Source organism: Acomys minous, assembly GCF_964271855.1.
Source record: "Acomys minous genome assembly, chromosome: 3".
Classification (NCBI taxonomy): domain Eukaryota; kingdom Metazoa; phylum Chordata; class Mammalia; order Rodentia; family Muridae; genus Acomys; species Acomys minous.
The window spans coordinates 2630210-2701667 of NC_140485.1; the positions used below are offsets into that span (position 1 = coordinate 2630210).

Here is a 71458-nt window from a genome sequence, read left to right on the forward strand (position 1 = left end):
TACATGCACACCAGTGCCAGGCATTGGTGTTAGCTGTGCTGGTGTGTAGATGCGTGTGTGTTATATACACTCAATACCAGACTTTGGTGTTAGCTGTGCTGGTGTGTAGACGCATGTGTGTTACATGCACACCCATGCCATGACTGATGTGAGCTGGGTCAGTTAGAGAGCAAAGGGATGACCATAAGGACTCGGCCAACAAGGAGGAAACACTACAGGAACAGGGAACTCCAGGCCACACTCCACACCCTGATGCATGGACTCCCTCACCCTGTCACTACACTCCAGGTTTAAGGACCCTTCCCCAGCCAGAGAGCCCACGTCCACCAGGCTGAGCTATGTCTTCTCATCCCTGAGGGCCGTCCCACCCTCAGTGGCCCTGGACCATGTTTGCTTATGTTTGCTCTAGTGAATTCAGAGGGAAATAACTTATATCAACACTGACCGCAGCTCAAATGCCTACTGTGAGAATAGGAGGTCAGAGTCCACGAGGATATGCTCCGGTCTGAGAGACACAGGGTAACTACAGCAGCTAACGGGGTGTCCCAGCATCTACCCTCAGCCCAGAAGGACAAAGATCTGGTCACTGCATAATCTTCAGGGGGAGTGGCACTAGTTCCCACATTCTGCACTGCATGCCCGGAGCCTGAGGACATAGTCTCTGGTCCCTCACAGCACGGATCTGCCTAGTGGCATCTCCTACATAATCATCCCTCCTATCTCACGTCCCTGCTCCCACTCCCACTGTCTGGCATGGCCTGACTGAGCCCACGAGCAGGTCTTTGTCACTCGCATCTACTCCACTGCTTCCTCAAACCCAGCCAGCGATCTCCACACCATTGCACACCGGGCAACTAGTAACTAGTCTCACACACTGGACCAGGAAGCAACTGTCTGAGACTGTTGACTTTTAACCTTTGCCCTTTCTTTGCTCTAGGTTGTTGAACTCTGAGCAGGGCCTAGACACCAGCAGCCTTGTCGGGTAGCCAAGTTTCTCATTAAAGTAACCAGGAGGGCACCCATCTCGTGCTAGGGCTGAAGACGTGGCTGGTTGCCCTTCCAAGCTGCAAGTCTTAGCTTCGGGAAATAGATGGTGCAGGGGAGAAGGCGTCACTATGAACCTGGCACTTTGCAGTCCTGGCTCCCTTCAGGGGCAATTTATCAACACTCAAGCAGATATTCCCTTACAGGACCTCCCGGTACTGCAGGCCTTCTCAGCACCTTTAGCTGCTGTGCTCTGCGCCCCAGCCCCAAGGTACTTCACTGGAGGCAACTCCGTTACAAACACGATCACCATACATACCTCTTGCTTTTTTTTTCCCTTTTATTCAAAACACCCCGGCATTGCTGAGCAGACTACTGCTCTGTGGAGGCAGGTCTGGAAGGTGGCATGCAACACTACCAGGACTTACGTCTCCTTTCCGTGGGAGGTTGGATGTGGCATCTTTCCACCCTACGCCATTGTGTCCTGTGGTTTCCCCATATGTCTGCATCACCTCCCATCTCATCCGTCTCCCCCAACTTATGGTGTTGGTCTCTGACTGTCCCCATTAAGGCGGCCACCCTCCCCAGGGTATGGCTTCCTGCTTTCCTTCTGTTCCCAGCGAAGTGTTTGGGACAAAGGTTCCCTTCTCGTCTGGACCCTGGCCCTGTCTGGGTGTCCTGATGCTCAATGAACTCTAACTCTGGCCCCGCACGTCCCTCTCTGCCCTCGCTCACCAGCTTCTGCCACCTAAGCAGGAGTTCCTTTCCCCGGCTAGTCGGCTGCTCAGTGCCCTCTCTGCTGTGCCACAGCATTAGGCAACTTCATCCGGCCATTCTTTCCTGCAAAACCCTCTCCACATAGAGTTTTGCTATTTTTCCACAAAACTAGACCCTTCAAAAGTCACATCCCACCACCTTACTCAGCACTATCACGGTGCCTGTTTACCCTTTTGGTTTTGTAGAGGGTTTTTACGTGTTTTCTTTTTGCTTTTTAAAACAGCGTCTCATTCTGTAGAACAGGTCTAGGCCTCAGTCTGTGTCCTTAGCCAACTCCTCCTGATTCAACCTACCAGGTTCTGGGATTCCAGGCACGAGTCCCTTCCTCAGCTTGGTGGTTTTGAGTGGCCGTCCCTGTGTCTTTCTCGTCCCCTTCTTGGCTGCTCATTCCATCACCTCTGCTTGAGATTTAAAGACAGTAAGTCTTGTCAGATGTGGTGGTTTGAGACTTTAATCCCAGCACCTGGAAGGCAGAGACAGGCAGATTTTTTTTTAATGAACTCAAGGCCAGCTTGGTCTACACAGTGAGTTCCAGGCCAGCCAAGGCTACAGAGTGACCCTGTCTCAAATAAGTAAATAGAAGATAGATAGATAGATAGATAGATAGATAGATAGATAGATAGATAGATGACACGGCAATAAGTCTGAGAGTGCTTTCATCTTGCCGATAAAGAAAACAGAATTTAGATGCCATGGCTTCATGTAACACACCTGGAGTTCAATCCCAAATTCTGAACCCAGTGTTCCAGGATAGTCAGCACACACAAGAACAGTGCAGCTGCTGTCTGAAGTACTCCCAGCCTCATTTTAATGTATATTAGCACAGCTACAAAGCCATGGCATCCTGCCTCAAGTTGCCACCTGCCACATCACTCCTTAAATGAACTGCCATTCTCAGAAGAGAGGCCGCCTCACCCTTGGTTATGAATCTTTGTAAGAAGAAGTCCCTGGGGGGAGAAAAAAGGAGTGTATTTGAACTCAGTGGCTCTCCCAACCTGTCTGCCTCTTGGGACACTTGGGGGACTACTCCCAATGACAGTGCCCTACCCAGATAAAACTGGATAAGAGGGTAGGGGTCAAGGGGGTCTAAAAGTTTCCCAAAAGCCTCTAATCGAGGTCAGACTGACTTGCAGGGCTGAGCCGAGAACTTTTGGTGTTGCTGCTGTCTAGACCCCTGTGGGCCTGAGCTGGTCTTCTGAGCTGACCCTCCGTGGCTTTCTTCCTTCTAGACACCTTTACCTTTGATAACAGCCTCCATTACTAATGGAAAACTCTCATCCTTAACTCTTAGGGTGTTGAGTTTAAGCAGTTGTCGAGACAAGAACAGGAGCCAAATCTACCTGTCAGTAGAGCCAGTCCTCCACGGCATCTCACAGAGTTCAGTGGGGACTAGCCAAGCAAATCTACCTGTCAGTAGAGTCGGTTCTCCACGGCATCTCATAGAGTTCAGTGGGGACTAGCCAAGCAAATCTACCTGTCAGTAGAGTCGGTTCTCCACAGCATCTCATAGAGTTCAGTGGGGACCAGCCAAGCAAATCTACCTGTCAGTAGAGCCGGTCCTCCATGGCATCTCACAGAGTTCAGTGGGGACCAGCCAAGGGGGCACCACTAGGACAAGAGCTGTGAGCTAGCACCTTCAACATGGGGCCCTGGCGACCACCTTGCGGCTACCAACTAAGAATCTGAGAAATGATAAGGCAGCAAAGTGAACAGAAAAGACTAGAGCCCAAGCCCAATGGCACCATTTCACCACTGGATCCAGCCACACAAGAATCCAGACCCCCAGTTTTCAGTTATGTGAAACAGTAAGTTCCTTGTCATGTAAGCCTGTCACATGCACCCCAGAATGATGCCAGATGGGGCATAAAAGTCCCTGAGAGAGAATAACCCAACTTCTCTCAAAGTTCACCAGACCCCAAATTCAATAAGACCGTAGGGGTGAGCAGCCATAGTCTCAGCGGACAGTCACAGCCGTCCTGGTTTGCATGGGGACAATGGAGGCCAAGCGGGAACAAGGACTTGCCCTCAGCATCCTGCACAGTTGAGTCATTTGGGCTCATATTGTATCACTGAGGGGCCATATTGTAAGACCAGATGGTGATGCCTACCAAGAGAAAGGGCCATTTCTGAACATGTCCACTTCTCAAGAAAATGAGAGGGTACCTGTGATGTTTTCTAATTGCAATTCAAACACCTGCTTTTTCTTTAAAAGTCACCTCAGGTCCGTGATGGCAGGGATACACTGCTTGGAACAGTCTTTGAAAAGTGCAGCCTTGGCATGGCTGAGACACCACCCTGGCCCTCCACTACCCCAGCCTTCCACCCTCTACCCTGTATGTGGCCCACACACCTGTCTTCAGGTAAGTCAGTCTGATACTTACATGAATGTGATAGCCATAGCCCACAGCTACGAGACGTTTTTAGGAAGTTGTGAAAGATGGTTGAACTTGAGGAAGTGTACATCTGAAGCTTCTGGAATCTCAAAGATGGGAAGAGCCAGCCTGCCTAGGACTGTCACACAAAGGGATGTGGAGGCCACACTTGATGGTTGCCTTGTTTAGGAACAAGAGGTTTAGGCAGACTTAGCCCTCACTATTTGGGAAGCTGTAAGACTGAAGGATCGTCTTTGTTAGGATGACCCACCCAGGGGATGTGGGGACTTTCCCCTTATGACAAAGAAGCAGCTTTGTCCCCTGTGACCAGAACATTTCTCAGTGAAGAGCAGTCACTGCCATTATACAAACCCAGCTCACCCTGGTGGCCTGCCTAGCTGTCACATGACAAGGGTGGGCCTGAAAGGGCCTTTACAATTGCAGAGCATCCACAGCGACCTTGAACAACAATTGTTAAGGACAGGGACACACAGTGCTCTCCGGATAATGAGCGAGTGGATTGCAGGCAGAGAGAGACCTCAGGTACTTCAGCCCAGCCCCGCCCTGGGCCGTGGTCCCTGGTGAATCCAACCTGCCTTATTCACAGTAGCCTTGGCCTGCATCCCTGGTGTTTCCACGTTTCCACTGAGTGGGTGAGTGGAGGACTGTGCTTCCAAAACCAGAGTGGTTTGTGAACATAAAAGCTGTGAAAGAACTTTAGCCACAGGCAGGAAGGTGCTAAATGTAAAGGTGCTGTCTCCAAGACAGCCCACTTGTCCTCAGAAAGTGAGGACACAGTGGTATCACATCAGAGAATAATTTCTGGGCTGCAGAATTGATGTGTAAGCAACAAAATGAGAATCAATTTATTTTGGCTTTTTAAAATTATTATTATATAATAATTATAATAAATTATAAATGCAAAATTATAGAAGGCCATTTTCTTTTTGTTATTGTACTTTTTGGTTTGGTTTGGTTTTGCTTTTGCTTTTTTCTAGACAGTTTCCCTGTGTGGCCTTGGCGGTCTTGGAATCACTTTGTAGATCAGTCTGGCCTCAAACTCACAGAGATCCTCCTGCTTTGCCTCCCCGAATGCTGGGATTACAAGCGTGCTCCACCACACCCAGCTAGAAGGCCATTTTTATGCAAGTCTGTGATGTACCTGAAGATACCCTACACACACACACACACTCTCCCAAGTCTCACCCACCCTCCTTTCCCGCTAGTCCCCTCTGTTTTATTAGACAGTTTCATTTCTACTTTCCTGTCATCTGTACATAAGTGATTTGTGCACTTATAAAGTGTAGGACCCACAGTGAGAGAAAACGCATCATGTTTGCTTTTCTGAGACTGACTTGACTTGCTGAACTTGATTCTCTTTAGTTGCTGCCCATTTTCTTGCAAATGACACAATTTCATTCTTCTTTACGGCTAAAACATTTCCCTAGTGTTGATAAACTACATTTTCTTCCTGTGCCCTAAAACAACGACAAAGCTGAACTCATGAAACCAGTCTGAGCTGGCCAGTTGTGGCTCTCGGGGTGTCCTGCGGTGGCTCATTTTAGTAACACGCTCACTGGTTTTGATGCAGAAGACTTGAGACAGGAAGTCTAGCACTTTGCCAGCCTGGGAAAGCCACATGCACTCTTTCTAAACTTTAGTTTCTATTGAAAATTGGGAAATCCCACATACATTTTAGAATTTCCCTTTAAAAATGTAAAAATCAAAACAAAAGCTCAGTTTTTAAGATAAGGGGCACAGTGTAAAAGTTACAGTTTGGATAAATCCGCCCCCAAGGACCGAAGCATCAATGCCTTGGCCTCCTAGACGCACACAGCACTGTGCTGTGGGGACATGGTGGGACACTGAAGAGGTGGAGACTAGCGAAAGAAGTTAGCTCATTGTGGGTTTGCCCTCGCAAGGTGTGTCTGGACCCTCATCCCGTCATCCACCACACGGTGAGCAGCTAGCCCCCTACCAGGTGCGCCACCATGACTTTCTGTCTGGCTCGCCTGGGTCTGGACTCATATGCAGCTTCACAGACACATGCAAAAATCATGCTTTCCCCAGGAATATTAATACCTCTTGCCATTTCTGTGAGCAAAAATGGCAGAGACAGCAAGGGAAAGAAGAAAAGATTCATGATAGTTAGTTTCAGATCTCTCAGCCCCCTCGTGGCAGGGAGGGTGTGGTGAGGCATGGTGGGCAGGAAGCAGAGGGTCAGAACTGCAGGAAGAGACACCTCTGGGACGCACTTCCCATAACTAGACCCTCTTCCTGACTGTCATCTCTTTCATTTATGCCATCATATTGCAACCATCAAAGAGTGAGTTCATCCATGAGGTCAGGGTCCTTGGAATCCAGTCATTTTCCAAAAACTGATCATCTGGTGACCACGCCTCCACTTCATATGTAAACTACAGCATCCACTTCCTAGGTATTCCTTAACCCCGTCAAGCTGACCCTAAAATAAAGCATCATAATTGTCCACAACAAAAACCACCAACAGGTGCTGTGATGAAGTTCAAACAGAAGCCTCGTGTGTGAGTGCACACAGAGCTAACATTACAGGCATAGGCGACTGTAACTTTATGCATATATGCATGTTTGTGTGTACATGTCTGTGTGCACGTAAGCTCGTTTATATATGTGTATATGTGTATGGATAGAAACCAGAAGTTAGTCCAAGGTGTCTTTCTTAATCACTAGCCACCCTTTTGAAACAAGATCTTTCACGGAACCTGTAGCTAACCAATGTGACTCAAGTGGCACACTTTTTTTTTTTTTTGTAAAACCAATGTTACTGTTTTTTATTCTCATGTTTTCTTCATGAGTCCTGACTGTTGTTCATAATTTATTTTTAATTTTTTCTTTTTGGTTGTTTGAAACTGAGTGTTGCGATATGACCCAGGCTGGCTTTGAACCTGGGATTCCCCCTCCCTAGTCTTTTGAGTCCTGGGATCTGTTTATAATTGGTCTTACGAGCAGTTGGCTTGTGTCTAGTAGTTGTGGCAAGCTGAAACTCCTGCCAGACATGGCCCAGGACAAAAAAACCAGATGTCGGGGTTTAGGGCGAGGGCCCTGATGGGACAGACAGCAGAACACACATCTGGCTGGGGCTTCCTCTGATTTCGACCATGTCTGTACTCTTCAGCTTGGCCATGTTGGCCTTGTGGCAATGCACCCTTTTCCAGGAGCGGGCATTTCTCCCAGGCTGTAGGAATTTCCCTTAACCTAGCACAGCTGTGGGGCTGCTAGCTACAGGTGATGATGACTTTTATAAATGATGTTTCTGCCATTCCAGAGAGAGAATCCCAGCCTCTGACTAGGTGAAAAGGAAGACATGGTACTAGGCCAGAGGGAACAGGGAAGTATCAGGAAAGAGGTGGCAGAAGAGGGGACCTGGGGGGACGGTAACGATGTCAGGTTAAGGCCATAGTAGCCATGTTCTGGGAGAAAGGAGAAGCCGGGAAAGGCTCAAGAGAACCCGGGACAAGGAGGAGAAGCCTTGGGAGTAGGACCAGGCCCAGCTCTTACTGAGAGGAAAGAGTTATTTAGCTGACAGTTTTAGAAGCACAGAGCCCATGACTCTGCAGGCTGTGACCTTGGTCTCACCTGTGAGGGCAGCAGGTGATGAGGGCAGGGAGCATGTGTCATGGCCACCAACAACACACAGAGCCACAGAGTGGAAAGAAGAGGACAAATGAGGTGAAGACACACCCCAGTGACCTAAAGGCAGCCCCCTAAGTCCCACCTTCCAGGATCCCACCACCTCCCTGGTGCTACTTTGGGGAAGCAAGTATTTAATACTGGCGCTCTTTGCAGGCATGGTGCTCTCCAAGCCTTCATTCCCCTTTCTGTGCTCACAGGCAGCTGGGATAATTTCTAAAGCTGTTTCTACCTCCAGATTACTCGCAGCCTTCAACTTGTCTCACGCATTGATGTTCCTTGACCCAGGAGAACTTCGGGATGTCATTGTCAAAGAAGAAAGGGAAGTAAAGGCAACCTTGGCTATTGCCACATTTTCTGAGTCAAAAGCCAGGAAAGCTAGTTAGGTGAAAAGAGAAGAAAGACTGAACAGGGTGTAACAGTGCTCCCCTGTAATGTCAGCACTCAAGACGTAGAGGCAGCAGGACCAGGAGTTCAAGGCCAGCCTCCACTACATAGAGAGTTCATGACCAGCCTAGACTCTGTGAGAACAGATGGGAGGCGGGGAGGTGGAGGAGAGGGTGGTGGTGCTCCCGATGACAGGAATAGCATAGGGAGGTGGAGGAGAGGGTGATGGTGCTCCCGATGACAGGAATAGCATAGGGAGGTGGAGGAGAGGGTGATGGTGCTCCCGATGACAGGAATAGCATAGGGAGGTGGCTGAATAAAGTACCTGCAGCCTATGCAGGGGGACCTGGCTTTGAATACCCCTAGCACTGGGAGAATGGAGGCAGTGAGTCCCTAGGGCTTGCTAACCTAGCCCTCATCAGTAAGTGAACTCTGAGTGCAAGGAATGACCCTACCCCACCCCACCCCCAAAAAACCAAGATGTAGAATGATAGAGGAAGATACAAGACATTGACCTCAGACCTCCACCCACCCACATGCTCACATGCTCACATGCTCACATGCTCACATGCTCACATGCTCACATGCTCACATGAACACACACCTGGGGAAGGGTAGGTGGGAGTCTAACAGAATGACGTTAAATCCATGGAGTCTTTCAGAAAGCTCCATCCTTGGAAGCAGACACAGGCCTGCTCTATGTCTTTGTATAGTGTGCCTACTGTGAAAGCCATCTTAACATGTGGGCTTCAGGCTGGTAGGATGGAGGGAGCAGCCTACAGTGGCGGTAAGGGGGTGTCTGTAACCCAGCCTACAGTGGCAGTAAGGGGGTGTCTGTAACCCAGCCTACAGTGGCGGTAAGGGGTGTCTGTGTCTGTAACCCAGTTTATTCTCAGCTGGCAGTCACTGGCAAGGACACCAAGAAGGAGACATGCCCTGGGCTCACAAAACTCAAGTGGCACCTTCTTTATCCTCTGCCTCCTAGATTCAACTCCTGTGCCCACAGGGAGAGCCAGCCATCCCCCGTGCCCTTGCAGCAAGCTCTCACTCCAAACCAAGAGCCCCGTGAGTCCCATAGATTCCATAAATTCATAGAACAGGAGACCTGTTTTAAAAAGTGAGTACAGGACAGGCAGGGCTACACAGAGAAACTCTGTCTAGAAAAACAAAAGGAGACCCAGGTGGGCGAGGTGGCCTGTTCCTCTAATTCCAGCATTCAGAGAGGCAGAGGCAGGTGGATTGTTGGAAGTTCCAGCCTGGTCTATAAAGCGAGTCCAGAGAAACTCTGTCCCAAACCCCGCCCCAGCTAAACATACACACACACACATACACATACACACACACACACACACACACACACACACACACACACACACACACACGAGACTCTGAGGAAAAAGAAGCAGCCGCCAGCTCCCCTCAAAGTACAGGTACGCCTCTGTCTGGTCATGTGCAACCAATCCTGGCTCCTGCCAAGACATAGGCATGGATGTGCGCCTGCCTGAGGGGCCCAACACCACAGTGACAGACAAGACCTACCCTGAAGAAAAGCCTCCTCACAGAGATACCAAGATCCGGTGGACCCAACATCCTCTTCCTGGGAAAATGCCTGGTGTTTTCATGGACCTGAGAAGTCCAGACCAGAAATACAAACATTGTTTTATTTTATTCTGTGTTTCTTGGGTTTTAGAAGCTTAGAGAGAGTACTAGGAGAAAGAAGAAACTCTATTGCAGGCAGCTTAAACTTTAAAGACCATATTATCCAGCCTTCGTGAGGAAGAAAATAGGAGCAAACCCACTGCAGATGAAACTCATGCGCATGAGATGCTTTCATGGGCTCGCAGGCGCTGGCATTGTTCAGTCTGAATTGCCCGTGTTTTCGCATTCATCGCAGACAATGAGTTCCTGTGACATTGTGGCATACATTATAGTGGGGGGAAAATTCAACCTGCTTTATTTGTTCCATTTTCTGCTTTTAGACGTAATGGAAACGTTAACGTGCTTAACACCCGTGGCCTCTCCTAGAGCCTCGCTTCACTTTTCGTAGTTATCCTGAGTTCTGGGGAGGGGAGACTGAGCTTGCAGACAAGAGGCAGTGCGTGCGGAGGCGTTGGCAAAGCCGGCCTGTGGCAGGCCTTCCGCAGGCTCGCTCACTCCTCCCAGCTTTTCAAGACTTCCACAGCATATAGCCTCATTATTGTTACAATGATCTCAACTGTCCTTCAGAAAAGAATGCGAGGCTGTTGACGACAGGAACCAGTTCAAGGAAAACCTTCCAGGAGTCCAGGACACAAAGATCACCTTGTTGAACCCCTTTTATACGCATTCAGTTACACCTGGTTTTAGAGCCCACTCACTCGGCTCCCTGGCTGGGTTTCTCATGCATTAACTGATAACGCGGTAAGTGTTTAATTTAGAGTTCGTACCTAAGGTGAGAGATGCATAAATAAACTATTTCAACCTTACAGGGAAAGAAAGAGGAAGAGCCCTGCATGCAGGTCTAGAAAAGGCGACTCGATGACAGTTTATTCCACCTCTGTTGTCTGCTTTTCCCAACAGAGACATGGGATTTTCTAAGTCCTGAAACTGCATTTTTCAAATGGAAATTTCCCTCCTCTGGTGTTGGTCAGCTCTGTCTCACTGTGACAACAGAGATGAGGCAAACAGGAGGAGTAGAGGTGTGTTTGGATCAGTTTCCCAGAGTTCAGTCAGTGTCTGGCTGGCTGCATTGCTTCAGAGTCTGTGAAGAGACAGAATATCATGGCCCAGAGTAAGTGGTCAAGCAAAGCTGTCAACCCTGTGGTAGCTGGTAGCCAGGAAGAAAGGAGGGAAGGAGAGACAGAGGAAGGGAGGGAAAGAGGGGAGGGAGGGAGGGAGGGAAGGCTATCAGGCATCAGTATCTATAGCTTCCCTTTGACAATACCTTTCTTCTAAAAGTTCCACCAGCTCCCAATAGCACCATTGTACGGGACCCAAACTTCAATATATATGCTGTTGAGGGACAGGAAATCCCAACAGGTGCTATTACCCATTAGCAGAGCCAGGCCCTGTCCGGTTATCCTTTTGTCAATGTTGGCTATTTTTATATCACAACAAATCCAACTCTCACCCCACAAGGGAGCAGAGCCTCAGGAACCTTGAGACATTGACAAGGCTTCTGATAACGCTTACAGGAGACACTGCAATGCCTTCACCCACCAAGACTTAGCAGCTCTTCTACTCGCCTGTGAGGACCTGGAGGTCTACAGGGCCCCAGGCTACCTACTGTGTGCAAGGCCACGTCACTGAGTTCCTGAGACCCTAGGACGGATTCCCAGAACGGGAATTCCATGGACTCAGAAGCCTCAGACCACTCCCAAAGGGACGTGAAAATGACCGAGTGGGAATATGATCCAGTGTGACGAGGAAAGGGAATCCTGACAAGCTACAACGTGGATGAAGCTATGCACGCTGCCAGATGAAATAACCCAGTCGCAGAGGGTGGACTCTGCCTGAGCCCACTTACGTGTGCTGCCTGGAGGCATCAAAGCCACAGCAGCGTGAAGAGTGCCAGGGGCTAAGTGGACTGGAGAAGAAAGCGTTGGTATTCCATGGGTACAGAGCGTTAGTTTTGGAAAACAAAAAAATTCAGGGATGGATGGTGATGGCCGGGCAACAGGAATGTGCTTGTTGCTGCTCAAGTGCACACTTGGTAAAGGTCAGGGTATCCGATGTGTGGCTCTTTATAGTCTCTCTCTCTCTCTCTCTCTCTCTCTCTCTCTCTCTCTCTCTCTCTCTCTCTCTCTCTCACACACACACACACACACACACACACACACACGAAAAAGTGCTGTTCACAGTGTGGGGCAGGGGTGTTACACATGGTGCAAGATCTAGGACACCATTCCCAGGACTGTAACAGTTTACATAGCAGAGACAGCCACTGAAATGTGTTGGACCAATACTTAGGATAGCATTTGAAGTTCAGGCAGGGCCCCTTGTTGCCTTTGGAGTGGCCCACAGTTCCAGGCTCAGTGATCATCCGGAACCGCCAGAAGCAGTCAAGCTCTGGCAGACAGCGGCACTTGCAGTGTGGCTGGGTAACTATTGCCTCTCTGCTCTGGCTTCTGAGACTCTCTCCCTGAGACGTTTGCCCTTGAGTTCCCCTCAGGGTTCGTAGGACCTGTGAAACCTAGAACTCTTTTCTGAGAATCATTTCACGAGAGTCACCGTCCATCAAGTGGACAAAAGAGATGGGACCCTTACCCAGTGCACTAATTCTATCCCAGTGCTAAGGCACTGAACACAGTTCATAAAAATATCTAGAAACACAAAATAAAATCAGTGGGCTGAGGAGATGGATCAGGAGTTAAGAGAGCTTGCTGTTCAATTGTTAGAAACTGGAACTCAAATCCCAACACCTATATTGAGTGGCTCACAAACACCCGTTTTGCCAACCCCAACAGATTGTCTTCTGGCCTTCACAGGCAGCCACATACATGTATCAATATACTTACACAACATATGTGCACATACATAAATAAATTTTTATCACAAATAAACAAATAAAATTAGTATACTCAGATGGCACAAAGTTTTTTTTTTAAGATTTATTTATTACATATACAGTGTTATGCCTAGAGGGCACCAGATCTCATTATAGATGGTTAAGAGCTACCATGTGGTTGCTGGGAATTGAGCTCAGGACCTCTGGAAGAGCAGCCAGTGCTCTTAACTGCTGAGCCATCTGGCACAAAAATTTTGAGCACCTCCCTGCCTTTTGAAAAGAACAGAATATGTAATTCTCCCTCCAAACAGTGGTGAGGTAAGCCTTCTTGCGGAGCAGTTTGGAAATGTGTCTGTAAAGGCCTTGGAAATGTATAGAGACAAACTACAGCCCTCTAGCCTCATTGGAATCACTTGTAGGATTTTATAATGAGAGAATTATCATTTTCTTTATATCTCTGACACACACAAGGTGATCAATAACATTTACAGAATGTTATTTACACATTACATATTTGTGTGTGTGTGTGTGTGTGTGTGTGTGTGTGTGTGTGTGTGTAGAGACTTGTGGCAGAAGTTAAAAATGGCTTGCCAAGGACCCAGTCTACTGTCTGGGTAGCTGATTATTTTTCAGACTTGAGTGTCACTCTATAGCCCCAGGCTGACCTCAAACTTAAAATACTCCTACCTCGGCTCCTGAGTCTGAGCTTACATGCGCACACCACCACACCAATGGCTGTGTGGCAGATACTAATGCTCCAAAGAAACACAGGTGCGTGACGCTCTCCAGGCAGTTTCCCGAACACCCCCTCTTGTGCCCCTCAGTAGGAGGATCTTACCAGCTCAGTTTTCAGATGGGCTTATGTGACTTGTGGAGGACAATTAAATTTGAAAGGTACTTACTTTTTCAGGGTTTTTGAGACACAGTCTTGAGTAGCCCAAGCTAGCATCAAAGTCACTGTGCAGCTGAGAATGGCTTTGAGTTCCTGATCCTCCTGCCTCCAACTCCCAAGTGCTAGCTAGAATCACAGGAAGGCACCACACCCAATTTCTTTTGGATGTTAGACACAGATGTTGCTTTCGGATAACATCCCAAGTATGGTATTAACTTTATTGTTATTGTAGCAAAATACCTGAGATAGCCGAGAGAGAACGGAACGACCAGACGCTTGTTTGGGCTCATGGTTGTTTTAGCCCTTTGCGATGGAAAGGAAGCTCAACCCTGTGGAGATGCCCAGGAGGACCATCCATCCACTTAACCACCAGGTACAAAAGACGAGGGCAAAGGTCAGCTTCCCACAGTCCCCTTCAAAGCACACTCTCGATGACCTAAGAGCTCCCAGTTGTCTCCGCCTCTTTCTAGTTGCACCACCTCGCCTCGTGTAGCACAGAGCTGAGACCCAGGCCTCCCCCACAGGGACTCTGGGAGCTCAATATCCAAAGTGCAACAGCTCCAGCCTCCCACAGGCCTGGGCGCTGGTTTCCACTTCTCCCTGAGTCAGCTGCAGCCTTTAAGGCGCAAGTAATGCATCCAAGGGCCCCCAGGGGTTTCTTCTGGTGTACAATGCCTTCCTGGGGACATGGTAGTAACTCGCCCCCCTGAGTGCTGCAGCAGACGCACATCCGTTCCTCCTGACTCCATTCCTCTCTCTGTAGCATAAGCTACTTGGCCTTGCCATCCTCTGCACTTAATTTGAGAATATTTGTTCAATTTGAGTGTGTTTTTGACCTGCCAGGTATCTGTGAAACAAAATAACTCCTACTGATAGCTTCTTATCAAGAGTAATTTAAAAACATCCATCATCGGCGGCTGAATGTCAGAAGAAAGGTTGAGAGAAATTCCTGTTTCCCTAAATATGTTTTCTTTTTCACTCCTGTCAGCATCATCGTCAATCCTGAAATTATAGTGTGCTATGGGAGACCTCAGAAATTGAGGCTTCAGAAATTGTTACCATGAAAACATAAAAATCAGCCTGCCGGCTCCCAGAAGCCCAGGACAACATCAGCCTTGTAGATGGCTGGGCCCCACCCTGTGTGGGCAGAACTGCGGGCTTTGAGGGGCTCATTAGCACTGAAGCACGAATTGAGCCCCTGGGGAAGCAAGTGCCCCTCCCTGCCACGCTGGCTTGAAGTTTAACTGTGAATTAGTGACTCTGGGGCTCTGTTGACGTGCGAGCTGTCCCACCTCCCTCCTGGCAGTGATTAAGCAGGACTAGGAGAAAAAGACAATTAAGCATTAATAACACCTGCTATTTAGACAACCCAGTGATTTTCATTAGGGGGGGAGGTTGAAGGTTGTGTGTTTTTAGTTCTTTCTGTCACCAAGCTAACAACTGAAGTCACTAGCACACCTGTCAACAGAGAGCCAAGAGACAGATTGGAGGAAGTGGCCTGAGCATTAAAGCATCTAGCCCTAAAGAAGGATTTGCACAATACTGATGGACACTCTGCATCATGTGAAAAAAGACTACAGCAAAGTTCTCCTGTCCTCCACCCCCCACTTTCATCCTTGGCATAGTCTAGGATTATCTTAAGACAAGAGCAAGGGGGCTGGAGAGATGGCTCAGAGGTTAAGAGCACTGTTTGTTCTCCCAAAGGTCCTGAGTTCAATTCCAAGACAACCACGTGGTGGCTCACAACAATCTATAATGAGATCTTACGCTCTCTTCTGGTGTGCTGGCATGCATGTGGGCAGAGCACTGTATACCTAATATTTTTTTTTTAAAGACAAGAAGAAAAGGGCCATAAATTAGTCTACCTGCTGCTGTTCAGACACAATGTCTGAGGCAGGGTAATGGGAACTGAACGTCCAAATGGCATTGCACCAGTGCTGATGTTGGGTGCCACAGCTATCACATGGAGGAAAATGGCGTCCGGGTTGTGGGAGCACATGCTGGGGGTGGTAGTAGGTTCACATAGCACACAGATGCAGGAGGGCAAGGAAGGGGCATGGCTGGTGTTCCTCTTTCATAGCAACCATCTCTTGAAAACCAAACTGGGTTACAAAAGAGCCACACTGATGCCCCAGTAATCTAGTCCCCTCACCCTTGGCATCCCACCAACTCAACACAGCCACCTGGGGCCAAGCATCCATGGGAGCCTTTTGGTACCCACCCAAACCATCTCTAAACGATAACGGGAACCAAACTAATCCTGAAAACACGGGAAGTGGATGGCAGGCATGGGCTGACAAGTCTGAGAAGTGGCCACGAGCTGTCCTCTGCCATGAGGTGGTGCGACACTTTCAGCTTCTCCGGAGACTGTGGAGTGATTGTTCCCCCAAGCAAGAAGGTTCTGAGACAAGGAACCATCAAAGAAAAGGAGGAAGAAAGGGATGAAGAGGAAGGGGAGAGTGAGGATGAAGAAGCAGAAGGAAGAGGGGGGTACGGAAAGAGGGGAGAAGCCCACCCAACCCCTCCTACTTACTCAAGGCTTCTTGTTGCGTGGGAGAAAAGCAACTCCCTAGCAGGATCTGTATTAGTTACTTTGCTGCTGCTGTAATGAAAACCATGGCCAAAGGCAACTTAAGGGTGAGAGCTTACTTTGGCTTATGGCTCTAAGCGGGTAATAGTCTACTGGGGCAGGGAAACAAGGCAGCAAGCAGCAAGCAGGTGTCCAACTGGGACACTGAAAGCCTGCATCCCCAACTGAGACACAAGGCAGAGAGAACCAACAGCAAGTGGTCAAAATAAGTGTATAATCTCTCCATCATCCAGTGATGTGCTTTTTTTCCCACCAATACCTTCCCAGAACACCAATTTGGAACCAAGTGTTTAAATACCCTAGTCTTTGGGGGATGTTTCTCATTCAGACTACCAACATCTTCCTCCTTGATCAAATATTGTAACTTGCAGTGAAATTAATCCCTGATAAATCTACCAACATGCCTAAGTCATACAACTAATAGAAGAATAAAGAAGCCATTGAAAGACATTTCCAGGGTGACCTGCATGAGGCTGTGGCCTATGTCCTCAGCTGCAGCCACTTAGCAACCACAGGACGTGGCCAGTAACAGCAGGCTTATGGTGTCATGACTGCCAGATGATATTTAGGACACTGAGGTGAGTGGGTTCCCCCTGCAGTATGGTGGAAACAAAACCAAGCCTCTGGTCTGATGGAGAAGATTGCTAAGTGAAAGCTGGGATGAGCAAGACACCCCAACCAAAGAAAGTGCTGAGAACAGCCATGAAAATGAGGCCATCTTGGACCTCACAGCCCCATTACCCAGAGCTGAAAGTAGTTATATTAGTGCTCAAGAGAAAACAGCAAAGTAGGTGCCCAGACACCTAGGTGACCCCGAGAAATGGCAAACCCCTGTGGGTCACCATGCTTTTAGGTAGCTTATTACACAGCTACAGTTAAGTAACATTGTCAGCACTAAATCAGCACAGTACATATGGTAACATTTTTAAAGATGTATTTTATTTTTTATTCTGTGAAGCTGTGTATAGGTGTGTGCACAGGAATGTGAGGGCCCCTGAATCTGGTGTTACAGGCAGTTTTAGTTGTGAGGCGCCCAGTGTGGGTGTTGGGGACTGAACTTGAGTCCTGTGCAAGAGCAGTGCACTCCTTTAACCATTTATCCGCTCTCCAGATCTCTATGTTACATTTTATGTCAAAATTTTCAGAAAATAAAAATATATGGTGTGGTAATTTTTTTTGAAGGGAGGGTGCAAAGATAGGAAAAAAAAAATAAACTGACCTTACCAAGAAATGTAGTGACCATCTTGTCATTAGTTTTTCTTTTTCCTACACATAATTTACTTTTTACTTTGGTTTTAATATATACGACCATACAAGAAAACTGTTTTCCCAAAATGAATGCTAACATTTTTGTCATGAATATTTGCTCCTTTTATGCATAATGCATTTTCCCCTTTGGCTGAGATACGTAAAACACAGAGTGGAAATAGCTGTTTTCCAGACACTAATCTATTTGCTTGGTTTGATTTGTTCAATCAGTACTTATTGGGCATCTGCTTGTTTAGAGAGTAAAGTAAGAGAGGGGTGAGGCTGGGGGGGGGCTGGGGGGGTGATGGGGGCGGGGAGTGCACTGGGGGGGGGGAGTGACGCTGGGGGGGGGGCGGGGGAGAAGACCCGCATTACACACGCAGAGCCCTGAGCTCAGCTTCTAACATCACAGAACTAATTGATTGATTGATTGATTGATTGATTAAAAATGGGACAGTGCCACTTAGCCTCCCATTTCAGAATCAGATCAGACTAGACAAACAGGCCCCCACCTTTCCCTCAGGAACTCTCAGCAGTTAAAACTTGCTGAAGAAGGTAGAACTGTTTTCGTTGTTGGTGTGGCCACTGGGAAGCTGCCCACCTCCCTGTGAATGGCCCCTAGTGACGAAAGCAACCTTAGTCACACTCATTGGGTCATCAAGGCAACAAAGATATGAGAGTAGAAGGGAAGGGGGGGGTCAGCGGGGGTGGGGGAAACAGGAGAGAGTAACAGAGGGATGGGTGTGATCAAAATATACATCGCATACATATATATATATATATATATATATATATATATATATATATATATGAGATGTCATAATGAAATCATTATGGAATATAATTAAATTAAATCTGCTTCCAGGAGCCAGTGAGAAGACTCAGACGGTAAAGGTGCTTGATATGAAGCCTGACAGGTGGCCTGAGCTCGACCCTCCAACCCACATGGTAGAGAGAGAGAACCAGCTCTTCTGGCCTCTACACACAGCCCATGAGAAACACAGCCCACCACACACACACACACACACCAAATAAATTAATGTAAAATAGGTTATCAAAAGAAGAAATGTTTAAAAATTTAGTGAGTAGTGGGATTTGCATATATAGCATCCATGAATGAGTACATACACACACTATATGTGTGTGTGTATATATATGTGTGTATGTATATATATATATATACACATAATCACAGACATGTGTGTCTGGTACCTGTGTTGGGAAGAGTGAACTGGATTCCTCGTACATTTCCTGGTTACTTCAGAGGATTTGTTTTCAGAAACAGACGTCTCCTTATCTTCCTGGCTCGTACTCATCAGTGTTTCTCAGTGACTCTTCTTTCTCCGTGGGCTCCTCACACTGTGCCTGGCATGATTCGTTTGCTTCACGCCCCTTTCTTCCCCAAAGCACACATTTCATTTCCCTTCACACGGATGGGCCCTGCTGACCTCGGGAAGAACAGCTTGTCCTCGCCTCTTTCTGTCTGTGTGTGGTAAGTGCTGCCCCCCTCACACCTGAGACTGCTTGGCCAGGTGAGGGCCAGAATGTCCAGGCTGCCTCTCAATTATTAGCAGCTTTTACCGGTAATAAGACTTTACAAACATTGAGGGGAAAATGCAGGCAGTGGAAGAAAAAGTCTTTCACCTAAAGGAAAATTTGTCTGTTGTTAACCGCCCTTGTTCTTATTTTTTAACGCTTTTGTTTGTAAAATAAAATAAGTGCTGACACCTCAAAAAATAAAAAACCCATAACTCCATTGTACTGTCCAGAAATTAAGTAACCAACTCTGAAAAGTCTCCATGTCTTCATCCTATCTACAGGAGACAGTATCGCGAGGACTGCTGACGTGGCAGTAGCGACAGGGTCTGGGTGGGTAAAAGCAAGTGCCTGCCTAGAGCGTCCTCTGGGTAAAGAACGCCTCTTACAATATGGAGATCCCTTCAAGGGAAAAGACAGCCAACACCATGTGCAATCAACTTTTCCTTAACACAAAGCTAGCATGTGTCCTGTTCAGTTTTTCCATGAGTTGGTGCTAGGCATGGTAGCATCAGCCTACATAATCTCAGCATTTGTGGGGCAGAGGCAGGAGGATTGCTGCAAGTTCAAGGTTAGCCTGGCCTTCACAACTAGCCATAGCTTCTTAGAAAGTCCCAGGCCACTCAGTACTACATAATAATACTATTTCTCTTAAATAAAAATAAAAAGTAAATTACACTATTTGTTGCTCATGCTATTATTTTTATTACTATTTAACTTATTCAGATTACAACTCAATTGTTATCCCATCACTTGTATCCTCCCATTCCTCCCTCCCTCCCGCTTTCACCCTATTCCCCTCCCCTAGGCCTATGACTGAGGGGGACCTCCTCCCCCACTATATGGTCATAGGCTGTCAAGTCTCATCTTGGTAGCCTGCTTATTCTTTCTTTGAGGTTGTGCTATTATTATAACGCCTCACTTAAACCTTCAAATATGAACAAAGCATATATATGGAGTATGTTTCCCCCTCTCACAGGAACCATTCTAGAACTTTCTGATGGAACTTCTTATGATAAGGGAATTGCTGGGCACCGAACACGAACTGGGCTGCACGGGCAGCTCAGCCATGAAGAGCTGTGCTGCTCTTCCAGAGGACGGAGTTTAGTCAGTCAGTCACAGTCCTCTGTGACTCCAGCCAGGGCACCTGACACCCACTTCAGGCCCCCATAGAAACCCACACACGCACGTGGCTTGCATTCATACACATAAGTGTTTTTCATCTTTTAAAATAGGTCTTGGCTGTGTATGGCTATTGGCCCTTTGAAAGATAACCGTTACAACTAAGAAAACTATTCTTTAATGATTTTATTTGTACTTATTTGAATTTTTTTTAATTATCCATTTATTTGTTGAGACAAGGTCTCACTGTTATCTGGGCTCAAACTAACACACTTGGGAGATTCTCCCATCACAAATTCCAACATATGCCACTGCATCCCGCTCGGGCTAATTTCAGTGGCTTCCCGTGGCTTTGTGCATGTCAGCACTGGACACTGAACAACTAGCTGCAGCAATGTCGCCCCGTCACCCAACCCCAGTTCTCCAGTTTTCTTCACTAGGCCCATTATCCTCCATTTCTTTAAATGTCATGTGTATGTGGTTGCCATCCACAGTAGGGCGGCCATATTCAGAATAAATAGAGAAGGCAAAGTATCTCCAGGCCGTGCTGGGATGTCGTTCATCTGTGTCTAGCCCAGGAGATCCCACGTCCACAGATGAGGGGCAGATGCACTTTCTCAGCAGGATGGAGCACACGGAGACTTGCACCTCTTCTGTTCTAGATGCCAGATACAAGTGTTCATGGATAGAAGCTAGGAATTCTGTCTTTTCTCTCATTCTCCCTTCCTGTCCTCCCTCTCCCTCTCCCCTTTTCTCTCCCTCTCCTCGTCCTCCCTTCCTCCCTCCCCTTCTTTCTCTGGCATTGCTTCTCTATGTGTGTCTCTGTGTCTGTCTGTCTGTCTGTCTGTCTATCTATCTACCTCCCTCCCTCTGTCTTCCTTTGTCTCTCTCTGTGTCTCTGTATGTCTCTGTCTCTCCCCACCCCCATCCCCCACAGCCATCCCCCACAGCTCCCTCTCCCTCCCTCTCTCCCTCCCTCCCTCTCCTCCCCCCTCCTGTGGTAGGGGCATATGCCAATTAGTACTGACCTTGCGGTCAGCTAAAGTCGCTCTCCCCTACAGGCCACCCTGACCTTGCGCGCACGCTGTGTTTTTATGACTACCCAAATGCAGGCCTTGACATGAACTCTGGGTACCTTTTCTTTTGGGCTCCCTATTCTGAAGACCCCTGGGGACTGTGATTCACACCAGCAGCTGAAGACAGGTGCTGACCTTGCTGGACAGTAGACAGTAGAGGAGTCCGTTTGGAAGAGGTGCTTGCCCTGGGAGAAAGCTGCCCTGTAGGTCTGCTTTAAAAGCAGAGCGCTGGCCTCTGAATGGATGCTCACATCTCAGAGAGCTCATCTTGGTAATGCGATCCGGGCTTAGACCAGATGCCTACTAGCACCTTACTTATGCTAAGTCATCTGAGGGCCCACTGGCCAGTATGACAAAGATGGTGTCTGTGCAGCACTTGGAAAACTACCTAAGGCGAAGGCCCTGGGTTCTCTAACTTTCCAATCTGCCTGTAAGAGAGAATGAAAATGAATAAACTTTTCTACCTCTATTTTTTAAGTTTATTCCCTCATGTATACACCCCAACCTCAGGCTCCCTCCTTCCACTCCTCCCCACCTCCCTCTCCCCACAGTACATCTTCCTCTGTTTTCCTTCAGAAACGGCCAGGCTTCCCAGGGATAGCAACCACACACAGCATATCAGTCACAATAAGACTAGGCAGCTCCCTCATAATTGTCTCCTCAAGCACTCTGCCTCTCTCCATCCTCCCCACCTGATCCCTCCTATTCCTGTCCCCACCGTAATGTAGGCTTAGCCTCCCAGGTCTCCTTCCCACAGAACGTCAAATCTAGTAAACGGCCTTAGCGCCTTGACAGGCTAGGAAATTTCCCACCGGTTGAGGTTTTGCATTACCCTCTGCAGAGTGGGGTTTCCCTAGAATATTTTGTTTTAAGATTAAGGCTACAGCTTTGGTGACCCAGCTCCTGGGCTAGCCTGGGATAACCTGGGCTAGCCTTCTGACGAGGTGGCTCTGCTCATGGATTCACCAGTTTATTCACTAATGTTTAATCTTCATTAATTTTATTCTCCTGCTTTGCTATCTGCCCTTTTTATAAATAATGAATGTTTACCTTGTGTATCAGGGAATTTATGTGTAGAGGTTTTATTCATGAGTTAAAATGTGGTATATGTTTTATGATAACTACATAAGTGGATGAAGAGAAACAAATTTTGATGGACATGTAAAATGAGTTCACTTATGCATAAAGTCACTTTACTCACTATCAAAACTTGTACTTTATTTTTAAAGACAAAACTATACAAATTTGAAAAATAGTATTAACAAAATTCCATGTACTCTCACTTTGATATTTTGCTAGTGTGTGTACACACATAAGTTATTCATGTGGGCATTTGTGTTTGTGGGCATGTGTGTATGTATGCATGTATATGCATAAGTATATATGTGTGTGTATGTGTGTGTGCACATGCCATGCATGTGTGCATATGTGAAGATATATGTTTGTGAATATGTGAGCGTGTGCATATTTGTGTACATGTTTCATGTTTATGCCATGAATATTGAATGTTCACATATGTGGAGGTACACATGTATAGATGTGTGAATATTGGCATTTGCATATCAATGTGTGAGTATATGATGTGTGTATGCATGTGTATATGCCATACATATGTGCATATGTGTGTACATATGTGTGCATGTTGCTTGCATGTATGTGTTCATATATGTGAAAATATTATTTCAGAGGAAGGCACAAACATAATTAACTTTTTCCCCTTGACTCTCCACTATGTGTCCTCTAAGCTCAAGAACGATCACAGTAAACCATGAAGCAAATATTTAATTCAAGGAATTGAATATTGGTGAAATACCATTGTGTGTAGCAATATTAAATGTCTAATATTATCTTCATCCTCCACCAGTTGCCCAAACATTTTCCTTCAAAGTAATATTTTTTTGAATTCAGGGTTCTGTTTTTGTCCGTGTTAATCTGGACAGCAGAGATCAGGGTGCCATATGTGGGACTGTGCCCCTTGTGTGTCCATTTGTACCCCCTGTGCCTTGGTCTCTCTGCTTCACCGCTCGGCCAACCAAGACACTGCCCCGGAACTGTCTTGGTAATGGAAAATATCCTGGAGGGCTCGTCCTCCCGCCTTAAGGGACCTCCCTCCTGGAGATAAAGCAACCAGACAGGGAACCTGCCCTGGTGCAGCTGAGCTCACCACTCCCCTCAGAGGGTCCTACAGAGATTCCAGAACCTTGCACTCAGATTCTGGAACAAAACTGACTTCTGGGATAAACTCTTAGTAAGCTATTTCCAGCTCAAGAAGGATAAAAAAGATCCTGTTTAAAGGATTAAAAAGTAAATTGAAACAAGATAAATCAAACAGAAACAAATGCACCTAATTGGATTTCAAATGAATAACAATATCACACTGGAGAAAAGAAAACATTCAAATTAAAATAAATAAATAAAGCCAGGCATGCTGGCATACACCTGCCACCCCAGCACTATGGAGGCTTAGGCAAGATGATCACGAATTTGAGGCCAACACCTCAAGAGATAGTTCAAAGGGTAAAACTGCCAACCGTTACAAACTGAGTTTAATCCCTGTGACCAACGTGGTGGAGGGAACTAACTCCTCCGACCTCCACACATGCACTGTGGTGTACTCATGCCCCATATATGTGTGCGCCTGTGCAGACATACAAAATCAATCAATCAATTAATTAAAAAGGTAATTTTTTTAAACTTTAAAAAAAGAGAGAGTTTACAGCAACCTGGGATGCACCGTAAGGCTCTACTTTTAAAAACAAGGATGCAAACGAATTAAACCAAGAAGCCAGATAAAGTATTCCAATCTCAGACTGAACTTCAGGACAGGGAGACTGGGGGTGACTCGGTGACTGCACACGCTCAGCCTGCATAAATAAGGCCTTGGGTTCTGTCCTTGACACCTATTTAAAACAGATAAACAAATTGGTAAATAAGACAGAACAAGCTAAATAAATATTAACCTTTAGCTAGAACATGTATCATGGTTGTGTGCACTGCTATCCAGAGGCTTCTCCACATTCCTGGGCCCAAGAGTAGGACAGAAAGCAGCGTTAGGAACAGCCAGCTCAGAGGTGTCAAAAAGAACATGGCCCATCCATGATGAACTTCTGACTTTTATTGTAGAGGGATGGATGCCGTCAGGGTAGAGTTTACAGCGTGAAAAGATCTAGAAGCTCCAGGTTTCCAGTGCCTGGCCCTGTCTAAACGCCTTTGCTCAGGAAAATCCAGGGGCCCTCATACACACTGTCCAGGGGAAGAATGGGAGGGAGGGTTGTGAGTGCCTGTGCCACAACACACAAAGGAGTGCTCAAAATCTACTGGGGGTGGGGCTGGAGAGATGGCTCAGTGATTCAGAGAGCATATCGCTCTTCCAGAGGACCTAAGTTGGTGCCCAGCACCCACAACATCCTGTAACCCCAGCTGCAGAGAAGCCAATGCCTGTGACACACACACACTCACACTCACACACACACTCACACACACATACCACACACACACCACACACACAGCACACACATACACACACACACAGCACACACACACATTTAAAAATAGTAAGTCTTTTTTTATTTATATAAATTAAGGATTGGGGACAGGAATGACTGGGAATGCCAAAGGGCACATTCCTGGGGGGGGGGGGCAGAACCTAGGGCAATTGAAGTGACAATGGCCCTATCAGGTTATAATCCTTTAAATAATTTACACATACTACTAAATGACTTCACATCATAGAAACCTAAAGATGCCGGGGCAGCGTAAGTCACTACAAAAGACCCTTCAGGTAGAAAGAACACTGTGCCCTAAGCTGCGAGGAACAACAGCAGCTTTCCTTTCCCCATGTGTCCCCTGTGGGACAGGATGAAGAACCACAGTGCCTAGTGTATTGTCTTGGGGACAAGGCCTGGCCTGGAGACCAGGGCTCACACCACTGGCTGGCCTGCCTTATTCCTGGTGCACAGGGTACCAGAGTCCACTGCCTAGGGACAAGAAAGAAGCAACCCCAGAGCCAGAGAGCGGACAGCCTCAGCTCAGCCGGCCTGAGAGCTTTCTACTGCTGACTGCTCACCAGTGAGTGAACAAACAAGCCAGACAATCCTGGTGCAAGTGAGCGGGACCCTCTGCTTAGGGCCAACACGGGATGACGTTGCCCTAGAGCTCATGGCCTTCAGGGCTCACCGGATGTTGGCAGTATTCATTCCTTGTGCTTGGAAGACTGAAGCCTCCAACTAGGGCCTTCTATGAAGGCCTCAACTCCTACTGGAGTCTCTGGGTTCCTGGCCACGTGGTCTTCGGCAGATCTCCTACTGGCCTCTCCTGACCATCTCCAGAGTGTTCCCAAATGCTCTGCCCTGTGTCACTGGGATCGTGTGGTTAAGTCAGACCCACCCAGATAATCTCCCAAGGATGGCCTCAATGTTAGACAATTGGGGACTGAATCATAGGCTTGACACCCTGGAAGTTTACGGTCCTCCCCACAGTCACAGCAGAGACGTACACCTCTGTGCACTGTGGGGCCACTGTACGACTCTGCCTCCTACTGCTGCAGTGACAGAAGGACTTCAGTCTTAATGTGGATAACTCCCGTATAGACAGTCAGAGTGGCCTGTACCCTAAAACTTGTATCTGTTGCTTACAATGTTTTTTAAGAATTGAAAACAATGTCGGGCACAGTGGCGCACGCCTTTAATCCCAGCACTCAGGGAGGCAGAGGCAGGAGGATCTCTGTGAGTTCAAGGCCAGCCTGGTCTACAAAATGAGTCCAGGCCAGCCAAGGCTACACAGAGAAACCCTGTCTCGAACCCCAACCCAACTACCCAAAAAGCAAGTGTAAAATTACTATACAATGATTTATGCACAAAATAATGAATAATGTCTGAAATGTAGATTGTAAAATTCAGTACCAACTAAGAACCTGACAGCAGGGGACTGAGAAAGTAAGTTATGGAGGACCACTTGTAATGTTAGCTCTGTAATTGCTTACATGGAAAGGCATCCTAAAGACCTAGTCAAAGGGAAAAGCGGCTTACTGTGCAATGCTCCATTTATTTATATTTATATTTATATTTATATTTATTTATACCTGTGCATTTAAAATGCTAAAGCTGCACAGATTGAACCGTCGCTGGTTGAGATCTCTCTGGACTGGTATTACAGAGGCGCCTTCACCACAGTGTTTCAGTTACTGTCAACAAGCGTTTGCTTGTCTTCTGAGTAGCGCCTGGTGCTTTGAGAAAGAACCGGGACCCACGGAGTGTAGCCCACCAGCAGCATGCCTTCCTATCCTGATTGAGACTCTAGGCTCAATCCCAGGAAAGAGTCAGGGGACTTAGAGGAAGACATTTTTCTCTTTCTGTCGTTAAAATGGCAATGCAATCTTTTTCTCTCTCTCTCCATGTTCAACTTTTCACAGCAAAAAAAAAAAAATTTTGTAAAGAAAATAATTTCACACTACCTTGTCTAATAATACTAAATTGAATGTCTTTTCAGAAAAGAACATTTGAGTTGCTTGCTGATGAGTGACAAGTCCTGAAATGCATAAAATGCACAGAGATTCGGGACACGTGGAATAAGGTGACTAGAACGAGCGAGTGAGAGAGCATAATGTGCGTTTCTAGAACAATACGGCAATAATCGCAGGCCAAACCAGCACCATTCACGTACTACAAATGTATTACTTGCATATCAGTTTCTGACTCATTTCCTTTCGAAATTTGCTTATTCCTTCTGTTAAGACATTGCTGAAGCCATCAGCCAGTTCATCTTTAAGAAAATGCACACTGGCTCTTGTGTCAGACTGATTTCTCCACGTATCATTACGGTTAAGTTATTCTACGCCCAACAGCTAATACTCTGAAATAATGACAGATTCCAGCGTGGCTGGAGTATTAGTCTCCAACACGTGGCTGTCTTTGCATGCTAAGAATCACTGCAGCCACCAGGAGCCCCTCGTCTGTTCGCCTCCCAAGTTCTCAAGCGCAGGCTTGTGTGCCTGTCAATCAGCTGTATTCCATCCAAAAGAGTCTACACTGTGGTCATATTTTAGAAATGCCAACTTGAGGGGGATTGCGGGGGTGGGGATGCTCTTCATGGTTGCTGTAAACAACAGGAAGTGAAAATTCAGGCGAGCAGCAGGGATCCTTCAGGAAGCTGCTCACAGGAAGCCCAGACACTGCAGCTGCCGCCTGCCCTGGAACTCATTCACTGAAGGTCATTGTGCGAATCACCTCTTCCGGAAAAATCTGAGTCCTCCCTGCTTCCTCCTGGAAGAGGGGCTCCTCCAACTCCACCAAGGCGGCGAAGTGACTCCTTGGGGCCACCGTCCTCTGCTGGCCTGCAGGAGTCCACAGCTATCCGGGCATCACCTGTGCCACCCAGGTGTGTGTTCTCTGCTCTGCTCGGTGGTCAGGTGAGTGCAAAGGGCCTGGGTCCACACTCACACTTAGCTTCATGCACAGTACCTTCTGAGAAGCTGGAGGACAATGAGGCTTCCTGCCTGGTGTGTGTGTGTGTGGGTGTGGGTGTGGGTGTGGTGTGTGTGTGTAGTATGTGTGTGTGTGTGTGTGGTGTGTGTGTGGTGTGTGTGTGTAGTATGTGTGTGTGGTGTGTGTGTGTGTGGTGTGTGTGTAGTATGTGTGTGTGGTGTGTGTGTGTGGTGTGCTCTGTGTGTGTGTGTGCAGTGTGTGTGTGTGCACGGTGTATGTGTGTGATGTGGTATGTGTGTGTGTGTGTGTGGTGTGGTGTGTGTGTGTATGGTATGGTGTGTATGTGTGGTGTGGTGTATATGTATGGTGTGTGTGTGGTGTATATGTGTGGTGTGTGTGTGGTGTATATGTGTGGTGTATATGTGTGGTGTGTGTGTGGTGTATATATGTGGTGTGTGTGTGGTGTGTGTGTGTGTGTGGTGTGTGTGTGTGTGTGTGTGGTGTGTGGTGTGTGTGTATGGTGTGGTATGTGTGTGTGGTGTGGTGTGTGTGTGTGTGTGGTGTGTGTGTGTGGTGTGGTGTGTGTGTGTGTGTGTGTGTGTGTGTGTGTGTGTGGTGTATATGTGTGGTGTGTGTGTGGTGTATATGTGTGGTGTGTGTGTGGTGTGTGTGTGTGGTGTATGTGGTATGTGTCTGTGTCTGTGTGTGGTGTGTGTGTGTGGTATGTATGGTGTGTGTGTGTGTGTGTGTGTGTGTGTGTGTGTGTGTGTGTGTGTTTGTCCCTGGACCCAGAGCTTACCTGTTTGGCTGGGCTGGCTGGCCTACAAGCTCCTGTCATGCCTCCCAGCACTGGAATCACAGGCACACAGCACTTGCCCAGCTGCTACATGGGTGCTGGAGAAACGAATTTGGGTCCTCATTCTCATTTTTCCAACCGAATCATGTCCCCAGCCCTCCTGCCTGGCACTGCTGAGGCATCCTGGCCTGTTTTAGAGCATGTCTGTGGGTGTCTGCGCCTGAAGCAAGGACCGCTTTCACCTGAAACGCCTGGCTTCAGGCCTGGCAGTGGTCTCGTCTGTGTGCACAAGAACTCACAGACGGTGTGTTCACACCTAGAACGTATGGCCTTGAGGCATGAATCCTCCTTGCAAAAAGCCAGGCCTCCATGAAGAGGGTAGTGAGCTTCGAGGCAGTTAGAGAAGCCATCTGGAAGCTGATCTCAAAGGTCTCAAGTCTGGACCAGCAGGTGACTGCACTGGGAGGACAATGACACCCACAGACATAGTGCTCAGTTATAATGGCCCAGATGGGAAACTGCGAAGCTATGAAAGAAAAGGAGTCTTCAGGCCCCACGAGGAAAGGAAAATGGAAGTCAGAGCACCAGGCACATTCTGTGACTGCAGCGGTCTGAGGCAGCCTCCCGCAGTGTGTGAATTCCCGTGGCTGCTCACATTTTGAACCTCTCTCCCTCTCTCTCTCTCTTCTCTCTCTCTCTCTCTCTCTCTCTCTCTCTCTCTCTCTCTCTCTCTCTCTCTCCCTCTCTCTCTCTCTCTCTCTCTCTCTCTCCCCCTCCCTCTCTCTCTCTCTCTCCCTCTCTCTCTCTCTCTCTCTCTCTCTCCCTCTCTCTCTCTCTCTCCCTCTCTCTCTCTCTCTCTCTCTCTCTCTCCCCTCCCTCTCTCTCTCTCTCTCTCCCTCTCTCTCTCTCTCTCTCTCTCTCTCCCTCTCTCTCTCTCTCTCTCCCTCTCTCTCTCTCTCTCTCTCTCTCTCCCTCCCTCTCTCTCTCTCCCTCTCTCTCTCTCTCTCCCTCCCTCTCTCTCTCTCTCTCTCTCTCTCTCTCTCTCTCTCCCTCTCTCTCTCCCTCTCTCTCTCTCTCTCTCTCTCTCTCCCCCTCCCTCTCTCTCTCTCTCTCTCCCTCTCTCTCTCTCTCTCTCTCTCTCTCTCTCCCTCCCTCCCTCCTTCCCTCCCCCGCCCCCCCCTCTTTCCCTCTGCCTGATATGGAAGGCTCCCATCAAAAACAACGCTCTCAACATGTTAACCTATAGAAGGAGGGACACCCTTGCCTGGCCTGGAGCATAGCTGGTGAGATGCCGTGTCTACACAGGTCTCTAAAGTCTTAAAAACACTTGGACCCTGGTAGGGAAAGCTGTAACCGAGCATCCACTTGGCAATGAGCAGTCCCTTCTGTGTGTTCAGGGGCGACCGTCATGCGAGGATCCAAAGGCACAAGTGATGCAGTAAGATCACCCTGCAAGAGGGGCTGTGGGTTAGCTTAGTGCATCAGCTTCCTGAGGAAACACCTCAGTGGGGACACACAGACACACGGGACGCTTCAGACAAGCTGTTGAAATGTCTGAGTCTGGCCATCAGTGACGTCAGAGAGCAGCATGTGGGGGAGAGGATCCACGAACTCAGAGCAAACAGACCTCTCATGGATCTCAGAGCACACTGTCACTCCACTCCTGGCATGGTCACCTCTGCTATCTCTTGAGACCTCTCCTCCGTGCTCTGTGTCCCACTTGCTTAGTCACACAGCACCACTTTTCAGATTCCCTGCTTTCAAATAAGCTCAGCTTAGGTCCATGGCTGTTTCTTATATCATCGGGTCTCCTTCTCAGATCCCACATGACCCAGGCCTGCTCTTGCCTCATCTGAGTGTAAATTCCCTCCTGTGTCCCTGTGTCCCACCCATGGTCAAAGGATTCCCCACCACTCACTCACCTGAGCTTAACCCTGAGGGGTCTGTGTCTACCACCACCACCACCACACACACAAACATGCACCCACGATCCTGCTCTTTTGAGAAAAATTCAGAGAAATGGCTTACTGATGCCGATAAAAGATCCCCTGGTTAAAATATATAGTGAGGCTCATGCTGCGGGACAGGGCCAAGGTGGGCAGAAAACAGAGCGAGGTCAAACTTCCTCTTCTGCAAATGTCTGTGGTTCCCAAGGGCTGGTTCCGGCGACAGGACCCATAGCTGTGGGAGGGAGGTCTTTCCATGGCTGTGAGGAAGAGGCTTTGGAACTCGGTGTGACTCAACCTCTTTGAAGAGCCCTTTCAAAGTGCATAGCTGACTAGCAGTGGGTAAACCTGAATGCTCAATATTTTTGGCATTGTGAAAGTGCTAAGCAAAGGCTTTTAACCCTGAGCTCTGAGAAACTTATAAATAAGAACAGTCCTAAGGGTTCAGGAATTGGAACTTTCCAGGTACAGTATTTATTGGAATAAAATTTTGGGAACAACTTAATGTCTGTTATTAGGAGTTAAGAAATTGTATAAACCAGGGGTGTTGGTACCACACCTTTAATCTCAGCACTCAGGAGGCAGAGGCGGATGGATCTCTGCAAGTTCAAGGCCAGCCCAGTCTGCATAGTGATTTCCAGGAAAATCATGGCTACATAGAGAAACCTCATCTCAAAAAAAAATTAATTAAAGATAAAACTAAAAAGAAAAAAGAAATAAATTTCATGATGCATTGAGGGGACGAATGGGAGAAAGGGGACAAGAAGACACAAGCCACATAACAATCTTGACAGTATACTGATAAATGAAAGAAAACATTTGAGGGTTGGGAACAGTTCAGTGGTACATGAGCAAAGGCTTAGATTCCATACCAAGAGAGGCAGAAGGAGGAAGAAAGAGAGGAAGGAAGGAAGAAAGGGAGGGAGGGAGGAAGGAAAGGAGGGAAGGAATGAAAGAAGTTAGGAAAAGAAAGGAGGAGAGAGAGGGAAGAAAGTTATCATACAACATATGCACTATAATTCTATCATTTATAGATAATACACTACATAGTCAATGTATATGAATGTATGTAATACACACACACACATACACACACAATTGTAGATCAAATGTTACCCGTGTGGGATTTTACACAAAGAGGAAAATCATCTTTCTTCAAAACATTTATTTCCATCTGATGGGGGGAATCATAGATTAAACAAGTCTGAAAATATCTAAGCAGAATATTTTATTTCCTCCAAAGACCTTTTGGGAAGAGACATTGTAAGTATAATCAGCTCTGACGCTAACTAGCTGTAATTAAACTTATCTGAAGTCCAGCTAATCCTGGCACTCCATCCCTAAGAGGACAGCCAAGGTCCTGCCATGAACTGGCACTTCTCCTATTCCTTGGAGGATACCCAGGCCTCTCTGGGCGTCAGGACACTGCAGCCCCCATGTCCTTCTCCCTGGAACCCACAGTCACTGCAGAAATTGCAAGATGCAGTGGCCAGCTCCTCGTCCTCCGTCCTCCATCCTCCTCCAGTTCCCCTCCCCTCTCCCTCTTCTTCCTTTTCTTCCGCACCTCCTCCTCTTCTGCTGCCTTCTTCCTTCTTTGTCTCATGGACAGGGCCTCACTATAAAGTCCATGCTGGTCTTGAATTTGTGCGCAACAGCCACCTTCCTCCTAGGATTACAGAAGTGCACCATCACTCAGCTCCTAGACCACTTCTCTGAAATGCTCTGATTTTTTGTGTGTATAATTAGACAGATACGTTCTAACACTACTTATAATAAATTGAAACAAAAATATTATATTCAAAACTATATTAACTCTAAATTAAACTTCAAACATTGGCACCACCAAATTTCATTTCTTTATATATATATATATATATATATATATATATATATATATATATATATATGTCCCCATCCACCATGTGAGTTCTGGGGACTGAACTCAGGTGGTCAGGCTCAGTGGCAACCACCTTGACTTGATCTGTCTCAAAGGCCTGGTAATCTGCACCTTTACCCTTAAAAACATCAGCTAGGGGCTGGGAAGCCTGACAATCTAAGTTCAACCTCCACATAAGGAAAGAACTGGAAACAATCTAGATGTCCCTCAAGCAAAGAATGGATAAAGACTCTATGACACACTTATACAATGGAATACTACTCAGCTATCAAAAACCAGGAAATCTTGAAATTTACAGGCAAATGGATAGAACTAGAAAAGATCATCCTGAGTGAGGTAACCCAGACCCAGAAAGACATGCATGGTATATGCTCACTTATAAGTGGATATTAGCCCAACATAGATGTCCTCTGAGAGACTCCGCCCAGTGGGGGACTGGCTGCCTAGATGCTAACACTGGCTGACAAAAGAAAAGATTTTCAAGATGCTGAACATTTAAAACTAGTTCATACTCATGAGCTTCAGAAAATGCAAGGATGGTATTTAATTTTTATTTTTATTTTGTTTTTGAGATGGAATCTCCTTGAATTGTCCTGAGTAACTGGGAACAAACGAAGGAAGAAATGAAGGAATGAATGAAGGGATGAATAAAAATGGGCCGGGTAGGAAAGAAGGAAAAAAGAAAAAAGAGTTGAGCAAAGAAAAGAAAAGGCTGGGAGTACAGCTCAGCTAGTGGCACACTTACCTAGCATATACAGGACACTGAGCAAATCACACACAATGGCTCATGTTATAATCCCAGCACTTAGGGCCTTAGGACATGAGTCTATCAATAATGAAGCTGTGTTCACAAAACCAGTGACTTTCTTGTCCCCTCCAGCACACCATATGAAACCACTTCTGGGATTCTAAGTCCGAGAATTCTAGATAATGGTGTATCTCATGCTCTCGTTGTACATAGGAATCATCTGTTCTTGCCACAAGGGCCTGTGGGAAGTCAATGACTGTCACAAGACTTCTTTCATGTGAAAACCATGGCCCTGCACCTAAGTGACCTCTTGATTTCACAGGCTTGGGCCGAGAGAAGAGGTGTGTTCAACATCTGGCTGCAAACAACCCTAGGGCTCTGACAATGAAGTGGTATTTCCCCCAGGATGGAAACACGTGCTCTGGAGAATAAACAAACCTCTGAATGCTATCTGTAACAGCTCCATCTGCTGGTTCCCAGATAATGTTACAGATCTGACAGGTGGCCATCGATCATATTGATCCAATAATAAACACTGCATTATAATGGAAGTTCTGTCGTTTTTCTTCTCAACTCAGCCAGAACTGTGCCTGGGCCAGACACCAGCCAGCATACACAAACAGTGACTGGGGAATTGCCAAAATCGAAAAGGACTGCTTTAGGAGATGATCTACATAAACGTAAACCTCTCCAGAACACACAGCGCCATAAAGGGACAGAGAGGCCCCTTCTGTCCCTCCTTGTGACATTAGACAATAGACCTTCCTAGTCTGTCCCTCAGGTTTTCCTCCCACAAGATAAGAGTAATGACACTTGTAACTCAGGTCCAAGTGATCTTAAGAGGATTACTGTAATGAGCCCTTGCTTGGTATGCTATGAGCTCCTGAAAGCCACGAGCCTATGAAGATGAAGGCAGAAGCATTGTAATTACATCCCAGTACTCACTGGAAGTTATTAATAAGCCTAAAATCTTCCATTAATTCAGTGAGAATTATATACCTTTCAGAGACATGCAGTTATGTGTTGAAATATCAAAAAAAAAAAAAAAAAAAAAAAAAAAAAGGGGGGGTGCCAAAGAGAAGATAAGTTGAAAGCAGTGTGGGCAGAGCTCTAGCAGGCCAGGCCCATGGCTGCTTCCTCGGCGGGAGCACCGTTCCAAGGAGCTTTATTGTCCCCTCCAAGCTGTGGTGTACAGATGCCCATTTTCCTAATGGAACTTGCGTGAATCCACTGTCAGCTTAACTAATACCTAAGAAAAAACTGAGCTTACACAGAGTAAAGTTTTAGAAGTCTCCAAGTGTGGTCACATGGACGGACCGATTGCTTGGCAGGATACTGAAGGGCAACTGCTCACCTCACGGCTGTGAAGTAAAAAAGAGGAAGCAGAGGGGGCTGTGTCCCCCACCTTCCCTTCCCAGGGCACACGCCGAGGGCTGGAACTCCAACTTCTCTCTAGGCCCCACTTGTTTTCTTCTGCTCTCTCCCTCTTCTATTGTGTATGATCCTCCTGTTGTTGTTATCTTGTTCATTGAGTCCTGCTGTAATATTTTCATATCTACCATTACACTTTGTTCTCACTCCCCTGCCCATCCCCCCCCGCCTCTCAGCTCCTTCTCCCCCACTTGTAACCCCACCCCCTGATTTCATAACATATAGATTCCATAGTCATACCCACTCTTATCCCCCACCTCTCCCTTTAAACTGTTTCTTCCCCTCTTGAAGTTCCATTTTTAACCTTGGTGGGGGGGAGGGAAGGGGAGATAGGAAACAGAAGTCAACATCAAGTGTCTTCACATCTGAGGGGGAGAAATGTGATTTTTCTCTTTCTGAACTTGGCCTATTTGCTTGACATGATGATTTCCAGTTCTGTTCATTTTCTGGCAAATGTCAAAACTTCACTCTTCTCTACAAACGAACGAAAGTCTATTGTGCACACACACCAAATTGTCTTTATCCATCCTTCTCTTATTGGGAACCTAGGCTCTTCCATAGTTTTGCTATTGTGACTAGTAAGCTATAAGCAGAAATGTGAGTGTCTCTGTGGTGCACTGCTGTCAAATACTTAGGGTAATACCAGGACTGGTAATTGATACAATTAGTTTTTTAAGGAAGCGCCATACTGATTCCCATAGTGCAAGTCCCATTTCCCTAAGGATCCGCTTCTCACTGGTGCCCCTGTAGGGAACAAATCTTCAACACCTGAATGTTTGGGGGACACTGAAGATCCAAACCAAGTCAAAGAGCACAGTGATGCACATCTGCAATCCAGCCCTGGGAAAGCTGAGATAAGAAGACGGTGAATTCAAGACCAGCCTAGACTGCATAATGAGATACTGCCTCAAAGAGACCCAACTTAAAGGAAATCCGAACCAGTGGTTCTTAACCTGTGGGTTGCAACCACTTTGGGACTGTATAATTTTGTGGTTAAGGGTCACCACAAAATAAGGAACTGTATTAAAGGGTCACAACATTAGGAAGGATGAGAGCCACTGATCCAAACAATAGCAAGACTACAATTCAAATTCTTTTTTTAAAAAAGATTTATTTATTATTATGTATACAGTGCTCTGCCTGCTTGTATACCTGCAGGCCAGAAGAGAACATCAGATCACATTATAGACGGTTGTAAGCCACTATGTGTTTGCTGGGAATTGAATTCAGGACCTCTAGAAGAACAGCTAGTGCCCTTAACCTCTGAGCCATCTCTCTAGTCCTACAATTCAAATTCTTTCATCCATTTAAAAGTTGTATGTAGGCTCAATTTTCTTAACAAAGATATTTTATTACAAACGTATTAGCTGAGAGTACGTAACTTATAACCCGACTAACCTAAACAATAGGAAAAGAGGATTAAGGAACACAACAACAAAACCTTAAGGATATCAGTTCCGAGGAACGATTCTCCTGGCGTAATCAGCAGGATTTCTTCTGCTGGAACCTGGATCAACCAGAACCCGGAACCTCAGCAGGAGCTGGAGCCCTGAAGCTCGAGCAGTTCTCTCTAGGAGCGTCTTGAAGTGGAGCGATGAACAGCCACAACTATTCCAAGTTTCCAAAGGCCCCGCCTCTAATTTTGGGCTCATTTATATATCTCCTCCCAGAGTCTGTTCATGGGATCTTTTCAGCTGGCAACAATAAAGCTCCTGCATGAGGTGGTTTGCCTTCTAGTGGATTAACATCACCTGTTCTCTCACAAGACCGTTCCCCATCCCACACTTGGGATCATAACAAAAACAGGTTAATCCGTTTTCTAAATGCATATGAAATACTGTACACTCAGAGGGCAGCACTGATACTGGACTAAATGTGCCGTTACCAGGGCATCACTCTGGCCTCCAGGAACTTCTTCAACACTCTCATCCCACCCAAAGCATTTTATGTTGACCTGTGGCCCCGAGAAAGGGATACGCTAGAGTCCCTCTCCCTGGTCTCTAGGGATGTAACCTTATTTGGAGACGTTTACAGAGGTAAACAAGCAGAGAGGTGATCACTGGGGTGTTACCAAATCAAATGTGACCTTTAAAGCAGAGGGTCTGGGTTGACGTTCAGGGCTGGAGCACCTGGCTGGCAAGCACAAAGCCCTGGCTTTGATCGCCAGCTCCACAATTCCACAGCCTGGGAATGGAGATGCACAACTGGAAGAGACACAGGGGAGAATGGAGTCATCTGTGTGCTAAGGATGGAATCCTGCATCCAGAAGGAACCAACTTATGGGTTTGGGGCGTTTGGCCTTTGGACTATAAATCATTGTTTAAGACGCTCAGTTTGTGGTACACATTACTCAGCTCAAGTAAACTCACACACCAAGTAAACAGAGCCTAAGTAAAAATAATTTCTGAAGTTAATGACCAAGCTACTTTTTCAAGAAATGGGACCAGAGAGAGTCACTGCAGCTCCTCTACAGATAGACCAAATAGCCAGCCTGTTTCTCCTCGCACATGGTCAGTACGGAGCACTTAGTATATGATGCCAGTGGCGTGGCTCGGTGGTAGAGCGTGCTCATGCTTGCAGTAGCGACAGCCAGCACTGCAATGAAGAAAGAAAAAAAAAAAAAACACAGTCCAAACAATTTAAAGTCTTAAACTCAACAAGATGTACACATTTTCTGATGATCTCTAAATTGACAAGAGACGGGAGTGGCGGAAGGAGCCGTTTCTTCGTCGCCAAGCCCGTTATCAAATTCGCTTCCATGGTGCTTCCCATAGAAATTGAAAACTGTCAACGAATCACTGAGATTTATGATGAGGTGTTTTTCCCCCCTCAACAGCAGCATCAGCACCAGCTACAATTTGACAACCATGATCTAGATGACAATTTTGTGATTGGGCCTAAATGTAATTTTTTTTCCTTCCTCTGATGCTGTAATTGCTCAGACCTTATCATTTCCTTTATTGTAATATCAGCCATGATATCCGCCCGCCCCCCAAAAAAAGATCACTCAAAGAGCTAAACTCACTAGGGTCAGATAAATATAACTTCACCAAGAAAACCCTAGGGGGCTCAAAAACCAACTTGTAATTCAGCCAGCGGACTGTCCATCACCTGTGGGAAGCTCTTGGGACGAGGTACAACGGGGTCTAACTTCATCCACTCACCCCTAACACATAAAAGGATCAGGGACCATGAATGGACAATCACTACAGGAAACGCCGATTGCATTTTCTCTCTATGCCTGTCTGTGTTGTACTTCCAGTGAGGCAAATGTGGCCAGATGCCTTCTAAGGAAACGCGGGCTGCTTGTTTCTCCTGATTTGTAAATGCCAAGCATTAGGCCTTCCTTTGGTGAGGTCTCCCTTGGTGGGGAACATGGCCCAGGCCACACCCTCGTCTCACCACCACAAGAAGAACAAAGGACAGGAAGTGGGCAGCGCCTTGTGAGTCATGAATCGAGAAAGGGGAGCAATGACCGTCTAGGGAGCTCACTGTCACAAGGGACAGCACCCAACCTCGAGACTACCCTGGGCCTAGAGCATCTAACTTGGGGATTCACCCCCCACTTCTGCCCTGTGACCTCTTGTCTGTCAGAGAGCTACATCAACCAGATGGAAACCTCTGACCAGAAACCAAAGAATAAGACTGGCCTTCAATATGCAAATATTAAATATGAAATATGTCCAGGACTGGGGGGGGTATAGTTCAACGGTAGGACATAGGCTTAGCATGCACATGGTTTTCAAGCAATACTCCTGTAAACCAAAGGCACTGAAAATGATGTGATGTTCCGGTTTTTTTTATTTGTTCACTTTGCATCCTGATTGTACTCATCTCCCTCATCACCTCCCAGTCCCTCTCTCCTTCCCTCCCTCCCTTAGTTCTCAGAAAGGGGGAGCCCTCATCCCCTAACATCTGACCTCAGCCTATCAAGTCTCATCTGGACTGCCTGTATCCTTTTCCTCTATGGCCTGGCAAAGCCGCCCCATCAGGGGGAAGTGATCAATGTGTGGGCATGTCAGAAGTAGTTCCTGCTCCCCATATTATATGGCCCACAAGGAGACTGTGCTGCCTGTCTACTACATCTGAGCAGGGGGTCTAGGTCCTCACTGTGCATGGTCCTTGGTTGGTGCATCGGTCTCTGCAGTGCCTGCCTCCTCTGCCTGCATTTATTGGCTCCATTGGTCTCTTAGTGGCACTCCTGACCTCTCCAGATTCTTCTATCCCCCAACTCTTCCATAAGACTCCCTGTGCTCCATCTCAAAGGTTGCCTGTGAGTCTCAGCATCTACTTGGATCTCCTGCTGGGTGGAGTCCTTCAGAGGACCTCTATGGTAGGCTCCCTTCCTGCTCCTTTTCTTCAACTGCTTCCCGTGTCTATTCTGTTTGCCCTTCTGAACGAGAATTAAGCATCCTCCCTAGGGTCCTCCTTGTTATTTAGTTTCTTTAGGTCTATGTATTGTAGTGTAGTTATCCTGTATTATGTGGCTAATACTGCTTATAAATGAGTATATACCATCTGTATCTTTCTGGGTCTGGGTTACCTCACTCAGGATGATTGTTTCTAGTCCCATCCATTTGCCTGCAAATCTCAAGGTTTCCTTGTTTTTGATAGCTGAGTAGTAGTATTCCATTGTGTAACTCCTCATCTTCTACTTCCTTCATCATTTTACTAGAAAACAATAGATTGTCTCATGGGACAGTCCTTTCTTTAGTCCTGAATGCTGACAGTTGAGACAGTGTCACTCGCTGTCACACACACACACACACACACACACACACACACACACACAAATGGACTTAAGAGACAGAAAACTACAGGAGAAAACAAAATTAAAAGAAACAGGAGATGGCGAGGCATGATGATGCATCTCTTGAATCCCAGTACTCAGGAGACAGGGGAGGGCAGATCTCTGTGAGTTTGAGAAAAGCCTGATCTACATGGAGAAACCCTGTCTTGGAAAAACAACAACCAAGAAAGAAAGCGAGCTACTGAGTAAAGTGGGTAGCTAGGCATGGTGGCACAGGCTTGTGATTACAGCATAAAGGAGGCCTAGCAGTAGTTCAGGGCCAGCCTGGGCTACATAGAGAGGTTGTTTTTAAGAGGTAGGACTGAAGAGAGGTGTGAGGGGTGGAGGGTACAGAGAAGTAAAAGAAGCAGGAGTGGGGGCAGAAAAGCAGACACACTGAGGGTAAGAACAATCCAATGCTGACAACTACAGTGAGAAAGCAGTTGGCGAAGAACACTGAACCAACACCAGGGAATCATTCGATCAATCAAATTACTCAGAGATCACTAACTCTCATGAGTTGACCTGGCAGCCAGCCACTGACAGATGTGATTTGCCTCCTTATGAGACACTATGGTGCCCCACCTGAGGTGTCCTTACTTTACACTTGGACCGTGTTTGTATTCATGCACTGGACCTGATGCTCAGCTTGTGGCTGTGCAGAAGCAGGAGAGCAAGGAAAATACAACAGGAAAAGCAGTCCAACAAGGCCAGGTCTAACAATGCCCTAGGTTCTCCAAAGCCAATGAAAAGAGGGAGGGAGGAAGGGAGGAAAAGCAGGTGGCAAAGAAATAATATAATGCATTCAAAAAGAATAAAGACGTTAACAAAGCTTCCAGGACTAGTATGTAGCTCAATGGTAAAGTGCTTACCCAGCATCACATAGTCCTATGATCAGTCTCTATTACCAACTTAAAAACAAAACCTCAAATACAGGATCTAAATGTAGCCCTGTGGTAGATACTGTGTTTAACATGTGTGAGACCCTGGGTTCAATGCCCAGCACCAGGAAATACAGCACATGAACCTGGAATAAGTCCTACATCTGAGAAAAAAACCTAAACCGTTATCAAAATAGATTTTGTTTTCAGCAGGATTTAAGCATCGCAAATAAGAACTGGATATCAGACAATATTATGGCATTGATACTATGGGTGCTTTGAAGTGTGGTGATATCCCTATGGCTCTCTCGAAGAAGTCCATCCTTGGAAAAGTACACACTGCTATATCCATTAGGGGAGATATCAGGATGCCTGCGACTTGAATGCTAAATAGCTCATCAAAGATAAGGCCCTCTTAGACTAGTATGTGCATGTGCCAAAATGTCAATAAAAGTAGACAGGTGTGTATCCTGCTAGTCTTTCAGCGTCCTGTGTGCCTGAGAGCATTTGGAATAAGTGAACTAGGAGGGCGGGAGGGTTACAAATTTGGGGCCAGCCCGGGCCACATTGTGAAACTTTGTTTCAAAAATAGAATGAAGATGGGAAGATAGAAAAAGGTGCTCACAATCACTTGTGCTTCCTCAATTTCTTTTCCCCTCCTCCTATCTTGTAGCCCAGATGAAGAGAAGAGAGATTGACCCTTAAAGCAGCCTTTGTGAAGATAAAATTCATGCACCTGTTGGTCGTTTTTACAGTTTCAATGCACTGTGGCATATCTGCAGGTTTGTGCACTCATCACCAAAGTCCATTACAGGGATTTTCTGTCACCACCACAAGCCTCCATACCCTCCCGGCTCTGCTCCAACTAAAGCTCAGTACTAACCTAGCACTCAGTTTGTACTTTTTGAAGGCTAGGCACCCACTGCCAACAGAGACAACTGCTGTGTTGTGCTCCCTCTGGTTCCCTGCAGGAAATAAGGGGAAACTGGTACCCTGCTTGGCCTCTGGAGCCTAGGAGTCTCTCTTCTAAGAATGATTTTCTTCCTTCTACTTCCTGGCTCTGCTCAGAGATGTGCGGTTAGAAAAGAAGCAGGTGAGCCTGCAAAGAAAGTTCTTCTGGGTTGCAGGTTGGAGCCCATGCATTTGCTGGCTCAGCATCCTTCCTGAGCAGTCTTCACACTACCCTCCAATTACACATCCTCAGCATTCACTGGTGTGTTGCTCCCTCAGTCCTATGCCCTGAGAAAGGCATACTGGTCTTTCCCAAGAGTCTATCTCAGGTCTGACCCAGTGAGAGCATCTTTGGACACCATTCATGATGCTCACACAAGGAATGCTTCCTTGATGAGACTGGCTATGTAACAGCCTGAGAAAAGCAAATATTTCTCGGTGAGAGAACCATGATAGAACTATTTGGCTTGGCTGGCTGGTTCCGTGGCCTTTGTTTCTTCCTGAGACAGAGTCTTCCCAATGAAGCACAGGATGGACTTGAAGTGGTAATCTTCCTGTTAGAATTACACTATCACACTTAGCTGCACAATTGTCTTCTTCTTTTTTTTTTTTTTTTTTTTCCACTGATATTTTGGCTCAGTTCAAAGCACGCTGGAGCACTTTATTTAGGTGACTGTTTGCTTGTAAATTCTGAGAACTGCTCCCTCTCAGAGAAGAGCCATTTGAGGCCTCAGACCTGATGCTACTTTGGGGAACTCTGTGGGAAATAACCTTTCCAGTACAAAAATTCAGCTCAAACATCCTAGTCCTTTGGATCAGACAGGAACATTTCCAAAATAATAACAGCATTTTTTAAAAGTTTGGGCCTTGGCCAGGTGGTGGTGTACACTTTTTATCCCAGCACTCAGGAGGGAGAGGCAGGAGGATCTCTGTGAGTCTGAGGCCAGCCTGGTCTACAGTGAGTTCCAGGATAGCGAGGGCTACACAGAGAAACCCTATCTCAGAAAAACAACAACAACAAAGGTTGGGGCCCGGAATTTGGTGAATCCTGTGTAGGTCTGGGGTGCTCAGTGAGGCCAGGTTTAGAATGGGTTTCTGAAGAAGCACCAAGGAGCCCTGCGGGCATTCAGCCAAGCAGCTGTGTTACATCTGCAGCTTGGCCCTCACTGCATCCATTGCTTGGTAGCAAAGTCTTATTGGTACATTTACTATTTCTAAATGGGGTTTCCGACCATGGGGATGAGATGAAACCAGCCTGGTACACCTGCTTTGTGCCCCCCAGGCTCTAGAACCTTCTAAGTTGCCATGTACACCTCAGAGCACAACCCCACAGATAACTGTGATACCAGGGGAGGTAAAGCCTCTGGAGTCTTACCACAGCGCACATCCATGCCTATGAGGCGACTAACTTAGAGATCTGCCTTCAGCTCCCCTTGCTTAATGTTGGACATGCAGCAGAAAGTTCACCCAAAGAGACAATTCAGAAAAACTCCGCGGTCTACACACTTGAAGATGATACAAAGCCAAAGAGTCTGTATTTTAGTTTTTACACATAAGTAATGTCTTCAAATCTAAAACCTCAGTGGTGCCCTGCTGGCCTGGCCATCATAAAACCTGGATTCAGCCCTCAGAAATGAGGTGTTTTGTTGTTTTGTTTTGTTTTTTAACTAAGTACAATTCTAATTTTCTCATACCACCCATCCCTGAAGACCTGAAGGTAAACTTAGATTTTTCTACAGTAACTAGAGATTTCTGGATACTCATGGTAAGGCCCAAGGGTGCTAACATAGAGAGGCATTGTCCATGTTAGAATTCAAGTGGGTTCTCTAGCTCCCTTGTGATCTGTTGAATGGAAAACACACATCACACACACATTATACACACACACATACACATACAATACACACACACTCACACATACACATAATACATACACACATACATACACATTACACACACACATAAACACACTCACACATACACATGTACACACACCCATACACATACATACACACATATACATACACACACTCACACACACGTACACATACATACATATACACATACATACACATTACACACAGACACACACACACACACACACTCCTTCTTTCTTTCCCTCCCACCCCCTTTCAATAGCATCATTTTCCACCCTTAACAGCCACCAAAGGACAGTTATCCATGAAACACAATCCAGGAGTAACTTGTAATAGTGAAGTCAGATGCTTATGTTTTTCTCTGCAGTAGGGTAACATTTCTCATTCTTATTTTCTGTGTCCATAAGGAAGATGCCATTCAGGGAACCCCAGGTGTTTTGAAGATGAAAAGGAAGGTAGGAGGCCTGGCTCAGTGCTTATTAACCACAGAGAGAGCTGGGTTCACTTCAAGAAAGAATAAAATAATGGCCAGGAGAGACGATGATTCTTAATGAATTCACGTGAGGGAAGTGTGAGGTGACCAGTTTGGGGACCTGCAGTCTGCAGACTGCCTTCTGAAGGAGGAAAGCCGGGCAAATGTTTTCTATTATGGAACAATATATCCTTGCCTTTCATGGAGCACACGGGGCTACCTGGGTTTCACATGCAACAGCCAGCTGGGACGCTGGAATCCACGAGAGAGGAGTGGTCCCAGTTCCCTCTCCAGGTCAGCCTCTGCTTCCTATGCCTCCTGACTCCCAACCCAAACCAACCTCTTCCTCAGGGACCAGGGACCCTTCACCCTTACTGCACCTAGGCGAGAGAGCAAGCAAGCCCAGCTTTCAAATACCAGCTCCTATGCGTCAGACCTAAGTGTCATGGACTTTCTAAAAAAAGAAAACAGCCTCTGAGACTTGAGGGATGGCTAGGGGAACAAAAACACGGAAACAGAAGAGGGCGGGCAGTGTGAGATTAACTAATCATGGACAGGTGGTACCTTGGCACAAGTGCCCTGCAATCACTTTCTTCCTGGGCTGCAGAGAGCTGAACACCTTTCCCAGGAAGGCTTACACCCCTCAATCTGCGCTGCGGAGTGCACTAGGGGAGGCGCCTGGAATAGAGGGCCAGAGGTCTGTGACCTCCTAGGAAGTGCTATCTCCCCGGGAGGGATCCTATCTAGTGTAAACGCGCTTTCACACATAAATAACGTGCCACATCTGGCCCTCTGGTTTTATGGCGTCTTAGCGACCAAGCAATTTATAGATGGCGACCTTGTTAAGCAGCAGCTAGGGCTCGCCAGGAGCTACACCACGCCAGGCACTGATGGGAACAGAGAAGAGGTGAATGCGAGGAGACGTTGTAGGCCCGGGTCTCTGGCTCTGAAGGACGCCACGAGAAATCCTACCTCGGACTAGGGGGCGGGGGGAGAGGGGCAGGGTGGAAGGTGGACGCCCCCTCCCTCCCAAGCCGGCCATGTGGCAGCTGAAAGAGCCATCGAAGCCCAAGTGTGTTTGCGCTCATACCCAATTTATTACCGCTGAACATATGGCCAATATTTTGACTCACGTCAGTCGGGCTAGAAAAACAAACAGAGCGCTGTGCGGGGGAGCGGCCCCTCCGCTGAGGCTGCGGCGGCCGCGGGCCAGGAGCAGGCGGGTGAGCGCGGCTGGAGCCCCAGCACAGAGCCGGGAGGAGGGCGCTCGCCAGCAGCGCCACAGCCCTCAAGTCCGGACTCCCCAGCCTCGGGCTGGGAGTCATTGAGGACCCGGATCTGCAAGCTAGCCGAGGCGGACCACGCAGCTACGGCGCTCCAGGTGAGCCTCCAGCTCGCGCACGCTCTGCCTGCATGCTCCGGGGGAGCCCGGTGCGGCGGTCTAGGGGAGGCCGAGGCGATCGGGCGACAGAGGAGGCCCCGCGCCCCCTCCCATTGCTAGGACCGAATGTTTGTTCTTCAGGCGCTGACCCGCGCTGGGGTCTCTGCTACCGCCCGGGACGCAACCGTATCCCGCCTAGGGACCTCGCTATGCCTCAGGGACTAAGCCCCTGAACTACCCTACGACCCACTGGTCCTTCTCTGGACTCCCTACGTGGCTCTGTCCCAGAGTCACATAGTCGGGAAGCAGCAGGTGGGCCGACACAGACGTCTTTAGTCCTCCCAGGACTTGGCTGGTCACCCGGCGGGAAAGAGGTTCTCCTAAATAGACGGCCTCCTCCCCCCGGTTGCATCTGTCACTGGGAAAAGTTTTACCTGCCACAGAAGCCAGGTGTTCCCACGGCCGCACCTGACAGCACATGAGGCTGCCCTGGGAGGGTGGGGGTAGCTGGGCCGGTGTGGAGGAACACCCCCCCCCGCAGCTTCGTGGACAGGAGCGGTGCCCACTGCCACCCCCTCCCACGCCGAGCCCTGCAGACCCTCGGGCCCCGCCCGGGAGGCCCGCTATAGGGGGAAGGGCGCAGCGGGAGGGGGATCCTAGGTAGGTGGAGGACTAGATAAAGGCGCGGGTTGAAACGCGGTAGTGCTGTCCCCGCAGCGCCAGAAGAAGGAGGCGGAGCAGGCGGTCCAGCGCCTCGTCAGCCTCCTCCCCACCCCCCGGGGCTCTTCGACTTTGCGGGCTGCATTAAGGAAGGACGCGCCGCGGCCCCCACCTTTGCGGGGTGAGTCTCTCCGTGTGTGCGCCGCTGGTGACTCGTGACTGAGCTTGGTAAGCAGAGGCCAGAATCCCAAGGAATTTGGAGATGGAGCCTAACGAGAAAGGAGGGTTCCTTCTGGGGCGGAACTGGCACACGAGTGGGTCCGGGAGCCGTAAGGAGCTGGAGAATGAGTGGCGGGAATCGGAGTCGTGGACCCACAGGGCTGGGGGCTGAAGCTGTAACCGGTGGTCGCTGAAGAAGCGACGAAAACCTGCTGTTTGAGACATTTTAGTGTACCCTGGGCCTCGCCGGGCTCCGGACAGTTCTCAATCGTGACAGTAGAGATCGCCAGAGGATCAGAAATGAACCTTGGTGGGGCCTGTAGAAGTCAAGGTCTCTGCTGGGAGACCCCTCCACTGATCCTACCATGGCGCTCCCCCTCCCCGCTTCCCAGGCACGCAGATTCACATACAGGCCTTCACTTTGATGGCTCTTAGGATGGAGAGGGAACGTTGCTTCCTGGGAAACCTCTGGTGCTCAGGTTGGAGGGTTAAAACACAGAGCCCCAGACGTCCCCTTTCTTTGCTCTGTGCGAGAAAGCCCCCGCGTGTGTCTCTCTCCCTGCACTTAGCTCCAACAGAGAGCGTGCCTTCCTCTCGCACGGGTGACTGCTTTGCCCATCAGCCTGCCTGGTCTGGCTTGAAGTGCTGAATGCTAACCGGTTGTGAGAGGCGGCTTGGTTCCCAAAGTCTGTGGTCATGATTCTGTCACGTGTTGAGGAGTAAATTCAGATAAGGAAGTGCTTTCAGCTCCTTGCTTCCCTGAGAAACCCGAACCTCCCGCATTGGAATCGTCTTCAGCAAGGAAAGGTCGGGCTGGGGGGGGGGGGGGTAACCGTTCCTAGAAGGCAGCAGTGGTGACGTGTAATCTCATTGTACCATATTTAATCATTAGAGCTGTGCTAACGAATAAAGCAAAGGGGTTCGCCTGCGGGGACGCGTCGTTTGGTTTCCCAATAAGCGATGATAATGGAACAAGGCTCCTTTTGCCGGAAGGGGGCTTAAAGCTACGGTTTTTAAAGAAAATGTTGGAGGGAGGCCCGTTCCATTTTGTAGTTTGCCCAGAGCCACATTTCGTGTTCAATTTAACATCCATGAAAGTTAAACGGCTTTTCTCGCCTCTTAGTTTATTGGGTGCATTTTCAAAGATCTCATTAAAGTGCATTTATCAAAGTCCTAACATATACCCTCGGGGTCTTATGCCCACACAATGAGGCTGATTAATACAAGAAATCCCAATTTCTATGACAATTTACATCCTAGGGAAATGCTTGCTCTTTGGTGGGGGCAGATAATTGGTAAAGTGTTGTATGTTTTTGCCTTGCCAAAGAAGAAGGGGATTGCCTCTCTTAACTATCTTTCTCCCACAGCCACTGTTTACCTGCTTGAGGACAACAGGCTATGGGGTCTCATGGCTAGTTCTCATCATTTTTCACTGGTTATCTTCCACTCTGTGGGGGAAGGGAGCTGGACTTTCCTGCAATATAATTGGAGCTCAGGTCCTGGCCTTGGAAAACTTACTGGCCCCACCTTCTTGATTACTTAGGGGACTCTATCTGGTTGGTACCCTTCATTCTTCCTTTCCTGGTGTTAAGTGTTGATGCCATGATTAAGAGAGAGAGAGAGAGAGAGAGAGAGAGAGAGAGAGAGAGAGAGAGAGAGAGAGATTCGTCTTAAGCTTGAAGCCAAAGTAGACTTTTCATACAGCTAACTCCATGTTCTGGGCCCCTGCTCTATACACCTAGTGGGTTCTCTCCTGCTAGAATCCGGCCTCCCTGCGCTGGTTCATCCACAAAGCTTCAGGCTCCAGGCGCCACAGACACCTAATGACTCCCAAAGGTTTTCTTGCCCCAGGGGCAAAGGTGAAGGCCAACAAACTGAATGGCTTTCCACAACCCCCTACTCTATTTTCTGGGTTAAGAAAGGAGGTGGGTGGTATTCCTGAGCCACGGTACCGGTACCAGGATTTCTTTTATGTGGGATGGCAGAGCTGACACCCCAACCTCTTACAACCCCAGCTCTCTACAAACCTCCTTGAGGCCTGTTTTAGAGGATGCCTTTGTTTTTTGTTTTGTTTTGTTTTAAAGATGATCTTTATGACCACTCACAGGAATCAGAATGGGAGCCGTTTTCCATGTCCATCTATTTAGAGTGCAAAGCAGTCTCTGCTTCCAGAGCAGAGATAAAATAAACCTTCCTCCTTCGACAAAACCTTTGTGTGGGCGCCGTTAATCCTTGCTGGAGCAGGAAGGTGCGTTGCTTTGTTTCGGGAGTGAAAGAAAACAAACGCTGGCACCTTCGCACTAACCAGACAATAAACTAATCCACTTGAAGGTTGTTATCTGAGATGGGATGCGGGGCCTGAGAGCGCAGCCACATACTCTACCAGCAAGGGAGTTTCTTTTCAGCCCCTTTTTCATTCCAAAAAGAAAGAAAGAAAGAAGATAAAAAATAATAAAAGAAATGAAGTCAAATCAGTGTTTCCAAATAAAGGGAGGAGACCTTGTATTTTGATAATTGAAAGTGCTTTGTGGGTGGAGAGGACGAAGGTTGCCTGAGGACCAGGAAGCTTTGGGCTCTTCAAGGCTACACGCTCCCGGATCCAGCGCCCAAGATTTCCACCCTCACCCGCCCGCCCCTAGGACTTCATCTGTCTTCACTCCCCCTGGAGGACGCACCTGCCTGAGCAAGCTTTCACCAGCTGAAAGCGAAACGTGGGAACTCCAAAGTCCCAAAGAGCCCTTCCCTCCAAGCCCAGCCAAAGTGGGAGAGGAGAGATAGGATGCCCTGCAAGGATGGCTACTTCATCCATAGGAGGATGCTCCTGCCGACGTGCCAAAGCCTCCTTGGACTTCCCTAAACTACCTTCCTTCCTTAAATTGTTTGCTCCAGTTTAGAACTCAGCTCCGCCCCACTGCCCAACAGGGGGTGCAAAACCACCGAGCGGAAATGAGAAAGCGCCTCCCCCCCCCCAAAAGCAGGTCGCCAGTGGGCGGCCCCTTGCTCTAGAGCTCAGAAAAAGGCACTCGTGTTTGAGCTACCTGGAAAGTAAACAGGTAAACACCGGCCGACTTAGAGGGCCACTTGTCCTGGAGTGGGGCCACTTAGCCTGAGTACATTCTCCTCCCCTCCTGGGCCCCCAGCGATTGTTAGGCTCCTTGGCCCTACACTCCAGCAGCCGACTGAGCCGGTCCTGGAGCTCAGCAACAGCAGCTGGGTGGGCCACCTCGTGCCCGCACCCCCAACATCCCAAGGAAGGTTCTCCTTTAGCTTCCGTGGAGAGGGGGCCTTCCTCTGGTCGCCCGCTGGTAACTCACCGAGAGCCTCTTCGAAGGGTTGGAAGAATGAAAGGCTGAAGATAAAGACCAAGGAGCTGCCGGGAGCCGGGATCCTACTGCCAGGTTGACCCCAGGAGAAGTGTGAGCTACTCCACCAGAGAGCTGCCAACTGGATCTCCCTCTAGCCCTGGGCACGCTGCTCCGTGTGGAACTTTAGCGCTCACTTCACCTCCCTCCCTAAGTTTGCAAGAGCAGAAGGCCCGTTGGAGAGACTCTGACCACCATACTGCTACAGCTGGACCCAAACACAAACTTGATGGCACTCAAAATGTTGTCTTCTCCTTGGCCTTAAGACTAACGCAGATCCTTGCGGAATTGAAACTGGTGCCAGCACAGCAGGGTCAGTGTGGCAGGGACATTGATACCGGAGGCGGAATGGGGACGAGACTGGCTCCCATCATCCCGCGGGATGAATGGGATTTCGCCAGGAAGATCCAAAGGCCTAGCTGGGACTCTCTCTGGGAGGCCTTTTGGGTGTCCTTAGACTGCCACCGCTTGTTTAATTTGGTTAGAAGAAATGCCTATGGCCCTGACGCATCCATTCTTTTGACCCTAAACCCAGCCCTCGAAGTCTAGATAACGCTGGAACTTGATCTGGGCGGAAGACTAGTCCCCAGCCTCCAGCTGCGCCCGTGCTGGCCTTCCCAAATTCTCAGGCGGCTCCTGGGGGACTTGCATTCTATGATCTTCTCCTAACAAGCCCAGTTTCTCCCCTTCAATTAAGAGCGTCCCAGCGGGCTTTCTTCGCCTTTTCAATTGCAAATGTTCACGCTTTGGAAGCAGAGGAGGAAACCCCAGGGGCCACGAAGGATTGGCCTACGGTTACACCCCGGGTTCCCTAGGAAAGGACCAAAGGGGAGCACCGTGCTGGCGTCAGGCAAGGCCTGAGCTACTCTGACCCCCCTCGACTGGCTGCCTAGTGCCCCCCCACCTTCAAAAACTGGTTGAAGGGGTGGGGTGTGGACGGAGCTGGAGAAGAGCCAGTTGGCTTCCTGAGTCTGAAGGGAAAGAGTGAGGCGTAGGGTAATGCAACAAGAGAGCTTGCGGACTGAGCTGCCTTAGGATGATTCCCTTCCGACGAGACCCAAGAGTAGGGGGCCAGGCAGGCACAGCCTCTGTGAACTTGTGCTGCCTCAGTGAACTGGAGCTGAGGGACGTCTGTCTCAAGGCACTCAAGCCAGCACTCCCTCCCCACCATTAATTCCCAGGGGTCCCTTAGAAACACAAACAGTGCACTTTGCTCTGTGTGTGTGTGTGTGTGTGTGTGTGTGTGTGTGTGTGTGTATTGGGGGCCATTGCCTCTGACTACTTCCAACAAGAAAGGCCCACTATGGCTAGGAAATTAGAGCTAAGTTAGGAGCTTTAGGGTACTAGTGGCTCCTAAGACCAAGGAAATGGACAGGCTCCGGTGGCTCCCAGGAGGAACACCCACACCAAAGACTTAAAGGTGGCTCTGGGATGGGAGGCAAGGGATATTTTTTGCTAAAAAGACGCCTTTTCAATCCGCTTCAAGAATTGACCTGGTCCAACCAAGGTGTACTCTGGCCCCATCTCCCACCTCCACCCCTACCCCGGTTGAGGTTCCCCTAGTCCCCAAGGAAGTCCCCTCCTCTAAGCCAAGGAGTAAGAGGAAGAACAAAGGGAGAGGGGCTTCTTCTTCTTCTTCTTCTTCTTCTTCTTCTTCTTCTTCTTCTTCTTCTTCTTCTTCTGCAATGCTTGAGTTGAGAAACTATTTCTCCCCAGTATTTATTTAGCCACAGAGTAACAATAGTGTAGCAAACCCACCATGCCCCTGGATCCAATTGCCACACACACACACACACACACACACACACACACACACACACACACACACACTTCTGGAAAGCTGACTTCCCCCACCACCACCGGGCAGCGAGCCCCAAAGAGGCAACAGGCACTAAAGCTGAGAAAGAAGCTGGAAAAACAGAAAGGGTGGGGAGAGAGACACAGAAAGTAATAAGTTTGAGGAACACGTTTCAAACCAGATACTAATTCTTGCCCAGGGTTGGGGCGGGGGGGGGGGGGGGAAGGAGGAAGAAAGGAGAAAAGAAAAAGTAGGAGAAAGGGAATGGGGAACGTCGACATGAAGGGGTTTCCTTAATATTGTGGACGGATTCAGAAATGAATGAAGAGATAGTCCATTGAAAAGGGTTGAATGCCATGACAACTAGAGACAACCTTAGATTTATTCCAAACAGTTAGGACACATTGAAAGAGAGCGTCAATCATGTATTATTTCGCCACTGAAATAAATGCAAAAACCGGGCCTGGACAAAGGCTTCCAACGGGAGCGGGACATTTGTCTACATTTCCGTCATTGTCCGCAGCTTAGCAATCGGTTTGTATTTGTGTTTGCCCGGGTCCGACCACCCAGGACGCGCCGACGTGGGGCTCGCTCCAACCTGGGCCATTGTCACCCACGTCACATACTGGGGGCGAGGCTGCGAGAACTGCAGAAAGCGGCTGAGCAGCTCGGAGTGAGGCGCTGTCGCAAGGCTCTAGAAACCCGGGGGTGGCGGGGGGCGCCGCCGCGGCCCAAGCAGCTGTGCGCTTGGAGGACTCGGCGGCGACGCAGGAGCGCTCTGCTTCGCCAGGACTGAGGCAACTCAAGCAAGGAGTTAGAGAGAAAAGACCCAAGCCTGGCCTTCTCTGGCCCTCTTCCCCCTCGCCCCCCCCCCCGACCCCGAGGCTAAGCCCACACCTGAAGCTAAATGGGGCGGGCAAGCAGTAGGTAGCAAACTTCCTTCCTAGCCCCCAGCCCCCCATCTCTAACATTTAAATTGGATGAAGAGTGTGTGAGTTACAGCATTTTCCTTTTCGGCTCAAAGTTCAGTCCCCAGGTTTTAAAGAGGTTGTCGGAAAGTTCACACTAACCTAATGCCAACTGGAGATCTGGAAGATGCCCTGCTCGAGGAGAGCAAAGCTGGAGAAACCAAAGGACTGTCACGGAAGAAGCAAGCTCAAGAGAAAACGCAGCAACACCCGCTAGCCCTTCTACCTCCTCTCGTGGCTTTCTGGGTCTTCACCCGGATCGGAAGCGCACGCGCACGCACACACACACGTACACATACAATCACGTCCCACCTCCAGCCGCTCCAACCTTTAGCTGAAGGTTGGATGGGTGGAAAGCCCGAGAGGCCAGGATAAGAAAAGGTAGCAAGGGACCAAGGCTCTTCCCTCCTTCCTTGGGAAATATGCTGAGGCCAGAGGCGCTGGGGCGCAGGTCGGAACCCAGCCGCTAACTGAGCGGCAGGCTCCCGCCCCTCCCTTCCCTGGACCGCCCGCAGAGGAGAAAGTGACCAGCTAGTCCTCTTCCTCCACAAGGAAATTGGGGGCTGGGGGTGGGGTGGGGATAAATGAGCCTTTAGCAAATAAAAGGCGGCCTGAGGGGGTTGAGTTCGTCCGTGGTAGCTCTGGTAGGTCCAAGCCTCTCCTGGGTTTCCAGCTCTTTTGCGGTTAACTGGAATCAATTACTTGACTTGTCATTTCTAGTGCTCACCCTTAAGCTTCAACCAAAATATTGACCTAGGAGGCTTACAGAAGTTGGGCTCTTGCCATTTGAACCGGATCTTGTTTAGGGAGCCACCAGCGACGGGAAGGGGAGATTTCAGCGGCTCAGCCTTTACCCTTCCCCCTTTTCCAAAGGCACCACAAATCGCCAATTTTCAGGCTAGTTGGGGAGGGGGCGGGGGGGGGGTTGCGCACTGGGTGTGGGGAGGTAGAAACCTGTGAATATTAAAGAGGATTCTTTTTCCCCCTCTTCCTCCTCCTCCTTTCTGTTTTGCTTTCTTTCTCACCCCAGCCCACACACACACCCCTTAAGATGCAATTTGTTAAAACGGCCCTTTCAAGTGTGTGGACTCGCGAGCGACGCGGTAGTCCTTTGTATGTAAATACTAAGGGAGGAAAAAAAAGCTCTCCCCATCTTTGCAATTAATTGACACGTTACACCTCTCATCTTGCTCTAGAGGGCCGTTGGATGGGAGCGCAGAGCTCCCCAAAACCCACAATTTCACATCTGCAAATACTGTCTTCATCCACTTGACTCCCAAGACCCGCCCACACGTGGCCAACCTTTGCGTTTTTAATGTCTCTTCCCCCTTTTTTTCACCCCTCTCTCGCTCCCTCGATCCCCTCCCTCCTTTCTTCCCTCCCTCTTTCTCCCCCTCCCCCCCTCCCCAGGTTCGTGAGTGGAGCCCAGCCTTATATGGACTGATCGCTCGGGCAATGGCCCATTTTTTCCTCGCCACCAGCCGCCACCGTGCGCGGAGCGGCCGCGGGAGCCCGAGCTGACGGCACCTTGGCACCTCTCCTGGAGTTACAAACTGAGGCCGCCCGGCGCAGGGCGCGCAGGCCGCCAGTCACTGCCTACATTTCTGCGTGCTTTCAGAGAAGAGAGAGGCTCCGGGTGGGCTTTATTATTTTCCCTCTTCCCTTTTCCCACAGTGTCCTCCTCTCATTTTAAATAATAATTATCCCAATAATTAAAACCCATCCCCCACCCCTCCCCCAATCCTTCCCCTAACCCCCTCCCCCGCCCGCCAGGGCTGGGGAGCGCTACGAATTGACCAAGTGAAGCTACAACTTTGCGGTATAAATTGCGGGGTCCGGAACCATGTCGCTCACCAACACAAAGACGGGGTTTTCAGTCAAGGACATCTTGGACCTTCCGGACACCAACGACGAGGAAGGCTCGGTGGCCGAAGGGCCGGAGGAGGAAAGCGAAGGGCCGGAGCCCGCCAAGAGGGCCGGGCCGCTGGGGCAGGGTGCCCTGGACGCTGTGCAGAGCCTGCCCCTTAAGAGTCCTTTCTACGACAGCAGCGACAACCCCTACACTCGCTGGCTGGCCAGCACCGAAAGCCTCCAGTACTCCTGTAAGTAGCGAAACTTGGCCTCAAAGGCTGTGGCCGCCTCCATTGCTGAGGAGGCAGTAGCCCCGGGTGAACGCTGGGATTCAGGGGAAGAAGCCATTTAATGCCCAACTCCCCACCCCGGATGCCTGGATTCTGAAACAGTTGCTTAGTGTGCCCCTTTTCCTCCTTGCTAGTCATTTCTCCCCAGTTCCTGCAAAATAGTTGATGTCATATTTTTTCCACGTGAGAAATTAAAGCAGAGGAGGAGAGAGATGCTTTCTAAGGGCTGGTTAGAGATGTCAACCGGACTTAAGGCTCTGTCTGTCCTGAGTCTCCTGGACCCAGATGGCCCAGAGGAGTTGGCTTTGCTCCCTGGAGCTAGCCAGCGCTTGGGGTCCAGCTAGCAGGAGAAGGTGGAGGATTCTTCGGGTTTAAATAGCTCATCCTTGTCCCTGAATGCTTGTAAGGAAACTGTGTAGTGCGCAAGGCTGCGTGTGTGTGTGTGTGTGTGTGTGTGTGTGTGTGTGTGTCCCAAGAAAGCCCGAAAGCAAAAGCGAAAGCCCCCAAACCTGCTTTACCCCGCCAAGCCCATCAATGCTGGAATTGTGAGGTTTTCCTTTTAAAAATCTGCCCACGTCTCTACAGAGAGGAAATGGTTTAAGGGGGCCGGAGCCCTTAACCCTCAATGACCGTCCACATCACACTCTACTCTGCATTAAATTCTCCTGAATAGTATGAACCCGTAGAAAGTTGAGCCTCAGAGACCCCTGCTGCGCAGACTCTCCTCTGAACCCTAGCGGACCCTGACGGCTTCCTCCCGCTTGAAAGCGGGTCGGGGATAACTGCAAAGGCAGTATAGGTCTGGGCAGTCCAGGGCCAAAGGCCCACGGAAGATTCCTGGGGCTCTGGGTGACCTAGGTGGCACTCAGCCTCCAGGCTCCTGATACACTTCTCTCCCCCACCCCCCAGTGCACGGGCTGGCGGCCAGCGCTCCCCCCCAAGATTCAAGCTCCAAGTCCCCAGAGCCCTCGGCTGACGAGTCACCGGACAATGACAAGGAAACCCCGGGCGGCGGGGGCGATGCAGGCAAGAAGCGGAAGCGCCGAGTGCTCTTCTCCAAAGCGCAGACCTACGAGCTGGAGCGGCGCTTCAGGCAGCAGCGGTACCTGTCAGCGCCAGAGCGCGAGCACCTGGCGAGCCTCATCCGTCTCACGCCTACGCAGGTCAAGATCTGGTTCCAGAACCACCGTTACAAGATGAAGCGTGCCCGGGCCGAGAAAGGTATGGAGGTGACACCCTTGCCCTCGCCGCGCCGTGTGGCCGTGCCCGTCTTGGTCAGGGACGGCAAACCGTGCCATGCACTCAAAGCCCAGGACCTGGCAGCCGCCACCTTCCAGGCAGGCATCCCCTTTTCCGCCTACAGCGCGCAGTCGCTGCAGCACATGCAGTACAACGCCCAGTACAGCTCGGCCAGCACCCCCCAGTACCCGACAGCACACCCCCTGGTCCAGGCCCAGCAGTGGACTTGGTGAGCGCCGCCCCTCCAAGACTCGAGGCCTTAGGCCCTGGCCCCACCCCAACCGCGGCGGTGGGGAGGAGGACTTGATCCTTACCATGGTTGTTATTATTATTACTATTATTATAATAATTATTATTATAGAGTCGGACGCTCGGCTCAGTTGAGGAAGCACCAGGAGGTTGCCTGTGCGTCCTCAGAGGGGCAGATTCCATCGACTCTGCCCCCATCGCTCTCTCCTTTGAACTTTTGGAGAGGGTAGAACTCTAAGCCGTGTTTACAGAATGTTTGCGCAGCTTCGCTTCTTTGCCTCTCCCTGAGGGGACCAAACCATCCCAACGTTAACGTTGTCACTTGAAAAGAATAAGGACCAGCCCCCTACGTGCCCCCCCCCGCTCTGCTTTCGTGAATTTTGTAAAATGTTTGTGTGAGTAGCGATATTGTCAGCCTTCTAAAGCAAGTGGAGAACACTTTAAAATATAGAGGATTTCTTTTTTTATTAAAAAAATGCTAAATATTTATGGCCATGTACAAATTCTGACAACTGGTGGCAGATTTCGCTCTTCGTTGTAAATATCGCTAGTGATCGTTGCCAAATGACCCTCTGGAAGGGCCTGGACCCCCATCAGGCCTAACTCCCTTCGTCGTTTCTTTCGGGTGGGTCACGTTTGAGTTGCCTCCGATTTTTATTTTATTTTTTAAATTTGTTCAGTGCAAACATTTTTCAACCATGAAAAAAGGAAAACATGTGTAGGCGAGACACCCCGGGCCCATTTTCCAGATCCTGAGCTCCAGAACTTGGAACTCAGCAGTTACGTGTGGTTCGCCAAGAGCGCCGGGCGCTGAAAGCTTTCAATTTTTTTAAATAAGAATTTTAATAAAAATCCTGTGTTAAAAAAAAAAGAATAAGCAAGCCCAGTTCTCCGTTTTGTTTGACTTTGTCTCCCTACCCGGGCAGGCAGCTTTAAGTCTGGAGTCTTGGCCGGCTGTACTCTGGACTGGTACTGGCGGTTCCTTTCCCGCCCAGGGGCCGCGGGTACCCAGAAGGTGATGGGGCGCACAGGATAGGCCTCAGTCGGGCAGGCCGGACAGAGTCAGTGGAGGACCCGGGCGGATTGGCCTTCAGCCTGCTAGCTGGTGGTCCAAAGTGCTAGTTGGCCCTGGCGCTCATGAGCCTCTCTGAATCCCTAAGGGGGGTGGGGAGTGACTTTGGGTAACGCAAAACGGGGGGGGGGGGGAGAGAGAGAGAGAGAGAGAGAGAGAGAGAGAGAGAGAGAGAGAGAGAGAGAGAGAGAGAACGAACAAGCCCCCCTCACTCGCCCAAATCTATGAGTGGCTCCTTCAGTCTGAAAAGCTGTTGAAACCACTACACTTGACGGCTTTCACTTTGTCACGGTTGATTTTTCCTCTCGCTAAAGGGGGTTGGGGGCGACTGAGGTTGAGTCTGATGACTTTCCCCTTACTTTGCACCTTTTTTTTTTTTTCCAATATCTTTGTACCAAGTTAAAGCCTAGCTAACCTCTTCCAGGCCTGGGCGCCGGGATGAAAGGTGAAAAAGCTAACGTTAAAGTTTCTGAGGCTTTGCTTGTCAATAGCAACTGGCTGGGTCCTGGGCGCACAACCGGGTGTTGCTGCTTCCTCCTCTAAATGCTTTAGTCCCAGGAGCCAGAGAAGGAGAGCTCCGGTCCCTAGGCAACCCAACCTTTTCCATCCACTCTCGCTTGTGGAGCTGAGTCTTGCCGTGCTAGTTCCAGCTCTTGGTTTCTTGGTCGCGGCTCTCGGCAAATGCTTAGAACGTAGAAGCTTGGAGTGGAGTGGAAGTTTTGCCACCAGGGCTTGTTTCTTCCACTGTGAACTGAGCTTGTCACTCGATGCTGGAGCACACATGATCCTGGGGCAAGCGTCTCACCGGGCCGGGCAGATTGGCAGGCACACACTTTTCTAGAGTCAGAGCCCCCACGGTCTCTAAGATGCCCAGAGGTTGAAAATCAACTCTATTTTGGCATCATGTCTGTGGTCCCACAGAGCTCAGGCACTGAGGCTGGAGGGCAAGGAGGAAGTCCGGCAAAAAGGAGCCATCCCAGTTGCTTTCTCCCGCCGCCCCCCCCCTTCCCCACCAGTCCCCTTGGTGATCAGATTTGATTCAATATCTAAAGCAAACATGATTATCCTTGTGACCAAATCTGCACAACATACCCAGGGATGTGATTACACCATATTCTACCCTGTGCACACACACCGCCCCCCCAACACCGGAGTCTTTCTAATACCCCCACCACCACCACAGGTCCCCGCCCCCACAGGTCCTTTCCTATTAACTCTGGGAAGGGGACAGTTTTCCCTAAATGCTAAAAAGTCTTCCTTTGTTCTACGCACAAGCTTGGAAACTGTGGGGTTTTGTTCTGCTGTTTGTAAAAGCCAGAGAATTCACTGCCTATCTGTTTGCTGTGCGTTATAAAAGCCCAACCTGCCCTGGAACCACTCACTCACTATCCCATGTACAACTTCTCCTAAGCCCCAGGCCTCTGGGGTTGTCGGGAGGCCTGATGGACAGCCCTGAATTGGGTGTTGCAGGCCCAGGCTTTCGCCACAAATAATCACAAGAGCTCCCAGACCTTCAAGTGAGTGTAAAGGCCCAAACTCTTGCAGGTTTCTACTGCCTGGCAGGTTGAGGCTCACAGGCCCACTCTCAGCATATGCACTCAGTATGAGTCCCTGGAGGTGGGCCGAGCACCCGCCCTTCTCTGTCCTCGGGTGCCCAAGGAGTCAATAAAAGCGCCTGTGGAGCCCTGTGTGGCCCTAACCCTAGCGCCCTGGGAGCGCACCCCGCGCAGGGTCCGCTTTGGCAGTCTATCTTCGCCCAATCTACAGAGGGCCGCACAAAACCGCACAATGGGAAAGCTGGGAGCTGGAGATGTTAGAGGCGTGCATATTAAAAAGGGACAGAGAAAGAAACGCAGGGGACAGAGAGGGGAAGAGAGAGAAGCCCCCCCAGCCCCCCACCCGCACCATTCAGCGCGCTTATCACGGGCAGTGAATCCCGGAGTCAGGCAGAAGTCTCCTTGGGGTTTTGTTGGGCCTGTCACTGGGTCCCTTTGTCATCCGCGGACTCCGTGCTGGATTCCATATGGCCAGCTGGGCCGAGGGAGCGCGAGGAGGGACCCGCACAAAACCCAAATTGTGTCCGGCTTTCAAACCCGGTATTGTTGTCTGTGAAAGGAAGACGCATTAAAAATTCGTGCTATATCTATTGGGGAGGAGGATGGAGGAGGGGAAAAAGCCACCCTGTCTTTGATGGCTCCAGAGGGCCCTTGCCCTGCCTAGGCCCCATGACACACAGAGCCCCTCTCTCTCTCTCTCTCTCTCTCTCTCTCTCTCTCTCTCTCTCTCTCTCTCTCTCTCTCTCTACACACACACACACACACACACACACACACACACACACGATCTGGGCCCCTGGTCTGAGATGACAGCTAGGCTTCCTCTAGCAGGGTGCCCCATACTGAAGTCATTGCGCAGGCCTGGGGTGCTCAGGGCCTAGTTGATAATGTGGCTTTCCTCGGCCTTCTGGGACCCAACCCACTGTGTTCATGCACTCACCGTGTGGTAGTCAGAGGGTCCTTCCATAGTCTTCTGGAAAGACCCAAGAGTCTGGGGGCCTAAGGAGGTGCTCAGCCCAGCTGGACTGCAGCCACAGCCAGTCCCAAGGCATCTTGCACTATACAGAATCAACTAAGAGGGCACCTTCTTACTTGGACTACAAAGGCATAGCCTTCTGGCATCCTAGCACCAGGGAGAACCAGCTTAGGAACTTACTCCACAGCCTTCACTCATCACCTAAAGAGACTCACCCCTTAATTCTCAGTGTCTCCCGCACAGAGCAGTGCTTCGAAGGATGGCACCAGTGTGGCCTTCCCAAAGCAGTCTGAGTTGGTTCAGACAGCACCGAAACCGGCAGCATATTTTCTAGTCAAAAAGCCTTCAGCCTGGATTGCGCAAACACAACAGAAGCTAGCTGGGTTTCTCTGGAGAAAGCAGTGCTTTTATGAGCACCAGCAAATTGATGAAAATGTCAGGTTCCCTAAAATTCGGTGCCCCTCCCCTCTTTAGTGCTTAGATACTCTTGATAGAGCGGGCGCCCCCCCTTCTTAACACCCCCATTCCCGCTAGGGAAATAATTTGTTTTCCTTACCTATTGACTGTTGGGCTTATTGCGACCTGGTGTGGAGTTCTCCGGCCTTTTCAAGAGCCTGGTCATTGAAAAGCTAATCCAATATTTGCCAAGCATAAGGACATTTCTCAAACGTATTTATTAAAGCCCATCGTTTAGTGCTCACTTGGATGAAGGACAAGGACCAGTGGGAAGGAATGTTGAGGTGCCCTAGACCCCACCAGGGAGGGGTGGCTCCTCTCCGCCTGGAACTTAGAAGCTGGGTGCAAACTTGTGGTATGCTGGCGTTCCCTTCTCCGTGCTTAAGTGGCGTTGGATTAGATATTGTGTTGGGTGGTATTTCAGGAAATATGTACTTGTGGCTTCCCGAGAGGCCAGGCGCAGTGACACTCTAAACCTCGCCGATATATCATCTTTTATCCAGGATCTGCAAATAAACCCTGATCCCCTTCGGAGCGTTATAGCTGCCGCTATCTCGCTAAGGAAGAGATCTGAGTTTTATTGCTTTCACTAACGCCCCAACACACACACACACACACACACACACACACACACACACACACGAGAGAGAGAGAGAGAGAGAGAGAGAGAGAGAGAGAGAGAGAGAGAGAGAGGAAATATTATCAGTTTGGATTTTAAAAGCCTCTATTCCCCTCCCCCCCCCCCTTTCAGGACATCGTTATTAAAAGAGGCGAATAGGTCTCGGCGCCGCCATCAGAGCAAGTGTAGAAGAGCGGGCTTACAAGTCAGTGTTTTCTCTGCTCCGCGAACCACGTGGGGGTGGAAAAAAGCTAGAATTTTCTAGTTTGGCCATTAGGTGGCGCCAGAGTGCTTTTTCTCTGGCTCGGAGCTGAGTGACCTACCGAGTTCCTCTGTCTCTGGAAAGCGCAGATCCACTTCCAGAGGCTGCCGGCTAGCGCTGCCGGATGAAAGGTCAGGCTGGAAACTAGCGTTTGAGTCTGACCATAGGAGCACCTGCTCTGTCTTCAGCCTGTCCGTGTGGCCTGGCAAGCAAGCGTCCTCAAGGGACATCACCACTTGCGCACCCTGCTTTTCCTGGGGTGTAGCGCTCTTTGCAATCCCTCCCCCCAGCCCACCCCTGTAGACCTCAGCAAACCGGCCCTGTGCGCTAAGAGCGTGCTGATGCCTTGGGAGCTCCCACTTGTAGCACCTAGGTGCCGTCCCTACGACCCTGAGTTGTCCCGGACCCCTTTAGGTGACTGCAGGGCGCGCGGGGGGGGGGGTAGCTCTGCAAGAATGTAGTGGGTGGTGTCCAAGTTTTCGAAAAGTCCAGAGAGATTCTAACTTCAGCCAAAACTTTTCCCCTTTTCGCGGGAGGTGCTAGGACGACGACGAGATCTTCATCTTTTGGCTACCGTGTAATTTGGCCTCCAGTTGCTCCTGTTCATCGCCAAATCCAGTTAGGCTCTGGTGCGTCTCACAGTCCAGAAAGGCCTTTGCCTTGACGCCGCAAGCTGTGCAGTAGCGTGGTCTTACCACCAGGGGGACACACCGCACCGGAGCTTTGGGGTCAGGTAGTGGAAAGCAAGAACACCCCATCCCCTAAAGGTACCCCAACTCTGTGCCAAGGTCCAAACTACAACACAAAGACGGCAGCGCGGGATGGGGAATCCAGAATGAAAGAGTTGTGGATACCTTCCACTTCCGCCCACACCTGGGTGCCTTTTCAAGAAGTTGGACGTAGAGCAGTAGCCTTGGGAGCCAAGAAAATTATATTCTTCAACATCTCCCCAATAATTGGCACTCCCTGCTCTCTCCTCAAACAAACAAACAAACAAACAAACAAACAAACAAACAAACAATATGTAATCTACCTAGACGCTGATCTCTTTACTCTCTTAAGCCAGCTTTCAAAACCAACGGATGGATGCGGAGATTGAGGCTGCTGTGCCCGTGGTGTCCGCAGGGTGGCGCGATTGGATAAGAAAAAAACTTTTGGGTCGAGCGACAAAACAGGCCTGGGAGCAGAGTTTGGATGGCTGTGGATTTGAGGGGTCTCTGGGTTGGGGTCCCTTTACAGCAGGGCTGCAATACCAACGGAAGAATTACAATTCTTTGGCTTTTGAGTTTGTCCCCTGGAGTGTGACGAAGAGGCTGATGGCATGCAACCTCTTTCTTTTCACTCTTCTGCCACCACCACAGTCAGGGTATATATTCCCACCTCTCGAAAATGTTTCCTTGTGCCAGAAAAAAATGTAATTTATTCTAATAATAATTAAAAAAAACACTACCTGACACTTGTCAGTAATCAACTGAACTCCATAAGAGGGACCTCTTTCTGTTTTTCTCTCTTTCTCGTCTGTGGTGGTTTGAAGCCTTTCTTCAGAAAGTACTGAGATCAAGTGGCAGGTCTCTGATACCACCACCACCTACACCTGCAGAAGCACCGCCCAGCCCCCACCCCTGCCCAGGTGCCTCTCCTTGTCTGATGTGAGCACTCAATTCGCTTTTTACACAGGGTTTCAGAGAGGTTATGCTCCTAACAGACACACACATACACACACACACACACACACACACACACACACCAGATGAACAACAATACCACCAATAACAAAAAGCCCCTGGGAGCAGAAGACACAACCTCTGGAACATTCCATCTCATCTCCAGTGACGGCTGGGCAGGAGAAGGGAGGAAAACTCCCTTCTGCTCTGCAGAACCAGCCTGGAAGTGCCTGTGAGGTTGTTAGCAGCCACGCACAGGCCTTGCTCCTCCAGGTTCATCCAGAGCACGGTCTCACGCCCTGTTACTTGGGGAGCAGATGGCCAGTCTGTGTCCTGTGGAAATCGAGGAGGCCGAAGCACAAATTCAGTCCCCAAACCGCAAACACCAAAACTAATACATTTTAAGGGCAGGTAAATGAAGGAGGGGCTGAGGCTCACATCCCGAGCCATCCTCGTCCTACGACATCCAATCACTGTGCTTTTGATGCTAACAGCCTTCCTCACCCTCACTCCCAGAATGACAGAAGTATCATAAATACATGTTTTTTTTTTCCAATGCCACCTGGGTCTTCTCTCTTTAATTAAGAGCTTATCTTTTTCTTGGTGTGAGGTAAAGGAGAAAAAGGTATAAAATGCTCTTTGAGGTATAATTCTGCTGGCTACGCCTCAGAGGGATGCCCCCATCTGTATCTGCTGGGAGCTGGGTCAGTCTATAGAACGGGATCAAAGGGGGGAGCTAGGTTTCTGAGGAGGAGGTTTGTGTTACAGTAGAGGCACACCAGATACCCGACCGTCTGAAGGTGCCTTTCAGAAATCACTGGTGCACCTGGCCAGTAAACACATCAGCTCTTCCAGGCACAGGAAGTGCACTCTAGATAAGTGTCCAGAGTGTCCACTGTGGGTTACTGCACACGCTGCCTTTCCCAAGGAGGAATGGCTTCCTTCCTGCTGCCGCACCTACGAGACTGTGCCTAAAGGGGGCAAGAGAGGCTATGTCCAGGACAGGGGCCAGTGTCTGTGAGCAGACCCATGGGCAGGAAGTTCACAGGCTTCGGCCAACTGCAGGTACGGGTGTTGGGTCAAAAGCCCAGGGTCCTTGTCCCAGGTAGATGACTGTAAGGCATGCTCCACAGAGTCCCTGGTGGCTCGGGTCCCAGGGGGCTCGAAGCTGGCCTCTCAGAGGCCATTAGCGGCTGTGGCCCATTGTCACATGCTCCCGCAGAGTGAGCAACCATCACATGTGTTAGATGGTTGGGTATCAGGGGAATAACAGGTCCCAGGCAAATGTGATGAGGGAAAAAAAGACAAACTGCTGGTGGGTCCCTCTGGCATCCCTTGCGCACCCCTTGGCCACCCTTGCGCAGGTGTAAAAGCTCCCAGCTTGAGCAGGCCAGCCCACCGGTCTGCAGAGCTCCATTGGTCGTCAGTTCCAGCTCCAGAACATCTGGCGTGCAAGTAGCTTCTGTGAAGACTGGCCCAGGTGGTCACTTTTGATAGCCACTGAAAAGCCAACTTCGCTCCTCAGAAGAGGCAATGGAGGTGGCTTTAGGAGTCGGGCTGTGCACTCCAAAAGTGACTAGGTTGAAGAAGTAACCCAATGTGAGTGGTCTGTAAACAGTATTTAGTTTATCTCATGCGTGCTAGCGTTTTGCCTGTATGTCCGTTTGGGCACTATGTGCATGCCTGAGGAGAGTTCTTCAAATAGCCCTGGAAGTGGAGTTGAGGACGACTGTGATACACCACGTGGGTGCTGGGAGAGGAATCTGGGGCCTCTGTAAGAGCAGCAAGCGCTCCTAGACACGGCGTTGTGTCTTCAGCTCCTGTAGAGAGAGAGAATCCTCGCTGAGGTAAGTTGATTGAGACTGGTCACTTGGTGGACATTAGATCACACACTGGGGAGGGGGTAGCCCAGTGAGACTCTACCTGCAAGCTTGGGGAAGGCCTCAGGAGAAGCTGGCCCTCACTGGCTGAACATGGGAGAGTCATAGACCCACCCTGCATGTGTCTCTACCTTAGACTTGTTTGTGTTGTTGTGTTTTTTTTTGTTTGAAAAATAATTTTGTACTCACTCTTTGGCAAGTTTATAACCTATGTAATGTTTTGATCATATTTATACATACCTAGTTTAACTCTCATCCCCCTTCTACAGCCTTCAGAGACCTCCTCGACACATCTCCCTTTTACTTTCATAATTTTAAAAAGCTTTTAACCAACTCGCCAAATTTCATTAGAGTGGCTCGCATGTGCGTGGATGTGGGATTAGTTACTGGGTTGTGGACAACAGACTATCTTGGACGTTTTCTTCTCTTTACCTACGTACTGACTGTTAGCTCCTGCTGCTCCTGGGCTATCCTGCTGCTCCTGGGCTATCCTGCTGCTCCTGGGCTATCCTGCTGCTCCTGGGCTATCCTGCTGCTCCTGGGCTATCCTGATGCTGCTGGGCATCTCGAAGACGAAGACGCAAGTTAGCAGCTCTTTTCTCCAGAGCCCCAGAAGCACCAGGGGAGCTCAACAGTTGAGCTCAAACGCTCAGCTGCAAACCACCACTGAGGGGACCTTTTTTGTCCGCAGCTTTGAGAAGCTTGCCAAGATGGAGGCAGAGCACTTCAATTGCCCAGGTGGCTGTGCTTCTCACTGAGGCTTCAGCGTCTCATGGTCAGCTACCTGCAGGAACCCGGGTTTCGGCTCTCTGCTGAGTACGGAACCTCTGCCCTCCTCATTGAGAACTGTGCTCCTGAGCAGTGTGGCGCCAACCGTTCTATTCTGGTGACTTCGTTCTTTCGGCCTATGAGATTATGGAAGACTGGCGAAGTCCAGGTCCAGCTCGAAATTAGTGTCCAGCCCTTGGCTTCCATCTAGTTATAGGAGACCCCCTGCCCCCGTCACACCTTTCCTTTCCCCAGCGGATACATCAGCAGACGTCAGGAGCAGATGGGTGCACCCAGCAGCCTGCCGAACATCCCAGTACCTAGAGTTGCAGTCCGTCTGGGCGGCTTGATTCTGCGCTTGGGCAACAGGCCTCTGACTTTCATATCCCAGTCCCACCTGTCCTCTCTTCTGACCCGAAACAGCCATTTCCCAAGTCCTAACTTGCGATGCCTTGTTCTTCCTTCTCCGGCACGGATGGGCAGGGTGTTTCCAGACTACCTGCGAGCTCTCGCGATATCAAGCTAGCATTGGCTTGAGCCATTCAGCCATCCTGCTAAAAGCCCACTTAACCCCAAGGGTTCCCGTAAACCACTGTGCTAAAAGTGGCTTGTGGAGGTCCATTGAAAGGGCTGCTACAGTCACAGGGCTGCAGCTAGAGGAAGTCACAAGATGGGGGAAGAGGGTTCCACGAGTTCTAGAGGCTTCCACGGGGCCCTAGGTCTTATCCCCAGGTGTGTGGTCTACTCCGGTCAAGTGTTCATGCTCGAACTCTCGCGGTTTTGAGGCAGGAAAGAATGGAACTATGCCCAGGGAAACAGATAAAACTCCAATTAAAAAATCCTGGAGGGACAGACTTGTCCCTGCTGGCCGGAGGGGAGGAGCTGCGGTGTCATCCCCTGCAGCTAGTTTACACATAGGTGAGTTTGCCTATGTGGGGAGGAGAGCCTTGCCTCTCCAGGCCCCAAGTCACAGTTTCTCAAACTTGGGGGGGGCATAAAAATAATCACTCGGTGTTTCCTGCAGCGCAGATTCCAGTTTCACAACCCTAGCGTTCTGCGTTTGTGCCGATCCTGCAGGATGCTGCTGCTGCTGCTGCTGCTGCTGCTGCTGCTGCTGCTGGGGTGTAGAGCCAGACTCTGGATCCAGGGCCCAGATGCAATTCCAGGTGTTCGTCAGGGCACCCTCCAGTCAGGCTGTGGGTAGGAAGCCTGCTCGGATGCTAGGCTACCACCCCAACCTTTGCAATGGCCTTTAGCCATTCGGGAACTGAGTCAAGAGCCCTGTGAGCTGAAAGCAATCTGAGAGCTGTTGATTTACACTTGGTCTAGACGTCATAGCATCGTCTTGTAATGACTCTGGGTTTTCAGATGAGAGAACCGAGGCCCTGAGAAGGAACCATCTCTCCCTGAAAGAGAAGAGAGTCTATTGGCTGGGTTTCTCTGCCAGAGACACTGTGTGTGTTATCCCGGCCACCCCAACACTAAGACAAGGTCATTGTCACAGATACTTAGAGGGCACAAAGCAGAAGAAGGCTGCTCCAATGACAGAAGACTGCCAGCACCCATGTGTAACTTCGGACAAGTCAGTTACTTAACGCTCTGAACTAGTTCCCCAATGGCTCACAGACAAAACAAAAACAAAAGGCCGCGGGATGTGGTGGCATGCACCTTTCCCCCCAGCACTCAGGAAGCCAAGGCAGGAGAGCTGAGGTCAAGGCTAACCTGGGTAGAGAAACCCCTGACTCAATAAACATAAAATGACAGACGTACCCTTTTGTGGTCAGGAGTTGCGTGGATGAAGGTGTGAGGGAATCATACATTCTGTCGGGAGGTATAGCAGAAGGCAAAAGAGAAAGTTGGAGAACTGGACGTCTGGGTGATGCTGGGAGTCTCGCCACATGGACAGAAAACACTCTCTGTGTGTGCTTTTCCAATACCGCACCAGCCACCACGTACGGTGGCCAGATGCTGGAAGTGTGGGCTCCAATGAGTAAAGAACTGATTTTTAAATTTAATTTCATTGCTGTTAATTTAAGTAACTGCACATGGCCAAACGGCTCTGGGGCAAAATCACAAAGTTCTAGATCATATTGAGCATTTGTCTGGAGCTGTGAAAGTGCCCTGTAAAATGTCAATCCGCATTGTGTTGATGAGCACCAGCAGGAACAGCTTGCCCTCAGCCACTCCTCTCGGAGCCCTGCTTCACCTCACTCTGAAATCAGCAGCCACAGAGAAGGGGCGGGAAATGGGATAGAGAGTGTGTTTACCCTTTCACACACTCGCGACGTCATTCACAATGTCTCACACGGGACACCGTTCCACGCGCCACTATGTTTTTGTGTTTTGAATATCATTCGTTTTTGGTGACTTCTTCTTCTTCTTCTTCTTCTTCTTCTTCTTCTTCTTCTTCTTCTTCTTCCTTTTCTTTCTTTCCTTTTTTTTTTTTGGTTTTTTTCAAACAGGGCCTCTCTGTGTAGCCTTGGCTATCCTGATTCGCTTTGTAAACCAGGCTGGCCTTGAACTCACAGCGATCCACCCGTCTCTGCCTCCCTGAGTGCTGGGATTACAGGCCCGCACCACCGTGCCCAGCTAGTGACTGTCTCCTTACATTACCTGTCTGGGACTGAGAAGGGCGAGGGAAGAGCTCACACATGCTGGTTACATGGCGGCTCCCTCCTGTGATCGCAGCACTCATCCGGCTGTCACAGAACAAGTGCTCTGAGTTTGAAGCCAACCTAGGCTGCAGAGTGAGCGTGGAGACAGAAGAGAGGGCAAGAAAGAGGAAGAGCACAGGTTGTTTCCACGGTGGCCACCTCCCACAGTTCTTGGCTTTTTATGTGCCAAAGATCCCTTTGATGGGTGAAGAATCCTACAGAACTTTACTAAGAAAAAAGAAACTATACTTACGTTATAAAGGAAGTTAGTCTGAAATGCAATTCCACCCCTAATGATAGAAGACTTGAGGGCTTCCTGATCCACAAGAACAATAGAACAGAGTCTCAACACGTTGACTCTCCTGCCCCACCCCCACCAGCCTCCACCTTTGCCAACCCAGGAGGGATCTAGAAAAGACATTCCACTGGATGGCTACATGCCAGGTCCGCCTTAGACGGCGAGGATGCCTTCTACATCCAAGAAGCTTAGTCTCAGAAATCCCCCGCGGGCTACAGCATGGTGCAACGTCAGAATGGTGTTTGCCTAAGGTAGTGCATTAGTTTGATGGACATACAGGCCAGAGTGAGGGGCAAAAGATGGGCAGCAGCGTTTGCTCTTAGATTAACCCTTCCCTAATCCCTGTCCATCCTTTTCTGCGGGTGGGATGACATTTCATAAAACCAGACATGATATCGGCAACAGGAGGGCATAATTTAACAAGGCAAATTGAAATGCCGCTCTTGACGCGGACATGCTTTTAAAGTTTACCACCCTGATCTCATGCAATTAGACAAAGCAATTATGAGCACCACCGTCAAGCGCCCTTCCTAGCCCTGCTGAAAAGCTCTAATGGAGACTGGCTCCCTCGGACTAGAAAGCCTGCCTGTGTGAGGAGTGTGGGGGGTGGGGTGGGGGGTACAGGAGGTGGGGGAGGCGCAGGGGAGGGGGCAGGGAGGATGGGGAAACACTTACCACAGCTGGGTTAATTAATCAAATGAGGAAACATGATAAAAAATCCATCTTGCCGCAGAGACCCAGCAAGTTCAAATGCAGATGTGGAAGGTGACTGACACCCCTCTGCGTCCTCCCTTTCAGGGTGGAGGCTTTTGCTCTGACTGAGTCCACCTCTGAGGATGGAAAGTAGTGACGGCAATGATGCCATGTGTTTTCCTAATGATCTCGGGAGCGGCTGGGCTGAAGCTTCCAGTGCGCAAACACGAGGACCTGAGTTCTCACCTCAGCATCCACCTAAAAAGTTGAGCATGAGCTACCTGTTGAGGAGGAAAAAATATGTAAGAAAAGCAGCCATTCACAATAGCTTCAGAAAATACCTAGAAGTGATTCTAACCAAGGAAGTGAAAGAGTTCTACAATGAAAATGTTGAGACGTTGCAAACAGAGATTGAAGAAGAGAGGTGGAAGGGAAAACAGCTGTGAGAGGCCAGACGGAAGAAAGGGAGGGGAGAGTGACGTAATTCATTTCAATTAAGTATTTTTTTTAATAAAGAAAATGAGTTTTATATTTTTCCCCCTGAGTTTTGTATTTTTAAATTATTTTAGGTTAATAAAAAGTTGCAAAAACAGTGTGAAGAGCTGTGGCTGTCATACAAGCCTACCAAGGCCAGGGCGGCTGTAGTGCTCCTACCGAGGCCAGGGCGGCTGTAGTACTCCTACCAAGGCCAGGATGCTGTAGTACTCCTACCAAGGCCAGGGCGGCTGTAGTACTCCTACCAAGGCCAGGGCGGCTGTAGTACTCCTACCAAGGCCAGGGCGGCTGTAGTACTCCTACCAAGGCCAGGGCGGCTGTAGTACTCCTACCAAGGCCAGGGCGGCTGTAGTACTCCTACCGAGGCCAGGATGGCTGTAGTACTCCTACCAAGGCCAGGTGTGGCTGTAGTACTCCTACCAAGGCCAGGGTGCTGTAGTACTCCTACCAAGGCCAGGGCGGCTGTAGTACTCCTACCAAGGCCAGGGCGGCTGTAGTACTCCTACCGAGGCCAGGATGGCTGTAGTACTCCTACCAAGGCCAGGTGTGGCTGTAGTACTCCTACCAAGGCCAGGGTGCTGTAGTACTCCTACCAAGGCCAGGGCGGCTGTAGTACTCCTACCGAGGCCAGGATGGCTGTAGTACTCCTACCAAGGCCAGGTGTGGCTGTAGTACTCCTACCAAGGCCAGGGTGCTGTAGTACTCCTACCAAGGCCAGGGCGGCTGTAGTACTCCTACAAAGGCCAGGGCGGCTGTAGTACTCCTACAAAGGCCAGGGTGGCTGTAGTACTCCTACCAAGGCCAGGGCGGCTGTAGTACTCCTACCAAGGCCAGGGCGGCTGTAGTACTCCTACCAAGGCCAAGGCGCTGTAGTAAGCCTACCGAGGCCCCGGTGCTAAGCCCTGGGTACAGCACACCTATCCAGACTCGGGTTTCTCCAGTTTCCCACCCCTGTCCTTTTCCTGGCCCAGAGTCCTGCTTACCCTTTATCTGTCCCTCCTTAGCCTTTCTTTTCACACCTGGGATATCATCTTGGTATCACCTGTCTGCCCTGACAGTCATCAGTTTAAAGATTGGTTGCCTTGTACATGTTTGTTTGGTTGGTTGGTTAAATTTGCTTAGTAGTTCCCTATGATTGAGACAGAATCATGTATTTTGGGCAACAAAGCTCCAGAAGAGATGTGAGGGTCCCAACGTGTCCTGTCACAGTAACGCTGACCCTGGCCTTCTAGATAAGGTGGCAGCCACCTGCTCTTCTGCCATGAACTCACACCGCTGTCTTGAGGGGTGCTTACCTCAGACTTATCCCCTCAGACACCTGCTTTCTGACTTCAGCATCCATCCACAGATCTTGCTTGTGGCAGTTATTATTGCTGGCAGTTTTGTATTTCCCCTGGACACTTTGGTATTCAAAATAAGGTTCTTATATTGGCACAGGAGACAACTTCCAGAACAGAACACCAACAGCCCAGGCCTTAATGTCAACAATTAATAAATGGGACCTCATGAGGCTGAGAAGCTTCTCTAAGGAAGGAGACACTGTCAACAGAACAAAGCGACAGCCTACAGACTGGGAAAAGATCTTCACCAACCCTACATCTGACAAAGGTCTAATATCCAAAATATATAAAGAACTCATGAAATTAAACACCACCAAACCAAATAATCCAATTGAGAAACGGGGCTCAGAATTAAACAGAGATTTCTCAACAGAGGAATATCAAATGGCTGAGAAACACTTAAAGAAATGTTCAATGTCTTTAGTCATCAGAGAAATGCAAATCAAAACAACTCTGAGATTCCATCTTACACCCATCAGAATGGCTAAGATCAAAAATTCAAGTGACACCACATGCTGGTGAGGATGTGGAGAGAGAGGAACACTCCTTCATTGCTGGTGGGAATGCAGTCTAGTACAGCCACTTTGGAAAGCTATCTGGCACTATCTCAGGAAACTGGGAATAGGGCTTCCTCAAGACCCAGTTATTCCACTCCTTAGAATATACCCAGAAGATGCTCCAGCATACAACAGGGACATATGCTCAACCATGTTCGTAGCAGCCTTATTAATAATAGCCAGAACATGGAAACAGCCTAAATGTCCCTCAGTAGAAGAATGGATAAAGAAACTGTGGTACATTTACACTACAGAATACTACTCAGCTATTAAAAACAAGGAATTCCCGAAATTTGTGGACAAATGGGTTGAACTAGAAATGATCATAATGAGTGAGCTAACCCAGAAGCAGAGAGACTCAAATAGTATATACTCACTTATATCTGGACACTAGGCCAAGGGGCATGTCTCATGAAAGTCTTTACTTACCAGGAAAGTGGGATAGTGGTGAGGACACCCTAAGGTGGGAGAAATATAGGAGATAGGGAAATAGATGGATCAGAGGGTCCTAGAAACCTACAAGAAGAACACTATGATGGGCAGATCTGGGCCCAGGGGTTCTGCTCGATCTATGGCACCAACCAAATACAATATGTGCAGTCATCATCAAACCCCTACCCAGATCTAGCCAAGGGACATAATATTCTCCACAGTTAAGTGGAGACTGGGGACTGACTTTCACACGAACTGTGGTGCCCCTTTTTTGGCCATGTCCCCTTGATGGGGAGGCCTGATGGCACTCGGAGGAAGGATAGCAGACTACCAAGAAGAAACTTGATACCCTAGCATCATATTCAAGGGG

The 71458-nt window shown here is 49.1% G+C and overlaps 1 protein-coding gene and 1 long non-coding RNA gene across 3 annotated transcripts; one reads left to right on the top strand and one right to left on the bottom strand.

Annotated features, from left to right (window-relative positions):
• Positions 1-35480: 35480 nt before the first annotated feature.
• On the bottom strand, positions 35481-55104 carry LOC311594455. Its single transcript, XR_014778096.1, has 3 exons — positions 54985-55104; positions 36798-36974; positions 35481-36583 (listed from the first exon to the last, which is right to left on the bottom strand). It is a non-coding gene; the product is annotated as an uncharacterized lncRNA (long non-coding RNA).
• Positions 44607-56237, top strand: NKX2-2 (NK2 homeobox 2). 2 transcript variants are annotated; one of them, XM_084776139.1, is made up of 3 exons: positions 44607-44730; positions 53148-53839; positions 54788-56237. In XM_084776139.1, the coding sequence occupies exons 2-3, from the start codon at positions 53581-53583 to the stop codon at positions 55348-55350; spliced, it is 822 nt and encodes a 273-aa protein (XP_084632265.1). In that variant the 5' UTR covers positions 44607-44730; positions 53148-53580; the 3' UTR covers positions 55351-56237. The 2 variants fall into 2 exon arrangements, with proteins under 2 accessions (XP_084632265.1, XP_084632266.1); XM_084776140.1 differs by lacking the exon at positions 44607-44730 and adding an exon at positions 45519-45618.
• The last annotated feature ends 15221 nt before the right edge of the window (positions 56238-71458 follow it).

Bases quoted from the DNA above. Each gene is read 5' to 3' on its own strand.
- NKX2-2 (XM_084776139.1), top strand. From the start codon at position 53,581: ATGTCGCTCACCAACACAAAGACGGGGTTTTCAGTCAAGGACATCTTG. The intron at 53,840-54,787 runs GTAAGTAGCGAA...CCCACCCCCCAG, and splicing joins CGAAAGCCTCCAGTACTCCT to TGCACGGGCTGGCGGCCAGC.